The sequence below is a fragment of the Muntiacus reevesi genome, chromosome 12 (genome assembly GCF_963930625.1).
Source record: "Muntiacus reevesi chromosome 12, mMunRee1.1, whole genome shotgun sequence".
Lineage (NCBI taxonomy): Eukaryota > Metazoa > Chordata > Mammalia > Artiodactyla > Cervidae > Muntiacus > Muntiacus reevesi.
Window position 1 is genome coordinate 71,963,357 of NC_089260.1, and position 72,089 is coordinate 72,035,445.

The following is a 72,089-nucleotide window of genomic DNA, read 5'->3' on the forward strand; positions in this document are numbered from 1 at the left end:
GTCACAATTTTGTGTCATATGCAACCAGACATTTAATATAGACTTGGTAAATGACTGACTGAATGATTATAAACAAATGTATTTCCCATAGGTATGTTTTAGGTTGACAAGCATGACATTATTTAGGGAAAGAGAGGGACATTTCCATCTCAAACAGTATCAGTTTACTCTCCTTGACTAAGAACTAGCCAATGATCAGATATTGACCTTATAGACCTTATAGTGACCTTATAGCCATGTTCATGACATCAAGCGTCAGATTGCCTGTGGTTTTATTGATTAAAGGCATCTTGCAGAATATAGAACCGTTAGATAATTTTGGAAAAAGAATTTTGTCATTATTGTTGATGGTGTGTATGTGACTATGTGTGTTTCTACCTAACTGATAAGCCCTCCCTACAATAGGGAATTACAAATGGTGTAATTCTGATGGTTAATCTCTGCTGAATTTGATCATAGGAAACACAAGTTGAGAGTGAATTTACTCACATTTATAAAATTTGTGGGGTCCATATGGGTGAACAGATTGCTTTATTCACAGGTTGTCCCATGTGGGGGTTACAGCCAGACATAAATATCCCTACCTCTCTGCCCTTGATGTCAGAAAGAATCAACTTGCGGCAGCCAGTGCTTGTGGTAATTTGGGGCTAACCACATGAACATCAATTACAAACATGTTCTTGGATCTGGACGGTTGGAATGGCCTCTAACCTGTCTCCTTGCCTCCCACCTCCCTAATCTAATCCCTTCTTCATTGTACTGCCTTATTCAGCTTCCCAAATCACCATTTATTTTTATCAGGTTGCTTCCAGTCTGCAGTGGTTTCCCTGAGCCTGCTTCTGGTTTTCCAAATATCACCTTGGTCAGACTTAAGGGATCTGTAATAATACCAAAAATTGTATGCAAGCTTTACCTACAGATTAGAACCCAGGGATATTCCCTCTGGGTGGAGGAATTTATCATGGCCATTGTCTTGGTGCTTTGGTATGGAGCACTTATAAGAATGAGTCATCCTTTTTCTTTCCAGTGTGTTTTCATTCCTCTCTGCTCAGGATCCTGTTCTTTGATCTGATTGATGCTATCTCATCCTAAGAGGCAATATGGAAAGGTGGTAAGGACAAGAGTTTTGTAGTCAGACTTGGGCTCAGAGCCTCACAATTGACCCATCAGCTATTCAGCCTTGAGCAAGTAACCTAGACTTTCAGATCCCGATTGCTTTATGTAAAAACCGAGGTAGCACCAGTGATCCCCAAAGGATAAGGGATGCATTTTGCATGTTTTTGTTAATACATGTCGAACATTTAATATTTGGGAGCTATTGTTTAGTCATATATCTGATGCTTTGGGAATATTAGCCTTCAGTTTTGTTTCATTTTTAAGTATTCCTAATGACTCAGAGAGACTTGCATCTCTCTTGGATAACAAGAAGAGTTCAGGATTTAGATCAACATTTGTGGAAGGCACAGGGCCCCAGTTGAGCACAGACTTGAGATGATGTCAGAGGTCAGAAGCACAGTCATATTCACCTCTGACACTGCTGAGCAGTGACTAATGGCTGACTTAGGCTGTCTTGCTGGGAGGCCACGATAAAAATTATGGACTTGTCAGTGGCAGTGATTTGGGTTACATCTTTACGTTGGTCATTGTTTATTGTGCCAACCTTGGGTGATCTTCAGATCCACTCAGTCTGAAGCATCCATCATCTGACATCATTCTGGCTATGAAAGGATATAATCTAGCCCCTTCACCCTCTCCCTGGATATCAAGACTCATTGCCACTGTATCTCCCAGCAAACAAACTGCTTTTTGTACTGTGTCACTGGATATTTTGCTTTTTAAAATAAGGTTTTCCAAAAGATTAAAATCCTGCCACAAGATAAACGAGCAATGAATTTGGAAACAAATGACTTGGCTTCTAATATCTTTTTGCCTCTCCTTCACTGTCTGGACGTGGCAGAGACACTTACCCTCTTTGAGGTCTGGTTTACTCAACCACGGTATCTACTTCCACACAATATAGGGTTGCTATGCATGATAAATGGGACATTCATGATGTAAATGCTTCATAAACTCTAGTCACAATAAGGGAATTTAAAAAAAAGAGAGAGAAAGAAAATAGCAAAGAGGGAGATGATTAGAACTGATATAATGCAGATTCCTTCTTTCTTGGTAGTCTTTAAACTCCATGGCCAAGCTAACTTCCAACAAAGAAGAAGATGGCTTATTTAATATTTAGATTTCTTTTGTGCTAATCTATCATCAGTACTAAGTTATTTTGTACACATTTATTAATTAGTATGTCTATTTCTACTGAGATTAGATTTATGGAAAGAAGCACAGGTGCTTTTTTAAATTTCATTTGTCCTATAGATTCATTTTATTTGCTCTTAGATGATAATGATGTGCCTTTACAGAAAGAAAAGTAAAGAACCTTGTTGATGGATGGTTCCCCTAACTAGACAGTGAAGGATATGGTTGCATAGGTAGAGACTTTCCTTATAATCATCAGTGCCTTGTTATAATTGATTGTGAAGAATGTCATTTAGCTAAAATGCATAAGACCAATGTCAAGGTATCTGGGATTTAGAACCAAGTTCCTAAGGTACCTGTGTACTTAACTTTGAACCACACTCTGTTAGTGATAAAACATTTTTGTCAAATGACCTAAAGAAAAAGTTTCTTAAAGAGTAAAAGAAGACTGCCCTGATGGTTCAGTGGTTAAGACTCTGCACTTCCAAGGCAAGGGGTGAGGCTTTGATTCCTGGTCTGGGAACTAAGATCCCAAAAAAGAAAAGAGTAAGAGATAAGAGTTGGGATTTAGGTGAGCGTATCTAAGGAGTATTTTTCAAAACATGGTCTTAGAAGTACCCAAGCATTGGACAAATAGCCTAAGTATCATGTTAAAAGAACAGATAAGAAGATCTAATGAATCAGAACCCTGGGGTGGGGGCCTTAGGACATGAGTGTTTGAAATGTCTCCAGATGCCTTGGAGGTCTGCATCCTGAAGATCATGCTTTGAAGAGCAGCATTTTGGAAGTATTATTTCTGATAAGCATACTGTTAATATAGTTAGATTTTTTTTAAATGTGCAAGAAACTAGAGATACACTCTTAGTTGTATGTCTGATCTGAGATCGACCTGTAGGTGCCATCCTCAGTTTAAATCCTATTTTGTTTACTTCCTGGTGAGCATTTTCCCTCTGGACCCTAACAGTCCACCTGTAACTTCTGCTTGCTCATGTCAGAAGTTGCTTAGCATTCCTTCTCACTTCACAGGTATGGGTTCACCACTTGGAAGCAGGAAGTTTCAGTCTGGAAGGGAGCAAGAAGTAGCGCCATGCCCTTCATTCTGTGGATAATGAAGCGTGGATGTGTGATGCTGATGAGGCAGGGTGAGGACCCACATCCTCACCCTCGGGACTCCAGGAGCCATTCTGTCCTCTCTTGGGGGCTTCCCATGTATTAGTCACTCAGTTGTGTCCGACTCTTTGTGACCCCATGGACTGTAGCCCACCAGGCCTCTCTGTCAGTGGAATTCTCCAGGCAAGAGTGCTGGAGTGGGTTGCCATTTCCTTCTCCATCTGGCATGCAACTGTGGGCTCCACTAGTTCAATTTTCTGCAGGTGTCTGGCCAGGCGTACCTTCCCAAGCCTACCCACCACCACTGCAGCACCCGCCAGCCCACCTCAGCCACCACAATCCCACCAGCACTTGAGTGGGATTCACTCTTTACGTCTACTTTAAATTTCAGGGAGCATTGCTATGCCGGAAGATTTCTGCTTAACAGAATGCTAGTGTACCTTCTCTCTCTGTTGACAAACCCTCTGCCTTTTTCATCGCAGGGCCTTTGAAAAAAACTTCCCCAATCTTTCACCTTTTGCTTCCTTTACCTGCAACTGTGTTCCATTCAACAGGCCTCAGCTTAAAAGTTATCTCCCTGGGGAATCAGGCCCCCAAGACTAATAAACCTGGTACTCTCCTCTCCTGGCACTTGCCTCATCTGCAATGATCTTGGTGCATTTCTGGATGATGATGTCCTTGTACTTTGCATCTTCAATGTGGAGTCCCTGTGAGGAACAGTATTTCTCATTCATTATTGCATGCTCATCACCTGTTTGTGTGTGTGTGTGTATTTGTGTGCGTGCACATATGTGCGCTCAGTCATGTCTGACTCCTTGAGACCCCTTGTATGTAGCCTGCCAGACTCTTCTGTCCATGAAAATTTTCAGGGAAGAATACTGAGTGGGTTACCATTTCTTCCTCCAGGGCATCTTCCTGATCCAGGGATTGAACCAGCAACTCTTTCACCTCCTGCACTGGCAGGCAGATTCTTTACTGTGTTACCACCTGGGAAGCCTGTGTAAATGTCTACTTTCACAAAAAAAAAAAAAAAAAGAAAGAAAGGGCCTACATGGGACCATTTTGTTGTTGGCATAAACATTAGGAAAATAGAAACATGAAACATGAAACAGAATCCAGTTAGTGAATTCAACAAGTGAAGTTCATGGTGAGTACAGGGTATGTGAGCTTAGAAATATCTGTGCTAACATTGCACAGGGACAGCAGCTGAAAACATAATCATTCAGTTCAGCTCAGTCACTCAGTCATGTCCGACTGTTTGCAAACCCATGGACTGTAGCACGCCAGGCCTCCCTGTCCATCATCAACCCCTAGAGCTTACTCAAACTCATGTCCATTGAGTTGGTGATGTCATCCAACCATCTCATCCTCTGTCGTCCCCTACTCCTCCTGCTTTCAATCTTTCCCAGCATCAGGGTCTTTTCTAATGAGTCAGTTCTTCGCATCAGGTGACCAGAGTAATGGAGTTTCAGCTTCAGCATCAGTTCTTCCAGTGAACACACAGGACTGATCTCCTTTAGGATGGACTGGTTGGATATCCTTGCAGTCCAAGGGACTCTTAAGAGTCTTCTCCAACACCACAGTTCAAAAGCATCAGTTCTTCTGCACTCAGCTTTCTTTATAGTCCATCTTTCACATTCACACATAACTACTGTAAAAACCATAGCCTTGACTAGAAGGACCTTTGTTGGCAAAGTAATGTCTCTGCTTTTTAATATGCTGTCTAGGTTGGTCATAACTTTTCTTCCAAGGAGCAAGCATCTTTTAATTTCATGGCTGCGGTCACCATCTGCAGTGATTTTGGAACCCCAAAAAACAAAGTCTCACTGTTTCCCCTGTTTCCCCATCTATCTGCCATGAAGTGATGGGACTGGATGCCATGATCTTAGTTTTCTGAATGTTGAGCTTTAAGCCAACTTTTTCACTCTCCTCTTTCACTTTCATCAAGAGGCTCTTTAGTTCCTCTTCACTTTCTGCTATAAGGGTGGTGTCATCTGCATATCTGAGGTTGTTGATATTTCTCCCGGCAATCTTGATTCCTCTTGTGCTTCATCCAGCCTGGTATTTCCCATGATGTAAGCTGCATATAAGTTAAATAAGCAGGGTGACAATATACAGCCTTGATGTACTCCTTTCCCGATTTGGAACCAGTCCGTTGTTCCATGTCCAGTTCTAACTTTGCTTCTTGATCGGCATACAAATTTCTCAGGAGGCAGGTCAGGTGGTCTGGTATTTCCATCTCTTGAAGAATTTTCCACATATAATCACATATATAATTTTCCTAATATATTCCATACACAATTTGCCTAATATAATCTTTAGGTTTTCAATAAATTTTAGATAATATGAGATAAACCTTCCATTACTTCATGACATTCATCCGTGTTCAGCAGGTAAAAACCAGGCAAAGTCTTACCATTCTAGAAGTGTTGTCCCTGAAGTGTTTATGCACCACCTACGTGATAGGGCTGGATCCCTGAGTTGGAACGAGCCCCTGCAGAAGTAATTGGTAACCAACTCCAGTATTCTTGCCTGGGAAATTACAAGGACAGAGGAGACTGACAGGCTACAATCCATGGAGTCCAAAAAGGCTGACACAACTGAGTGACTGATAATTTCACTTTCTTTTTTCACACAATTTAAGTTGTAAGGCTTTTTCTTTTTAACTCAAAAAGTGTGTTGTTTGAATGTAATGCTTATTGCTTCATCAGACTATTACAGACACACACACACAGAGTGAATGCATATACCTGTATTGAAAAGTGGTCTTATAAAGTAATTAAATATATAATACTTGGAATCCAGCATCCTGAATTTAAATGTAAGCATCAGCATATGCCATCTTACTGGAGTGGACAAGCTATATAATCTCCCTGGAGCATACTATAATATCTATGAGATGTGGTTAGTAATACTACCTTCTTCAACAAACCATGAAGAGGGTTAAATAAGGTATTCTCTGTAAAGCAATGAGCAGAGTGCCTAAAGTGTACTTGCACTAAAAATATTTGTTTTTATTTCCATAACACATGTTAACCTAGTCATATTTGGAGTGGTGCTAGTGCACAATGTCCAGCCATAAGCAATATTGGCTCCTGAATTAACAGAACTAAAACACCAACGTGGTAAACACCCTCTTTGGAGAAGAATAAAGTTTCCATTTTTTCTCCTAACTAATGAATACTCATATTTCATTGTGCTAACTGAACCAAGATATTTCCAAGCCGCTGTCATTGACCTATGGAAACAACAACCCACCAACCTACCAACCAGATATCAAATAAGAGATATTTGTAAACTTGTTAAATTTGAGGGTGGGTCCATCTCCTCATTTTATCCTGTAACCTACTGAATTCTGTGGAGTTATAGGCAATGACATCTTTCACTATATTTTCAGTTATCCCCTCAGAGTAGCCCTGCACTTGTTTGTAATTTCCTTAGATTTACAAAAGCAGTATAAGGAAGGGGTTAGAGGGATGAGTATAAAGGTTATATTTAGTTTTTCTTGGAAAAAATAATGTATCTTATTTCCAATTAACACCAGATAGAAGGTATTTTTAAAAATCTACTTAAAAGATTCACTAAAGTTTTATCTGAAACTGTGGCTCAGACGGTGAAGAATCTGCCTGCAATGTGGGAGACCTGGGTTCGATCCCTGGATTGGGAAGAGCCCCTGGAGGAGGACATGGCAACCCACTCCAGTATTCTTGCCTGGAGAATCCCATGGACAGAGAAGCCGGGCGGTCTTACAGTCCATGGGGTCACAAAGAGTCAGATACGATTGAGCAACTAAGCATATGACGTTCAAGAACTGATCACGTTGGAAGAATGGGAGGTTTGTTTGTCACTCATGATATTTCCTTTCACATAGAGATCATCCATCAGTACAATGATTCTGTCTTCTCTCCATCATTCACTGATTCCTTCCTGAGTAAAAGGTTGAGGAAATGAGGCAAGTTTCATGATGAACAATTTTGGGAGAAGGTTTTATTCTTTCTGTCTTGTCTATTCATAGAAATTGTGTGCTTTCAATTTGTCTCAGCTTTGTTGTAAACTAATTGGTAAAGATCCCAAGTGCACTAAGAAAGTTTCATCCCTTTAATCTTTTACATTCACTCAAATTGCTTCAGAACTCTGACTGGAAAATATATTAAGATTTAGTTCAGTGTGAGGTACCATTCATGTGGAATTTTGATCTGAAGGGCCATTGTTGCTTATGGAGGATTTTCTATGAGAAAATATCCCCAAAGGTGGAGCTGAACCAAGATAATTCCAGAAACAAAGTGAAAAATAAATGCTGCAAAATTTAAGGAACAATTGACAAAAATGGGTCACCTGGAGGCTCATGAACGTTTTCCAAATAAACATTAAAAAATGGAATTTATTGATGCCTTTGACAAGAACGAGTTACTGTAGTGGTAGAGAAAAAAAAATAATGTGACAAAAAGACAGAATGAGATATGAACTAGAGGAGAAAATTTATTTGAGAAATTTTGCTTCGAAGAGGAGGAGAAAATTATGGCAGAAGAGCCTAGGGATATGGACTTGATGCAGTATTACTTCTTAGAAGGAGGCATTATAGTATATTTGTATGCAATGAGAAATAATTGAGTGGAAAGAAAAAATTGGTAATGTAGGGAAAGAAACATTAAACATTAGGATTAGTGACAGAAACTAGTTCTAAAAGACAACGTATTGCATGATTCCACTCAGGTGTAATGTCAGGAAAAGACACATTTATAGACATAAAGTAAATTAGTGGTTGGTTAGTGAAAAGGGTAAATGTGAAATGACTTCTAATAGATTTGTGGCTTCTTCTGGGCATGATGAATATATCCGAAAATTAAATTTTGGTAGTGGTTGTACAACTCTGTGAATATATTAAAAACCATTGGATCATACATTTTATACGGGTGAAGCATAACATTCATGAATTTTGTTTCAATAAAGTTATTTTAAGAAGAAATGGATGGTAAGCAAACAAAATGTTAAACATTTCAATACAACTAATCATGCATTGACATTTCAAAGTAATGACAATAATGCTTACTATGCAGAGTTGTAAAGTTCCAGAGAGAAATTTGATCTGAGGTAAGATTAACATTTGCTTTGTAAGGAAGTGAATTGGATTTACTCTTAAAATATACACATTTTCTAAGAGTATAGTCAAGATATTGCTTAAATCTAGATTTCTAAAGTTAGGTTAAGTTTAAATTTTTAGAGTCATTAACAAAATGATACAAATATTTTATGTTATACACACTCAAAATTAGTAGAGAAATTAAATTTTTAATGAGTATAAAGATCAGTATAATAGAATCCAAAAGGGAAAAAAAATCAAGACTATCACAATGAAAATCAAATAGAAAACAATACATAATATATTAGAAATAACTAAAATATATCAGTGGGCACAATTAATTTGAATGATCTGATTGTCCAGTTAAAAGAGATTAGAAAGAGTTAAAATATTGGCAGATTGGATGAAAAAAAATTCAGCTATATATTGCTATAACAGATATATCTAAAGCAAAAGAACAGAAATTGATTGAAAGTAAATGGATTGAAAATACATACCAGGTTAGAATTGTGTTCCTATGCAACTAACAGAAATCTCATATGACATTGGCTTATGGAAAATAAAACTTTATTTCAATCTCACAGAAATTAATGCATTGTTGGGAGGTTGGAGTTTTTATGGTGGCATTTCTCACTGATGATTCAGTTACTCTGGGGAAAGGATAATGAGGGGCAATTATTGCTGCTGCTAAGTTGCTTCAGTCGTGTCTGACTCTGTGAGACCCCATAGATGGCAGCCCACCAGGCTCCCCCGTCCCTGGGATTCTCCAGGAAGGAACAGTGGAGTGGGTTGCCGTTTCCTTCTCCGGGCAATCATTAGTCCTTGCCAAACCAAGGGAGAGATATAATAAAAGCCATCTTGCTAATCCAGATTACTATTAGACAGACTAGATTGTAAGAAACAAAGAGCTGATGGGGGCAAAGACAGTCAACTTTGAATAACAACACTTTCTGTGTTAAATTTGACACAAGTGGGCTGAAGTGAACTGAGTGTTATTTACACGCAGGTGTTCACTTGCTCAGTGATGAATTCATATGATGAAACAACGACATTTAACACATTCAGCTCTCTCTCTCCTCTCTCCCTCTATATCTGTCTCTGTTTGTCTGTCTCTTTCTCCCTCTCTAAAACCACTCCTTGCCACAAACGATATACAAAAATAAAACAGATAAAAAATCCACATGTAACTGCTAGAAGCATAAGACTTCTAGAGAAAAACAGGCAGAAATTCCCATGATGTTCTGGTTAGGCAAGTATTTCAAAATAGGACACAAAAAACAAACACCATAAAGGAGAAACAGGTACTTTCAACTTCATCAAACTTAAAAAACATTAAAAACATCTACTATTTAAAATCCATGTTTAGTAAAATTTAAAGATAAAATCTAAACTAGGAGAAAATATTCACAATAGATATATCTGGTAAAGTATTGATATTTATTAATAAAAAAATAAAAATCTTTTTTAAGTCAGTAATGTAAAGGTTAATATTTACTAATTATTGTCATTCATAAATAGAGAAATATTTATTTACAAATATTTTATTTATGAAATTAAATGAACTAAATAAATGATTTAAAACATGTATAGTACAGTAAAAGATACTCATGTTCATTATTCTTTACAGAAATGCAAATTAAAACCACAATGATATTACTATTATACCAACATTAACATGGCTAAAGCCTAAAACGCCTGATGATATCAAGAGTTGTCAAGGATGGGGGAGTAATTAGGGGAAGAGGATTAAGAGGTATTAATATAAAATATGTAAGTCACAAAGATATATTGTACAGCACAGGAAATACACCGATATTTAATACTAAAATTAAATGGAGTATAATCTATAAAAATTATTGAAGCACTGAATTGTACACCTAAAGCTAATACAGTATTGTAAATGAGCTATATTCCAGTAAAATAAGTTTTTAAAGAATGATTAAGGCATTTAGGTAATCGTTTCGGAGTGTCTTTAGTGATCCTGATTAAGGAATGGATTTAATATTAAATAGAATCAGAACACTTCACAGTATGATGGAAGTTTCATAAAATATTTATCTGTGCATAATAATCTACATTCAGAGAAGGCAATGGCACTCCACTCCAGTACTCTTGCCTGGAAAATCCCATGGACGGAGGAGCCTGATAGGCTGCAGTCCAAGGGGTCGCTAAGAGTCGGACACAACTGAACGACTTCACTTTCATTTTTCACTTTCATGCATTGGAGAAGGAAATGGGAATGCACTCCAGTATTCTTGCCTGGAGAATCCCAGGGAAGGGGGAGTCTGGTGGGCTGCTGTCTATGGGGTCACACAGAGTTGGACACTACTAAAGTGACTTAGCAGTAGCAATAATCTATATTAATGTATTCATATCAGTGTTTATATGAAACATGCTGTCTCAAATCTCTGGTTCCCAGGTCTGGAACTGCCCACATGACCAGTAACTAGCCCTTCTCTTTTATCCAGCTGTGACTATTAATTCTAACTCTAACGCTAGCTCTAATTTTATAATCCCAGCCTTGCCTTGGGTCTCCTGGCTCAACTTCCCACCTTACCTTTGAGCTCTGTCCACTCATGATCTGGCCATGAAGGTTTACCTGCCGCCAGGTACCAATGTACAGATTTATGAAGTATAAACACTGTGCTGGGAGGTCTTTCCTCCCTCATTATCTCTATTATCTTGGAATAATTTAACAGCCTCAAGTCCCTAGAAAGCCTATCACAATTTGAAAAAAAAAAAAAAAAAAACTTCCTAGGAGGAGATGAGAGTTGATAATCTAATGGGTCTTTTTCATGTTTTACTGCACATCTCTGTGATAGAAGCAAATGTAATTTTTATGTAGTTATAAGAAGGAAAATTGAAACAGGGGTCATTTTGTAACATTATATTCCTGGGCACTTGTTCCAACTCCTGTCTGCAGTCGCTGTTCACCACTCTGGTGTAATTGCATAGGTCATTTGTGGAAAAGCATAATTATACCTTAAGGTAATGTTCCCTCATGCATTATTAAGCTGTGAATTTTCCTAAAGTAGGTAGAGAGAGCAAACTAGGTGACTGGAAGAGAAGTCAGAGGATATTGAATTGGAAGGGGTTTAAGGACCAGGCTCGTTTCCTCTGCAAGGCTTTACTCCTGACTGGAACATCGCCTTGAAAGGCCCTAACCATCAACAAATGCCTGACCAAATGGCATCAGCATTTATTTTTATGTGATGGTCTTGCTCTTTAGGTGGAGGGCCTCTTGAAGGTGATGACTAGTCTGACTCCTCCAGATTTTCTCAATATCCAGCACATTGCTTGGGTATTGAGAAGGAAATTGCAACCTGCCCAAGTATTCTTGCCTGCAAATTTCATGGACATTGCAGCCTACTGGGCTACAGTCCATGAGGGTTGCAAAGGGTAGGACATGACTCAGCGACTAAACAACAAACACACTGCCTGGCACAGTGGAGACACTCAGTATTTCCTGCTGAGTGAATGTTGAAGACATTTCCAAGAAAAGAAAATATGAGATGGGCTTTCTTTGACAGATTATGCTCCATTTCCAGACGTTTGGGCCTGTGAAAGAGACAGTTTTAGAGTCTGCTGGAACTTGAGTTTCATAAAGGAGAAATGAATGTAGATTGCAAAAAAGTTGGACATGGAGATAGAGGTGGTTTAAATAACTCTGATGTCTGCCAGTTTGTCACTTAACCCTCATGAATATCAGAAGGTTCATACATAAAATGTGGATCACAGAGTCTACTGATTAGGTTGTATTCGGTTCATGTGAAATATAGCATCTGCAAGTGCTTTCTTGGTGGTTCAGTCAGTAAAGAATCCACCTGGAATGCAGGAGACCTGGGTTCGATCCCTGGGTTGGGAAGATCCCTTGGAGGAGGGCATGACAACCCACTCCGGTATTCTTCCCTGGAAAATCCCGTGAACAGAGGAGCCTGACATGCTTCAGTCCATGGGGTTGCAAAGAGTCACATGACAAGAGCCTAAGCTCGAGTGAAGAATGCAATGACAAGTTCAGCATAATAATGCAAGTGATATTTACCTGCTGTCTTCTAGGCATGGCATAAGATTATTTACATTCAATAAAGCTTTTTTTTTTTCCTTTCAATCAATGACCATGCATTAACCAGTTATGATACGCCAAGAAGTGTGCAAGGTTTAGGGGTACAATGGTGACCAAGATGCAATAGGTGGGGGAGTAAGACAAGCCAACGAATGCATCACCATCCAAGGCAGGGAGTCTTGGCCAGATCTATAAAGGAAGAGGTTTGTCTTTAATTCACTTCTCCCTTTAGTAGTTTAACTCCTTAAAGAAGGAAATACACTTGCAAATTAACCAGATAGAGGTTAATGAGCTATGATATTCAAAGTGCCTATACTAGAGTTTGGCACATAATCTGTGCTTAGTAAATGTTAGCTATGTTATTAGGTAAGGAGATGCCTACTGACCTCAGTTTTCTTATTTGTAAAAAAAAAAAAAAAAAAAAAAAAAATTATAAATATGAAACAAAGCAAAGTTGGAAATGAGAGAGTGGCAGGTACCAGATCAGAAAAGGCATCTCAGAGAAGGTGGCTTTGGGGAGAAGAGCTGAATGAATAAAAGGAGAAACCAAGAAAAAAGGTAAGTAGAAAGAGTATTCTAGACAGAGGAAACAGCACTCAAGAAGACCCCAAGCATGGTGTTAGAAAGTGTTCTAGTTTCATTCTTTTACAAGTGGCTGACCAGTTTTCCCAGCACCACTTGTTAAAGAGTTTGTCTTTTTTCCATTGTATATCCTTGCCTCCTTTGTCAAAGATAAGGTGTCCATAGGTTCGTGGATTTATCTCTGGGCTTTCTATTCTGTTCCATTGATCTATATTTCTGTCTTTGTGCCAGTACCATACTGTCTTGATGACTGTGGCTTTGTAGTAGAGTCTGACCATACTGTCTTGATGACTGTGGCTTTGTAGTAGAGTCTGAAGTCAGGCAGGTTGATTCCTCCAGTTCCATTCTTCTTTCTCAAGATTACTTTGGCTATTCGAGGTTTTTTGTATTTCCATACAAATTGTGAAATTATTTGTTCTAGTTCTGTGAAAAATACCGTTGGTAGCTTGATAGGGATTGCATTGAATCTATAGATTGCTTTGGGTAGAATAGCCATTTTGACAATATTGATTCTTCCAATCCATGAACACGGTATGTTTCTCCATCTGTTTGTGTCCTCTTTGATTTCTTTCATCAATGTTTTATAGTTTTCTGTGTATAGGTCTTTTGTTTCTTTAGGTAGATATACTCCTAAGTATTTTATTCTTTTTGTTGCAATGGTGAATGGTATTGTTTCCTTAATTTCCCTTTCTGTTTTTTCATTGTTAGTATATAGGAATGCAAGGGATTTCTGTGTGTTAATTTTATATCCTGCAACTTTACTATATTCATTGATTAGCTCTAGTAATTTTCTGGAAGAGTCTTTAGGGTTTTCTATGTAGAGGATCATGTCATCTGCAAACAGCGAGAGTTTCACTTCTTCTTTTCCTATTTGGATTCCTTTTACGTCTTTTTCTGCTCTGATTGCTGTGGCCAAAACTTCCAACACTATGTTGAATAGTAGTGGTGAGAGTGGGCATCCTTGTGGAGATTTCTTAAAAAACTGGAAATAGAACTGCCATATGACCCAGCAATACCACTTCTGGGCATACACACTGAGGAATCCAGATCTGAAAGAGACACGTGCACCCCAATGTTCATCGCAGCACTGTTTATAATAGCCAGGACATGGAAACAACCTAGATGCCCATCAGCAGATGAATGGATAAGGAAGCTGTGGTACATATACACCATAGAATATTACTCAGCCGTTAAAAAGAATTTATTTGAATCAGTTCTAATGAGACGGATGAAACTGGAGCCCATTATACAGAGTGAGGTGAGCCAGAAACATAAAGAACATTACAGTATACTAACACATATATACGGAATTTAGAAAGATGGTAACAATGGCCCTATATGCAGGGCAGAAGAAGAGATGCAGAAGTACAGAACAGACTTTTGAACTCTGTGGGAGAAGGGGAGGGTGGGATGTTTTGAAAGCACAGCATGTACACTATCTGTGGTGAAACAGACCACCAGCCCAGGTGGGAGGCATGAGTCAAGTGCTCGGGCCTGTTGGGCTGGGAGGATCCGGAGGGGTCGGGTGGAGAGGGAGGTGGGATGGGAGACCGGGATGGGGAATTCGTGTAACTCTATGGCTGATTCACATCAATGTATGACAAAACCCACTGAAAAAAAAAAAAAAAAAAAAGACCCCAAGCAGAGGATTGGTTGGTGAGCTCAAGGGACATTATGTGCCTGACAGCAAACTGACATACAAGAGGCACTCAGTCAGTACTCAGTACGTGAAGTTCTCACCTTTTATGAATTGCTTGCATGTAGCTCACTCTATTGATCCTTATACCTGTTCCGAGATGGCGTTTCATGAAAGAGACTGAAAAAAAGGTTTGCTCTGGGTTTCATAGCTACTCTGTGAGGCCAGAAGATCTTAGACCCATAATTCCTGACTCATTTTGTTGTTCTTTATGCATTGATAGCTCCTGAACTTCCTGCTTTTCCCTTGTGTTCACATTTTCCAGCCCAAATCCCTGAATCAGTGTCCTTCCTGTGTTTAAGTATGGATGCTATCCTAAGAAAATACAGCTTTAAACAAGATGTTAACATACATCTCATAGGGCTGTAAGCCCTCTCCTCCACCCATGCACCATATTTCCCTTTGAACAGACATGCTCAGACATGCACACTCAGTGCAAGTTATCAAAGAAAAGACACTTGATTACAGGGTGTTTAAGTTTTCAATGGAGCCAGGATTCCTTTGCACTTCTTCATTTCGCATCCTACCTTGGCTACCTTCTCCTTCTCCACTATGTCAAAGCCCTCTGTGATACTAGAGTGTCTGCAGGGTTATGGCATAATCACACATTATGGAGGTTGGACTCACACCTGCTGTCTCTGGGTGTTCACTCTGGTTTACTCTTGGCAAGATGTGGTTCATAAGCAGGCCTCTGAAATAGCTCTGACAGAGAGAAATGCTTGTCGTGTTTTGGTCCAAATGATCTCAGGGATCAAAGGTCCCTTGGCTACGAGCCGTCCCCTTGGAAGCTGTGCAGTTGGCTTTGCACAGGGAATCAGGGCCTGATTCTTCCCTGAGTGTCAGTGACTATACTAACTGAGCATCGTTCTGGAAGCAAGGGCAAGTTGTCTTTGTATTCTTTACCCTCCCAGGTCAGAATGAGTGAAAAGAGGAACAGAAAGATAAGTTTGAATCCAAACACAGCTAGCCCCAACTGCATAATTTTGAACAAGTTGCTTAGTTACACTTAGATTTCGTTTCTACAAGTGAAAGTAGACATAAAATGTCTATTTTTTCCTTTCTTCACTCTTTCTTTCTTTCCTTCATCCAAGTTCAACCTGTTTTATTTTCCAGTCATTTATCTCTTTTGGTACATGTGCTCAGGAAGTAATGAAAAGGTCTCCTCTTCTCTCAAGATGTGAGAAACAGGCCTTGGGTGTTTTGAAGACTGAGCCTTCCCTGCCCTGGAGGGGACCAGTGATTTTGCAGACCTTGTTGCTGATGATGGTGATACCTTCTTTTTAAAAAAATGACAGTTTGAACTAATTATAGATTCAAATTGCAAAAAGAGTATAGAGAGGTTCTGTGTACCTCTCACCTCAATTCCCTCAGTGGTGACATTTTATGTATTATCTGTGACAATATCACAACCAGAAAAATGATATTTGCACAATAAAAGTAAAAAAAAAAAAAAAAAAAGATAACTGCTTTTAGGGATTCTGCATAACGTTTTGGTGCTCATATTGTAGCATTCACTTTTTCTTTCTCTAAAATTTCCATCTGAGGGAGTTATACACAGAAATACAGGATCTATTCATGTCTGAACAAAAACCTAACACTGCTAATGAGAGTATCTTGGGTAAAAACTGGATTGGAGAACATTGGTGAGGCTGGAGGTTTCAGTGAAATTCCATTTCCCCTTCTCTATCTTCGGAGTTCATGCACTTTCATTCCAGAGAGAACACAACACTCACAGCAGAGTTAGGGACAAAACTAGGTCTGCCCTAGACGAAGTAGACACTGTCTCAAGTTGCTGAGCCCTTAAGCATCCAGAGTGTGCACACAGGAGCATCCTTTAGTTCGGCATTCATTATCAGAGGAGAAGATGTAGGAGGGAGACTGATAGTGACCTTCAAAGACAGTAACCCTGTTTCCTGGAAAAGTGTGCAGCCTAATATGTATTCTGATTTTCAGCTTCTCTCAACTTCTCCTCCTCTGGAACAGACAGTTCCAACCCAGGGAAGATGTGTGTTCAGACAGGCAGAGGGAGCATAAAGGGGTATAAGAGGGTTTACTTCACATACCTCATAGAATATCTAAGAGGATTTTATGAATCAGTACCAGCAAGATACTCAACCCAGCATTGGGAGCAAAGTAATTGCTCAATAAGAATAAAGTTGTTCTCCTAACTTATATCCTATTCAAGAAGCTGATCCCCAAATAGTCCAAGAATGCCAGTGTTGGAAGGTGACTTAGAAAGTGGTCAGTCCCACCCGGCACAGACATCCCTTCCCTGAAATACTCGCCGGGTTGTCTGACATTCTCTTCTAGACTGAGTCATGCTCCTGAGGTGGGACTCCGGATGGAAGCTAGAGTGGGCTGGCTCCCTTAGCACCACCCATCCCTGGTCTCCTAATAAATCTTTCTGTGCTGAGGAGGCTGAAAAGATAAAAGCTATACTTCCAAGACACCCTTGTGGCTAGAGTTCATGTAGCTCCTAGATTCTGCAAAGCAGGTGGGCTTTCTGAAACCCAGAGGCCAATTTGAACCACTTGAGCTATTGCTCTGAGACAGTGATGGTGGTATTTCTAGCATCCAGTTATGGAGTCACAGGTGCCCAGGACAGACAGTGATGGCAGCCGTGTTTCTGCTAGACAAGACCTGTGATGTTTGAGCTGCTATGTTTACAGCTGTTCCCGGGAAATCTGATCCCCCCCAGAGATTCTGTGAGAACTGAAATATAATAAATATCTCTTCTCCTGCTTAAGATAGCTAGATTGATTTTATTTTTTAAACAAGGACCCTGATTAATATACCCTTCACAGGCTCTATATTATCTAAACAATAAAACGTGATATATTCCAGTGACAGTCGAGTGCCTACATGATTTACCCCATGGGACATCTCCTGTCTCATCTCTCACCCCTGCCCAATCCCTGACCTTTCATTTCCCATTCTGCCTCAGAGTTTCATGAATATCCCCTTTCCATTTTGAGGAAAGTTTGGTTTAGATAAATTTGGCTTTTATTGAGCTGACTCTGTGCCCTCAGACTTTATGTCTGTTAGCTCTCTGTGTGTAAGAAATCGCCATTGGATGCTTGTTATTTTCCAGTCATTTATCTAGGCGTAGGCTTCCAAAACAGTATGGAATTTAAAATTAGGTGGACTAAGAATAGGAATGAGAAAATAAAGATATATGTTAGAAATATATATTTTATATATGTTTGAAACATATCACTGTAAATGACTCATGGGGAAAAATGTTCCCTTGGGAGGAAGTGCTGGATTTAGAATAGGAATTTTGACCAAGAGTCAGTCCTTTTAAAAGAAAGAAAGAAAACAACCTCTAGAGAAAGATATCTAAGCAGAGGGAACAGCAAAGCAAAGACTCCTAGGGCCTCCCTTGTGGCTCAGATGGTAAAGAACCCACCTGCAATGCAGGGTACCCGGGTTTGATCCCTGGGTCAGGAAGATCCCCTGGAGAAGGGAATGGCAACCCTAATCCAGTATTCCAGCCTGGAGAATCCCATGGACAGAGGAGCCTGGTGGACTACAGTCCACGGGGTCTCAGAGAGTTGTGCAAAACTGGGTGACTAAGCGTGAACACTAGGGCAGAACAAAGGTTGTTGTCTGTGAAGAATCAAGAGAAGGTCCTTGTGTCTAGGAGGCAGAGCAGCAGGATGATGAGAAATGGTAAGAGAGAGGGAGGGACGTGGGGTGGGGAGGTAGAGAAGGAGCGAGCAATGAGAATTTAAATTCTGACCTCCTGAATTAGATTCAACAATATAAATCGTCTCTCATGTGACAGTGCTGCAACATGTTGAAGATCTCAGTGAACGTGGACTTGAGCCCACGCTCACAACAGCACAGTGGAAGGCGGTTAAGTGGCTGGCTTCGTGGGCACGGTGCACTCCAGGGAGATGTCCAGAACAAGGCAAAGTCAAAACGGAATAAATGTCACTGCTCATCCTTTTGGATCTCTTTAAACAAACTTTCCAGATAGTTGGTTTTTCTCCACACCCCCAGTTCTTATTCGGCCACCTGGCGCAGAATGCTCACTCAGAGATTATAGGATTGGTGGACGAAAAAGTACTCTCAGGCTGGCTGTGAACTCTCAACACGGTCCCTCATTCTTCCATCTCCTTTTACAGATGAAGAAACTAAAGCCCAGATGGCTGATGGAACTTTGGAAAGATCACACAAATATTTAGTGATGAAGCTGTAAGTAGATCTTGAGGCGTGCGACTCCCAGTCCAGTGATTTTGTGCTAAAAATTGCATGAAAATTACCTGACTCTAGTTTTCAATGGAATAAAAAATAAATTATACATCTGGGAGCTGTCTAGCACGGTGACTGTAACACATATAAACTCTGCAAATGTTTGCGGAATTAAATTAGAAATCGGAAAGATTCAGAAAGCTTCTCTGGTTTATCTAACTTCTCATTTTGCTCTGAGATGGAAAGTGGGTGCGGGAGCTGGGAATGACCTTTGCCAAGGTCACATGGCTCATGGCCACAGAGCTACGAGAGAATCCCCGAACCCTTTGCCTCTTGATTCAACACTCCCTTCCTCGCGTGTGCCACTGGAGTGTGACTGAGGTTCTGGAGGCTGAGTCTGAGGGTAAAGAGGCATGACATTGTTTAAAGCCATTTCATTGTCAGCTCAATCTGAGGCAGCTGAGTAGGAAAAGACAGTAATTCAAGTTGTCAGGGCCCTTAGAAACCTGCTCTGGGGTGTTGTATTCATAATGGAAAGAATTGTAATGCTTGAACATGGTTATTCTTGGGCCCATTCTAAAACCAAGAGTGTGTCTTCTCAGCAGGCTTCATGCAGACAATTACAGTTAAACACAAACCTTCAGATAAGCTAAATTTCCGGGACCTGGTAAACAATTCCATGTTCACAGCGAGTGTCCTCTCACTGGATGCTGCTGGCATGAGGCAGAGGGGGTGCACAAACAACCGTGGACTCCAATTACCAGCACCTCTCTGGGTCAGCCCTTGTCTTCCCTGTCACTGGTAACTTCAGGACGCACATAAAACACTCCCCCAATTCTCTAATAGTGTAGAACCAGTCTGAGCCACTCATCCTATGTTTTTTCACTCCACAAACTGATTTTAGTCCCAAGTGACCTTCCAAAGGCAGACACTTAATCAATAGGAGGTTCTAATGAGCCTCATTTGCCACCGCAGCTATGTGGAAGGGGAGAAAGCAAATCACAAACAGGAGAAGCCTTATCTCCTCTCCAGCTGCCTGCAAGGAGCAAGCTCATGCCCTTTTCTGCATTTTCAACTTTCTTTCATTCCTATAAATGTTTTTCCTTTCTAGAGAGAAGAAGAGTGAGAGGAAAAAAAAAAAGTGCTATGCTGAATTCATCCCAACTTTTTAGCAGAATGTAAACCTAAAGCCTTTAGGGCTTCCCAGGTAGTGCTAGTGGTAAAGAACCCACCTGCCAATGCAGGAGATGTAAGAAAGTGGGTTCGATTTCTGGGTCGGGAAGATCCCATGGCGAAGGGCATGGCAACCCACTCTAGTATTCTTGCCTGGAGAATCCCCATGGACAGAGGAGCCTGGTGGGCTACAGTTCATGGGATCGCACTGAATCAGACACAACTGAAGCGATTTAGGATGCACCCACAAACCTAAAGCCTTACAAATGAGCTATCCTCAAAGACCCACTGTTTCTCCAGCTGATCTTTTCACTGTCAAATGAGAAACTGAGTTCTATAAAGAAGAGGTAACTTGGACACAGTCATACTACAAGCTCGGTGCAGGGCAGTGTGTAGATCTCAGTGTTTCTGTATTTATAGAGCTCCTTTCCTCACACTTAGCCGATGTCAAATTTCCTAGGTTATTCCGGTGACATTAAGAAATATGTAGGCTGATACACATCGAACTTCTCTTATAGCAATGCTTTTAGAGCAATTTCATAAGACACATGTGAAACCCTTCCCATTTCATCCCAGAGGCACTGGTGACCTTTCACAGCACAAACCCTTCCCATTTCATGGTACTTTTTTCATCCCAGAGGCACTGGTGACCATCCGAGTCATTCAGTGATTCTGAGAGACTTGTCTTTTTGCTCCTCTAATTTCAAAAGCATCTTCAAGAAAAAGAGATCTGAGGCCATGGAAGGATGTTCAGGTCCATTTTAATAGACTCAGATGAGCCTCTGAGAGGTGCTAAGGAAGCAACTTCCTTTGGAATCATCTCCAGTTCTGCTGGGAACAGCTTTCTCTTTAAGATTAGCAAGTCCTGGGTATGAAGCTCAGGGCTATGAGTTTCTTACTGTGGTTTCTGGGAAAAGTATGATCCTACCCCTCAATTCTCTGGGCTGAAATGCAGAGGTCATGATAACCTCTCAAAGAGCTGATATGACTGTTACTATGTTATCTGCCCATCTTCCTCATTCGATAATCATTAAAAGCAGTGAGAGTACAAATTCATTACTTTAAGGTTCTTTCATGCAACATAGGAGTGGTTCATAGCTGAGTTTCAGAGTCCTGTCACCATTAGGCAGCCCAAGAGGATGACTGACAGGAGCTCTTTTTTAAAAAATTTCTTTATTTTAATTGGAGGCTAATTACTTTACAGTATTGCAGTGGTCTTTGCCATACATTGACATGAATCAGCCATGGATTTAAATGTGTTCCCCATCCTGAAGCCCCCTCCCACCTCCTTCCCAATCCCATCCCTCAGGGTCATCCCAGTGCACCAGCCCTGAGCACCCTGTCTCATGCATCGAACCTGGACTGATGATGTGTTTCACATATGATAATGTACATGTTTCAATCCTGTTCTCTTAGACCATCCCACCCTTGCCCTCTCCCACAGAGTCCAAAACACTGTTCTATACATCTGTGTCTCTTTTGCTGTCTTGCATATAAGATTATCATTACCATCTTTCTAATTCCATATATACGCATTAGTACACTGTATTGGTGTTTTTCTTTCTGGCTTACTTCACTCTGTATAATAGGCTCCAGTTTCATCCATCTCATTAGAACTTATTCAAATGTATTCTTTTTAATGGCTGAGTAATATTCCATTGTGTACATGTACCACAGCTTTCTTATCCATTCGTCTGCTGATGGACATCTAGGTTGCTTCCATGTCCTGGCTGTGAGCCCCTGCTTATTACTTTTGCTCTTTTTGACTGTTCCTGTGCTGTGACATGGGCACATAGGTCTCTCTTATTCTTCCAGCCCAATGTTATCTGTATATATTCCTGTGGCCTCCATAGAAATCAAGCCTCTTCTCACCTCTAAGGGGCAGACCCCAGAGCAGGAACTGGCAGTGGCACTTCAGGGATATCTTTAAGTTGGTGGAGTCAGACATGACTTAGCCACTGAACAACAACAACAATTTAGGTTAGTGAATGTTCTGTGGTCTGGATTAGGCTGAACAACAACAGCAAATTAGGTTAGAGAATGTTCTGTGGTCTAGACTAGGCATGACTAGTTCTCTTCTGCTCTGCAGTATTGCTTTTATACACACCCTGAGAGATCAAGACCTTTAGGTCTGCTGAACTGATTCAGGCTTTCTCATTAGTGCACACTCTGTCTTTCCCTTGGTGTATCTATCCTTGAAAACTTGCTGTTGAGTGCAAGTCAGGATGATTTCCTTTAGGATGGACTGGTTGGATCTCCTTGTGGTCCAAGGGACTCTCAAGAGTCTTCTCCAGCACCAGAGTTCAAAAGCATCAATTCTTCGACACTCAGCTTTCTTTATAGTCCAACTCTCACATCCATACATGACTACTGGAAAAACCATTGCTTTGACCAGATGGGTGTTTGTTGTAATATCTCTGCTTTTTAATATGCTGTCTAGGTTGGTCATAACTTTTCTTCCAATCAACAAGCGTCTTTTAATTTCATTGCTGCAATCACCATCTGCAATGATTTTGGAGCCCAAATAGATAAAGTCTGTCACTTTTTCCACTGTTTCCCCATATATTTGCCATGAAGTAATGAATAGATGAATAAAATTACCTAATTGCCAAGATTTCTTTTTTTTTGGGGGAACATTTCATGATCCAACAATTCAGGAATGTGTAATCATGTTGGTATTTGACATTTGTTTTGCATATCATATTATATTCAAAATAAAAATGGGGATAAAACAAATAACAATTGAAATAAATGAAGAAACATTTTAAATTTATCAAGAGATAATGATTAATGCTTTATTTTTAATTAAAATATTTTATCTTCCATCTATCTCTCTATTCATCTAACTAGAGAATTGGAGAACCTCGTTTAAAGTAAAAGGTTTAGATGCCATTTAAATGTATATGCACAAAGGTCCCAACATCTTTTCTGAGATTCAACCAGGGCAGCACTCAAAGCCTAAGGACATAGATCTTTATGTCCCCTTGATGACTACTTCTCTTGTGTTTTCAAGCCCCCAACACTGAGTCTTGTGGTCCGATGGTACGTGCATGCTTGCTCAGTCACTCAGTCGTGGCCAACTTTTTTGTAATCCCTTTGACTGTAGCCTGCCAGGCTCCTCTGTCCATGGAATTTCCCAGGCAAGAACACTGGACTGGGTTGCCATTTCCTCCTCCAGGGGATCTTCCCGACCCAGGGATGGAACAAGAGTCTCTTAGGTCTCCTGCATTGGCAAGCAGGTTCTTGACCAATAACACCAGCTGGGAAGTCAACCAACTTCATATGATTACAAAAATCAAAGGAATTTTATTGCATATAAACAGATAATGTGTCTATAAATACTTGTAGTTTGCAGTAAGAGCTAACTAGTTTGCTATTAATACCTATTAGTATACAATGCATTCTTGTTTTTTGCTTTATTTTCTTAGCTTACTTTCCTCCTTCTTGGGATGTAATCTGAAACCTATTTTTCATAGTTAAAAAGATCTGCCAGAATGTCTTACTAAACAAAATGCAATCTTATTCATAAGATAAATTCTGATACTAGATTTAAAATATAATTTATAATCTTTGCTTGTTTCTCTGCAAAATACTTTTAGAGAGAGAAGAGGAAGAGGATGGAATAAAAACCATCACTCACAGGCCACATTGAAAACCTATTGCCAGTGTTCTAGGGTTTAAACACCAAATTTTCTTTTATTTCATCTAGATTGGCATAACTATTTGCAATCTCCTAAATTCATCATGTTTTTTTCCTTAGTCTTCTAAGGAATATTAATATTTTTAGCTTCTCTTGAAAAAGTTTTGCTTTTTTGAAGCTTATATACTCCCTATACTTCATGTCCAGTCTGATCTTAGCTGGGTGAGGGCTCATTTTACACAATTTGATTGAGACTAAGAGGAATGGTTTCATATATATATATATATGTATACACACACACACACACACACACACACACACACATATATTTCTTGATTTCAAAGGCCTAAAATTTAATTTATCACATATCTAGTAAGTTTCCAATTTCACAGTTTAAAAAAAAAAACTTTTCTTTAGTCAATGCGCAAAGGTTTGTGATGGATGGGGATTCATTTGTATCAAAGACACATTTGCTGGATATTAATCTGAAAGAAGAAACTGAATCTTTCTAAGATTCATCCCCTTGTTCTGCATAACAGTAGCCCTTTCAGAGTGTTTGCGGGGAAGTGAAATGAGGTTCATGGTAGACACTCAACAAAAGGCATATGCTAAAAAAGATGATGATGATGATGATGGTGGAGATACTGATGAGAGTTTTAGTAGGAGAGAAATAGGGCAAAAGCTAACAAATACTTGGCAATGGAATAAGTACAGACATTAAAACCATACAAAATCAGGCTCAAATCTTAAGACCTCAGTTTTAGCTAGGTAACTTGATTATGTAAAAGTTCTAATCCTCCATATTTTTTATCTCTAAAATGGGGATTATTTTTTTATTTTGCGCAATTTTTAAATGTTAGTTTCCACTTACAGTTATTACAAAATATTGGCTATATTCCACGTCCTTGAGCCCATCTTATACCCGATAGTTTATACCTCCTGCTCCTCCACCCCTGTGTTGCCCCTCCCCTTCCCACTGGTAACCACTAAATTGTTCTCTATGTCTGTGAGTCTGCTTATTTTATGTTATATTTACTAGTTTGTTGTATTTTTTAGATCCCACATGTAAGCAATGTCATAGGGTATTTATCTTTCTCTTTCTGACTTATGAGATAGGGAATGTTTATAAATACTGTCTACCTCATGAATTTGTTTTGAGAATTAGGAAGAATATATATAAATATATATATATAAATATATAAAAAAGAATATATGTAAATATATATGTATAAATTCTCTAGATAGGCTGGTAAATAAACAGATGATATAGGCTGAAACAACAGCATATATATAAGTATAATTTGCATACAATGCATATACATGTAATTATAAATATATAATTGTTCACAGTACTTTCATTCATAAGTGTGCTTTGTTTAGAGAAAAGGCCATCAGGGCTTCCCTGGTGGCTCAGAGGGTAAAGCGTCTGCCTGCAATGTGGGAGACATGGGTTCGATCCCTGGGTCAGGAAGATCCCCTGGAGAAGGAAATGGCAACCCACACCAGTATTCTTGCCTGGAGAATCCCATGGACGGAGGAGCCTGGTGCAGGTTACAGGCCATGGGGTCGCAAAGAGTCGGACACAACTGAGCGACTTCACTTTCACTTTCATCAAAGGATAAGCTCTTTTTGTAAGGCATATGTGTGTTTGGAGTTTTTGTTTTTCATTTTTCTCAGTCCATGTTACTGAGATTACTGGTGAGAGGAGAGAGAATGCCTTGCTATGTGTCAGGTGCTTCATTCAAATGTCATGGCCACTACACCAGGTTTCATTTAACAAATTACTGCTAAGGGTACACTATGGCATTGCAGTACCTTCAAATCCATTAAGAGACAATTTGCTAATTCCATAAGAGGATGGATCAGGGATAATATTGGCATTACCTGTGTCCCTAGAGTTCAGGACTTCTCACATTCATTTCATCCAATTAATCCCGATAACTGTTATGCCCATAACAGAAGTGGATAAATTCACCACAAGATCAGTGAGAATGTGTCAGGTCCCACTAAGAGGTTATGTTGCTACCTGATATAGGATCTAGCGGCCTTAATTTCTGTCTCTGTTCTTACTCTCAGACACCGTAGGCTGTCCTGCCATGCTCTTTGTAAAAGTTCAAGACAAATTTGAACCAACAGAAAGAAAACTGATGCTTGGAATTACACAGTTGCTATAAATATTGTATTTTAAGCATTGAAGTGGGGGACCAGGATAAAAGGAAACTGGGAGCTATGGAATATGCAATATAAGGAAGAGAGAATTAATTGAGAACATTTAGTTTAGAGAAGGAAAAATGCAACACTGGAAACTGTACCCATGTAAATAACACTCTGAAATTTACAAAGCATTTACATATCACTGTGTCCTCATTTACTCTTCAAAAGAATTTGTTGTCTAATCAGATCTTCTATTTTTACAGATGAGAAATCTGAAGCTAGAGCTTGGTAGTATCTGTAAGGTGACACTCTTAGGAAGTTTAGGAAAGTCAATGTCTTGAGACAGGTATTAGATAATCTGGTATTAGTTAGTTGTTAGATGATGCAATTATGCATATTAATTGAATCCAAAGCAGGCCTGTTTTCTTCTAGGAGTTTTACGGTTTCTAGTCTTTCATTCAAGTTTTAAATCCATCTTGAGCTGATTTTGTATATGGTGTGAGACAGTGATCTAATTTCATTTTTCTTTTTGTATGTGGCCATGTAGTTTTCCCAACACCATTTATTGAAGAAACTATCCTGTATCTATTGTGTGTTCTTTGCTCCTTTGTTGAAAATTAATTGTCTGTATATCTGTGAATTCGTTTCTGGGCTCTTAGTTCTGTTCCATTGATCTATGTGTCTGTTTTTCTGCCAGCATCATGCTGTTTTCATTACCAGAACTTTGTAGCATAATTTGAAAACAGGGAGTGTGATACTTCCAGCTTTGTTCACTTGATAAGACTCAACCCCATTTATGTAAAACATTTTTCATAGAATTGTATAATTTTTCATAAAATATGTAGAACTGTTATAGAAGGACTGTAACTCAGCATAATAAAAGTCATATATGACATACCCACAGCTAATATCACACTCAATTTTTAAGGTGAGAAACTGAAAGAGGTTCCTGTAAGATCAGAAACAAGATGAGAATGCCCATCTTGCCACTGATTCAACAGTTAAGCAAGAAAAAGAAATAACAGGCAAATAATTTGGAAAGGAAAAAGTAAAACTCCCACTATATGCAGATGACATGGTTTCATACACGGAAAACTCTAAAAGCTCCATCAAATAGCTATTAGAAATAATATATGAATGCAGTACAATTACAGAGTACAAATTCATTACACAAAAATCTACTTTGTTTCTCTCTCTACTAACAATGAGCTAGAAGAAAGGAAAATTAAGAAAATAATCTCATTTACAATCACAACAGAAAGACTATCTAGGCATAAATTTAATCAAAGAGGTGAAAGATCTGTTAACTATAAGACGTGGTTGAAAGAAATTGAAGATGAGGGCTTCCTTGGTTGCTCAGTCGTAAAAAATCCAGCTGCCAATGCAGGAGACACGGGTTCAGTCCCTCATCCTGGAAGATGCCACATGCAGCCAGGCATGTAAGTCCTTGCATCACAATTATTAAGCCTGTGCTCTAGAGCCAAGGAGCCCACATACTGTAACCACTGCAGCCAGCGTGCCCTGGAGCCTGCGCTCCACAGAAGAGGGCGCCGCTGCAGGGAGGAGCCCTGGCACCTCAACTAGAGGGTAGACCCTGCTTGCTGCAACTAGAGAAAAGCCCGAGCAGCAACCAAGACCCAACACAGACAAAAATAAAATAAAATATAAAAATTAGTACAGTCATAAAAAAAGAAATTGAAGAAGACACAAAGAAATGGAAAAATATTCTGTGCTCATGCATTAGAAGAATTAACATTGCTAAAATATCCATATTGCCTAAAGCAATCTACAGATTCAGTGCAATCCTTATCAAACTCCTGTGACTTTTGTTTTTCACAGAAATAGAAAAAAAAAATCCTAAAATGTGTGTAGAATGACAAAAAGATCCTAAATAGCCAAAGCAATCTTGAAAACACACACACACACACACACACACACACACACACACACAGGGATTTACATTTTATTATTTCCTCTTCCTGAAAAATTCTTCCTCTACATCTTATGACTGACTACTTCTTAGATCTCAGAGTTCAGGTTTTGTGTTACTTTTGGGGCCAGACTTCTTTGGCTACCTCATCTAAAGACGTTCCCCTGGAAACCTCTGCACATTACAACGTTCCTCTCTCTTTTTGATTTCAGTCTTTATAACAGACGCTTCTATCTTGTTTATTCATTTATCATCTGCTTCTCTCTGCTAGAATTTCATTCCAAGAGAGCAGGCACATTGCCCAGTTTGTTCACTATTCTATTCGTGATATCTAAAACAGTACCTGCTACATAATAGATGACAAATATTTATTGAGTGAATGAAAGGGTATGTTGATTTTTAATGGTAAAAAGGCAAGATAGTTATCTTTGTAAAATATAGGAGAATTAATAAACTTCTGTTTAGCCCCAGGGGTCAGAAACAGGCTTGACGAATGAGATTCTAGAGAGGTAATAGACTTTAATCCTTCAAAAGGAAAGAATTTTATAAAGTATTATATATCTGTATCAGAGAAATAGGCTGTCCGATATAATGGATGGCTCAGCAGTAAAAAAAAATCTGCCTGCAATGCCCAAGAGGCAGAGACGTGAGTTTGATCCTTGGGTTGGGAAGATCTCCTGGAGGAGGGCATGGCAACCCACTCCAGTATTCTTGCCTGGAGAATTCCATGGACAGAAGAGCCTGGCGGGCTATAGCCCACAGGGTTGCAGAGTCAGACATGACTGAGCGACTAAACACACACAGTGGTTAGTTCATGTTCAGGGAGACGAGAGACAATCACACCCAAATGCAGGGATGCCCATATCAGGTGGTGGTTACAACAAGGTGGTCTCTATTCTACTTTCTCACTTCTGGAACCTATGACTCTAGGGGGCATTTTGTATGGCGAATGTTGTTTTATGGGGCAAAAGCAAATTAGTAGGCAAGCTTGTTTATTGTACTTTATTATTTTCCACTTAAAGTCATACAAATCATAAGATGATACTAGGAAATGCATATGATCTTCTTTGCAAATGCCTTATGCCGAAAGGGAGATTTTTAAACAGCATATTAGATTTTAATTTACAGTAAATATGCAATTACTCTCAACCAGTGGTTTCAGTTGCAAGTAACCAAAAAACATGACTAAAAATGGTTTAAACAAATAGGGGTTTATAATATCCATTTAAATAGAAGTCTGGAGCTGGTCAATTCCTGGCATTGATTTAACTTTGGTATTACTGATCTTTCACACTTTTGTTTCTGTCCATTCTTCTATTTTCTAGGTGGATAGCTCTGCCTGTTAAGTAGTTTCACAGAGAAAGTTGTTAACTCTTTCTGAGTGTTAGTCTTGCATGTAAAATAGTAAAAATAATAATAGTGCCTCTTTTATTACACTGTTACTAAAAGTCAAAGGACAATGTATGACCAGGGCTTTGCTCTTGTCTCTGCCTTCAAGGGCTCTACCATTCAAACCACTTTTATGGGGAGGTGATCCTACAAGGAAGGAAAATGATACAGAGGAGAGAGAAACGCCAAGGCACACTTGTGGGCAGGATTCCACGGTGGGACCCTGGGGTTCGAGCCCGCCAAGGTCTGCTAGAGAAACTTTAAACTGTCCACCGACAGACCTGAAAGTCTGGAGTTTCAACCCGGGGACTGCCATCCTGAGTTGATTAATGGTTGCTCCCAGCTTGTCTGTTCCTTCTCCCCATGATCCCTGACTGCCTCCGGTGGAACAGGCTCCGGCACTCACGGTGCTGGGAAAGCCTTAGGCACAGGAGAGAAGGGAAAGAACAGATGCTCCTGCCTGCCAGGTCTAGGAAGACTCAGGCACGCTGAGGTGTGTGAGTAAGGCAGTCCTAACCCACAACCTAACTTTAACGCTTAACCTTAACCCTAACACTTAACCCTTAACCCTAACCCTTAACCCTTAACCCTAACCCTTAATCCTTAACCCTAACCCTTTACCCTTAATCCTTAATCCTTAACCCTAACCTTAACCCTTAACCTTTAACCCTAACCCTTAATCCTTAACCCTAACCCTAACCCTTAACCCTTAACCCTAACCCTAACCCTGACATCTGCTAAATTCACCAGGTAAGGGGAGCAGCTCTTGTTACTATAGTTGCTGCTGCTGTTGATTTTGTCATTGTGATTACTATTATTGACCCTATTTTTACTATTATTTTACTTTTTAAGAAAGTATTAGATGGCTAAAGAAAATGACCTGCACCTGCAGAATAACAAAGAATGTGCCTTTTCTCTAGCTTTCCCATCAAAAACTTGGGAAATACCAATAACAGAGATTTACTTCAAACAAAAATAGGTAATTTTCAACATTTCAAGTTTCCAGAGGTAACTAAAAGGTGTGCCCCAGAACAGACAAACTGGTCCTAGGGTTAATTACCATGGTTTCCCTGTTATTTCACTGTTTTTTTTACAATTTAGTCTTTTCTTTCTTTCTCCCTCTGTGTCTGTTTGCCGGAAGCCAGTGGTCTGGGCATGGTGCCCAGTTTGATTTAATTTTGGTTTTCTAGTTATGCAGCATCCTAGCTGTGGTCTGGAGATGACATATTACAAATCGTGTTTAGGCGTTTTTGTTTATTTATGGTGGAACAAGTACGGAAAGCTTGTGCCCAGCTTGTTTGGATAATAACGTTTAAAACAAGAGAAATAAAACTAATAGCAAATGATAATACATACAAATGTGTGATTATACAGAACACTTGTGCGTGTTTACATGCCTTCAAATGGAGCTTTGGATATAATAACAGGACATTGCTGCCTTATTTCCAGTCTTTTGCCATCTCTTCCCGTAATAACCTGGAGAATATGAGAAAGCACAGAAAAGAGGCGTGTGGCCGTGATGTGCCATCTGAAAGCACTGGGTAAGTGTATGCAAGGACTGGCACGAAGTTGGAGGCTTGCAGAGGGCTTTACAAGGTCAGAGCCAGGGACTGAACCAGGATACAGCGAAATCCTCAAGGTAACAAAGTGGGAGCTGGATTTGCAAGGGGGCAGGCCAACCAGCTGCGTCACATTGTGTCTGCAAAGTTCTGCTGAAGCTTTCTGTAGTTTGTGGGTGGGATCTGGACTGTATCTTTTTAATGTTCCTGGTAACTTTCGGGTGCTAAAATGTCCAGTTCCACCCACGTAATCACTCATCCAATGTAAAGGCTTTCTCCGTCCCTTGGCGGGTTCTGTCTCAGACTAGAAAGACAGGAAGAGGCTGAGAAAGGTAGCTTCGCCTGCTCATTCTATTTTTCTTTGTCTCCTCCTCACTCTCCCTGCACTGCCTTTGATCTTCCAGGGACAGAGCAGGGAGACAGGAGAGGTAGTGGGAAGGTGGAAATGCTGTTTCGTGTCCAGCAGCGTTGTGGTTTGCAGATGTTCAGTGTGAGCTAGTCCTTCTTGGCGGCGCCTTCCCAGGTGGTTCAAAGTGGAACTGCCCCAAGCAAGAAGATCTGGGTCATCCCTTTGGCAAGGGTGGTCTGCCCCGGCTGCTGTCTCTGCTTCTAACTTATTCTTCACTTCTGGTGGTTATCCTCATCACTCCAGCAAATACCTTTTGTCTTTAGACTTCTGTTTGAATCAGACATCAATCCTTAAGCCCCCTGGATTTCAAGGAACACACAATCAGTTCTCTGACTGATTCCCTTGAAGCCCTTAGCTTTAAGGTGAAAGGGCAGAAATCCCTCTTTTCCCCAAGGTGAGCAAGAATTTACAGACCTACAACCCTGGTCAGAGTAGGTCTTCTAGCCTTTTCCAGCTGTGCTTAGCCTGTCAAAAACCAATGTCACGGTTGGACGAGTCCTTGTGGTTCTTATTATGATCGCTTTCAAGAAATAACCATCAGAAACTTTGAAAAAAGGGAAGCTTATTATTTGCAAGACCTGGAATTACACAGAGCATCAAAAACCACATAGAGAGATCCAGTGGCAGGGGGGATTGGGGAGGGAAGAGCATGCCTGGATTTTCCTCTCATTGGAGTCAAAGGTTGAGACCTAGGGTCTTCTGGGCTCATTCTATTGGTGAATTAAAACCTAAGAGTGAGAATTTAAATCATGGGAAGAGAAAAAAAAATTAATGCAAATGGTCAGTAACTGAAATGGGAGGAAGCCTCAGAGAGGACACATCTGGTGCTCTGTCTAGGCTGTGGTTGTGTTTATTCAAGACCCCTCATTGAAATGGTACATCCTTGGTATGGATGCCTTTGGTAAGTCAGGCACTTCAATTATCAAAGAAAGGAAAAAACAAATAAATAACAACAAGAAAATAATGGTCAGCATTTACACTACAAGTCTTCAACCTCTGACCTCCTCTACTTATAAGATGGACTAGTTCTGATATAGCCACCAGCTATGGGTCAAAAAATTGATGCTTTTGAACTGCGGTCCTGGGGAATTACTCTTGAAAATCCCTTGGACAGCAAGGAGATCAAACCTAGCCAATCCTAAAGGAAATCAGTCTTGAATATCCATTGGAATGATTGATGCTGAAGCTGAAGCCCCAATACTTTGGCCACCTGATGCAAAGAACTGACTCATTGGAAGAGACCCTGATGCTGAGAAAGATTGAGCACAGGAGGAGAAGGGGGTGACAGAGGATAAGATGATTGGATGGCATCACCGACTCAATGGACATGAGTTTAAGCAAGCTATAGGAGATGGTGAAGGATGTGGAAGCCTGGTATGGTGCAATTCATGGGGTCGCAGAGAGTTGGACACGACTGAACAACTTCACAACAACAGGGCCATTACGTTTGCAAGACCTGCACTGCAGCGGTGTGCTTGCTGTTGCTGCTGCTGCTGAGTTGCTTCAGTTGCATCCAACTCTGTGTGACCCCATAGACCGTAGCCCACCAGGCTCCCCGTCCCTGGGATTCTCCAGGCAAGAACACTGGAGTGGGTTGCCATTTCCTTCTCCAATGCATGAAGAAAGTGAAACATGAAAGTGAAGTCATTCAGTCATGTCCGACTCTTAGTGATCCCATGGACTGCAGCCTACCAGGTTCCTCCATCCATGGGATTTTCCAGGCAAGAGTGCTGGAGTGGGGTGCCATTTCCTTCTCAGTTAATTCCGTTGTCAGCATCTGTGACTTCTGCAGAATCTCTGAGACCACAGGAAGAGTCATCTTTAATATCCTATCATGAACTGATCCACAACAGGAAATCAGAGGAGAGCAAACGTGGAGCTTCCTGTATATGTTGGCTTCACTCCTACAACGCCATCTGTCACCAGACACCATAAGCTTATTGGGATCCTTGGAGGGGTCTTTCCTAGAGTTCTGCACCACTACAAGGTCATGGTACTACCTGACTGGAAAGCAAGGGAAACAATAGTCCACCAGCTTAGAGATGGCAAGTGGCATGGAGTTTCAAAGCACAGGTCATTGAATCCTCGATTTGCTGAGTTTTGACTTTGTAGGCTCAGAGTTGTGGACCTAGAAAACATATTTAATCTTTCTGTGCTTCAATAAGATGAAAATAATAATACTCATTTTATAGGTGGTTCTAAAGTTAACCTGAGATCATGTATATGAGATACTTAGGACAACATGCAAGATGCAAAATGATAACTATGCGACAACAGGCAAAATGACAGCTATGACTGGCTTGGGCTTCCCTAGAGGCTCAGCTGGTAAAGAATCTGCCTGCAATGAGGGAGATCTGGGTTCTATCCTTGCATTAGGAAGATCCCCTGGAGGAGGGCATGACACCCCACTCCAGTTTTCTGGCCTAGAGAATGCCATGGACAGAGGGGCCTGGCAGGCTACAGTTCATGGGGTCACAAGAAGTTGGACATGACTGAGTGGCTTTCACTTTCATGCTTTTTTCTTTCATGACTGGCTTAGGGTTTGAATGCCACCCTTCCCCCCAACCCTCACCTCCACACACACACACACGCAATTGCTACTGTTATTTTTAAGTCCATGAAAGAAGACATGACTGATCAGTGGCCTCTCCTTGGCCTCTGTCTCTGGCTCACTCTGAACCCACTCATTCATGCGATCAGCGTCTCCCTCAGTCATCTCTGGTGATGACTCACCATGAGGATGCCATGGAGTGTGTTCCTCCTTCTCCCCAGAACACTTTTCTCACTATGACATCATGTGGGGGAAATCGGAAATGTCAGCGTCTTGCCCCTGATAGTCGAGCAGTGTTCTGGGGCAGACGTTTCCCTCTGAGACTCTTCCTGACCATGGCAGTGTGCTGCCAGGCTAGAGAAGCCCTGAATCTCTCATGTGTTTCATGATTCTTGCTTTTGCCCAGTGGCAACCCACTCTAGTGTTCTTACCTGGAGAATCCCAGGGACGGGGGAGCCTGGTGGGCTGCCGTCTATGGGATCACACAGAGTCGGACACGACTGAAGGGACTTAGCAGTAGCAGCTTTTCCCCAAATGACCACTGCTTGGTGATCACATTCTCCACGGTGTATGTGCCTCACTGCTCATGTATGAGAGAGAGATGGGGTGCCCCCGGTTCCTCCAAAATGCCTTACTCTTGGGCCAACCACTCCCCACTCCCACAGTCCATTCCATTTCTTTCTGCTCTGACCTCTCAGCTTTTCTCTTGCCCCAGATGCTTCTCCAGCTCAGAAATTTTGCCTCAGCTTCTCATTTTGCTTCTGAGGCTTGAAATCAGAAACAGTGTTTTTTTTGTTTTTTGTTTTTATTCCACTCCATATTTTGACCTCTCTGATCAGGATTATAGACCCTTTTAAGTGAACTGACCCTAAAGAATAGTCCCAGATAGCAAAACCTTCTATTCCAGAATTCCATTTACTGGCTCTGTCCCTGTAAAATTACCTGTCAGTTACCTGTCAGTGGGTTTACTCTGTGACTGTCTTTACCCACTGTTGGAAAATTCTATTTTTATTTTGTCTTTTTTTTTTTTTTTTTTTGCACTGAGTTATGCTGTTGTTTCAGCATCTTTTTTACCTGGACTGGGCCCATGAAAGTAGTATGTCTCAAAATTTAGTGTAATATGTGTGATTCACCTAGGGATCTTGTTAAAATGCATATTTAGATTCAGTATGTCTGGGGCGGGACTCGAGATTCTTGCTTTTTTAACAAGCTCCCAGGTGATCCAGATGTCATGATGCTCCCGTGGTCCACACTTTGAGCAGAAAGCATTGGGGCTGCTGGCTCCAGCTTCTCCTTCCCACCCTGTTAGCCTCCTTCAGACTCACATTGGTCCAGACCCTGCTCTGATCAGCGCTGACAAGTGGATCAAGGGTCTTAGTAAACGGCATGGTCAGGATTTAACCCCAGGTGGCCTAGACTTTGGTGTCTACTATAAGTAGAAACATGTTTCTCAGGCTTTGAATCGTAATCATAGATCACATTTTCCAAGCATTTACAGGCCAAGCATTGAACAAAGCACTTTACATCTATGACTTTGAAAAAAAATTAAATCTCACAACAATTCTGTGAAGTAGGCATTACTGTTATCCCAATTTCATACTTGAGGACTCTGAGGTTAATGAACTTGCATGATGTTTCACAGGAAGTGATGGAGCTGAAATTCAAATCTAGGAAGTAACATCATTTTTTTTTTAGATAAACACTATTAACTAGTTGTGTGTGTGCATTCATAATATTGTTCCAAATAAATATAGATGGGCAGAATAGAAGCCAGTTAAGAGACCCTGAATTGAGGTTTATTATCATTGCTGCATTCCTACCTTGTCTGTTACAAGAATACATATTTTAATATTAGTTTTTTATTAATTATTCACTTATTTGGCTGTGCCTAGTCTTAGCTGCTGCCTGCAAAGTCTTAGTCGCAGCAGGAGGGATCTAGTTCCCTGACCACACATCGAACCCAGGGTCCCTGCATGAGGAGCATGGAATCTTAGCAACTAGAAAACCCAGGAAGTCTAAATTACAAATGCACAATAATTTCAAACCTCACATCTATTTTTTTGTTTTTTAATTTTCAAAAAGTCAGAGTTCAACTCTCAAGTTAATCCCTTATGAGGCTAGAACTCAGTATCCTTATTGGTTACAGAGCTGGGGATTCTGTTGTCAATCGTAACCACATCAGAGTAAACTAAGGGTTTTCCCAAGTCTATACATGTGACCACCCCACAGGACATTTTTTTTTTTTCGGTTGTTCTGGGTCTTCACTGAGTGGGGACTCCCCTCTAGTTATGGTGCATGGGCTTCTCCTGTGGAGCACGGGTCTAGGGTGTGTGGACTTCAGTAGTTGTGGCACATGCGTTTAGTTGCCTGTGGTGTGTGGAATCTTCCCTTGCACTGGGAGGCAGATTTTTAACCACTGGATCACCAGGGAAGTCCCACCCCCATGAGATTCTGATACAGACAGGCTGGGGTCCAGGGATCTGTCACCCCTAATACCCCAAGTGATTCAAACGTATACTTTGGTGGAGAACTCCTTGACTAAATGGTCTCTGAGCTATTTATTTTTATACTCAACACTAGCTATGCCACTAAACCCTAGCACACTGTGTTCTTGATTTCAGTGTGGAGCTTTTGTCTTCCCTGTAGAAGCAAACAGTGCTAGAAGAGGCTTGTTTCGAGTCTGAAACCTTCTCCACTCAAGGTGAATGATTAGTGTGACTGTTGCCCCAGCCAAAGCAATCCTAACGTGGAATGCACTGTTGGTCAGGTGATAGGTGGCTTAATTAGCAGGAGTCAAGGCACAGCTGCTGGCAGTCTGGGACTCCATAAGGCTGTCGCGCATCTGCCACGACTCCACGAAAGCTGGAGGGCAGGAAACCACGGGGAGTAGTCTATTTCTATGGTGTGTTTCTGTTGATGAAATTGTCTGCATGCGGAATGAGCCCATTGATCTTTATTTGGAAAGTCTTGAGAATCTTCTTTGCTTGAAAGCATGTGGCAGAGTTTCACTGTTTATCGGCAGAGACTGCAGTGGGAGTATTGAGTGGCGCATGGCACAGCTATCTTGGGTCAACCATGAACCTCTGTTCTTATTCCTCATCCTGTCTCTCTCTTTCTCTCCCTGTGCTTCTGTCCCCCGTTTCTATCTCATATAATCAGAAAACATTTAGACAAGCAATGTTCAGAGAGGTCACTTAGCGTAGTGGTCCTTGATTCCTGACCAAGAGATAATTGTTTTTCTAAGTTTCGTCATTAGCTGTATGTAATTTTCTCATGTTTGGACTTTTCAGTAATACAGTATATGTTTTAAAGTCTCCAAAATTATTCTCCTACACAGCTAGTTTGGAGATTCTTCCTGTTACAGATGGCTAAGTTGACGCCCAGAGAATTTAAAGAATGATTGTTCTCATCTGTAAAGTGATAAAATAGAATCCAGATTACCTGATTTCCCAGCCCATTTTTCTTTTTCATACTATATCATTTCCATTTCTTGTCACCCATCAATTACTGCACTAGAACCTTTCTGTAGCACACAGAAGATATTTTTCTCCATCTAGCACTCCATTTTCTTAGGCACCATCTTGTCTCCTATGCCATAACATGATTTGTGTGGCGACCAATTGTAGGACTTTACCCTCTGACCCCAGGTTCAGCACGTAACCCAGACACTGCCAGTCATTCATTCTTCTTGTCTCAGGCCAATGTCTCAGGCCATTCTTCTTGTCTCAGCTTCATTAAGCTCGGCCAACAGAGCTCTTCCCTTGGGCTCCTCAATTTGTGATGGAACGTGCCTGTCTTTTAGGTTACAAAGATGAAAGTTGGTGGTGCCATAGTAGATCTCTGGAGTAAAGCAAAAATCTGGTTAATTATAACTGATCTATTTGCATTATTATAACTTTTATATTGGTCTATTTAATAAAGAAGTCACAGGAGTCAGGACTTGATTTTGTTATAAGTAAGCTCCACAACTCTAAATGTGAAGGACTCTGGCTGTCATTTTTACCTCCCAGAGTTCATTGTTAATCCTGTTGCTGTTCAGTTCTAAGTCGTGTTGGATTCTTTGCAGCCTCATGGACTGCAGCATACAGGGCTTCCCTGTCCCTCACTATCTACTGGAGTTTGCTCAAACTCATGTCCATTGTATTGGTAGAGACAGTATAATAAAACCTAATCTTCCAGTTGTACAGAGTTTTTGAGACAAGAACAGTAGATATTATCTATGGAGACATTTTTGCAAAGTTAGATTCTTCTCTTGTTTTCTGACCAGGAATCTGACCAAGTGTCCTATCTCCATCCACCCTCAAGATCTTCTCACTGAAGCCTAGCAGTGCTGTCTATAAAAGTCCCTGCCTCAAATCAGGAAGTAAACCTGAAGAACTCAAAACCTGTTAATAACAATGGAACCCACAGGAAAGCAAGAAACAGCAAAAAAACGCATCCTCTGGCATATTGTGGTATAAAAGAAAAAGCAATTACTAGAAATGAATGTGTGTTCAGAATGACTTCCTTCATTCCTAAAGAAAATGGTCCACATCCAGCTCACGACAAAAACATGCAACTGCTGACCGGCAGTGTGATCTTACCCCTACATTTCACAGCCATGATTAATGAGTAGCAACATTAGAATGAAAAAAAAAAAAAAAAGGCTGTAGGTGCACATCAAGTATTCAATGAGCCAGGCAGTTTGCATGGGTGTTTGATTACACACATTGATTTGGAGTGAGAATGGCAGGGTGCAAGCGGGAAGCAGTGGTGCCAGAAAATTCGAACCAGGGACAAGATGGTATTGAAGTTTCCAGATGCGAGAGGAAATAGAAAATGCCTGCTATTGGGCCATATAACTGCAGCTACCTCACCAGCCTAGGGGCCAGCTCTTTGTTCTTTTTCTTCTCTTATTTCATAGCAGCGTTTGGTAATTAACCTGTTATCCTCTCCTTTGTGGTTCCTGTTAGCTACTGTCTTCTTTGAGAGTTGGCTTATCCAGAAAATTGCAGGCACCAAAATCAATTCCACAGGAATGTTGAGTTGTAAGACTGCCCAAGATACTGTAGTCAGAAACTTGACCCACTGTCTTTCAAGACTATTGGATATCCATTTGTTTTTAGAGGACTGGAGATATTGCTCATTCATAGAATTGCAAAGATACAGAAGTTGCCCACAGGAGTAGCAATAGGAAGAACTGGTTTAACTAAAGGAAGGAGAAAGGGAAGCAGGAAGGAAGGAAGGAAGGGAGATACAGAGCTGGACAAGACCATTTGCTAAATGTTCCAAGGATATATAAGCTGACTCGTTAAATCAAACCTCTATAAAGAATCCTTGCTTGCTTCTTGGAAGAAAAGCTACGACCAACATAGACAGCATATTAAAAAGCAGAGACATTACTTTGCCAACAAGGGTCTGTCTAGTAAAGGCTATGGTTTTTCCAGTAGTCACGTATGGATGTGAGAGTTGGACTATAAAGAAAGCTGAGTGTCAAAGAATGGATGATTTTGAACTGTGGTGTTGAAGAAGACTCTTGAGAGTCCCTTGGACTGCGAGGAGACCCAACCAGTCCATCCTAAAGGAGATCAGTCCTGGGTGTTCATCGGAAGAACTGATGAAGCTGAAACTCCAATATTTTGGCCACCTGATACAGAGAACTGACTCATTGAAAAAGATGCTGATGCTGGAAAAGACTGAAGGCAGGAGGAGAAGGGAATGACAGAGAATGAGATGGTTGGATGGCATCACCAACTCGATGGCCATGAGTTTGAGAAAGCTCCGGGAGTTAGTGATGGACAGGGAGGCCTGGTGTGCTGCAGTCCATGGGGTCACAAAGAGTCAGACATGACTGAGTGACTGAACTGAACTGAACTGATATAGAACCCACTGTGCACACTGTTCTACGTTCTGGGAACACAGAGCTGAATAAGGAGTCTTTGCCCCCAGGTGGCTCACCTTTTAGCAGAGGGACAGATACAAGCACATATATTCAAAAATGACTGATTAGGACATCTGTAAAGGGAGATTCTGAAGGAGGTCAGAAAGTTTTTTGAGAGAGCTGACTTCTGACTTGAGTTCTGAAACAACAATAGTTTCCCAAGATGACAGAAAGTGAAGTGAAAGTGAAAGTCACTCAGTTGTGTCCTACTCTTTGAGATCCCATGAACTATACAGTGCATGGAATCTCCAGGCTAGATTACTGGAGTGGGTAGCCTTTCCCTTCTCCAGGGGATCTTCCCAACCCAGGGATCGAACCCAGGTCTCCCACATTGCAGGCAGATTCTTTACCAGCTGAGCCACAAGGAAAGCCAAAGAGAAATATATTTCTAGACATCTATCACCTTTTGAATCCTGAGCCCTAATAATTCAGGGCCTATCTTCAGTCATCTTTGTAAATTCAAGACTTAGTGTATATGGTAGCCGTTAAGTCAACGTTTTTAGAATTGTTCCTGGAAGTTTGCTATGTACCCTGTCCTAGTAGCTGAATATGCATGTACATGCATGTGCACGCATGCACATGCACACACAGTTTGCAACATTTATTCATGAAGGCTAAGGACAGGCATGCCCTCACTTGCCCTCTTTCCAGGCTGTGTTTTCAAGGACTACGTGTGCCCTCAGAGTGTGTAGGCTCATGTTAGCAGCATCTCCCTTTCCTAAAGCTAGAGGGTTGACCACATGCTTCCCATTGGCAAGGATCCTGAAAAGCCACTTCCTATTAACCATTAAATTCTCCTCTTGCTCTGCACATATTTCACTTCAAAGATTTTGCTGACCTTTCTGTGATAAATGTGATTCACTCTAAAACTTAAGGGTCAAATGGAAAAGAGGAAAATCTGACATTTGGAGTCACCGTCCATTAGGCTCAATAAGGCCAGAGATCACCTTAAAAGGCAACATATATCACCCCAAATTGAGAGTATTTTGACTCACAGTGATTGTTTGGGCGACTTCAAAAGAAAATGTTCTACCAACTAATTTGCAACTGGTATTTGGGGGACTATTCCTTCCTTTATATTCAAATCAGACAGAACTTGAACTGGTAGATAAAATTGTGCTGCATTTGTTATTATAGTTCTATCAGGACTTAAGAAAAGAATTGGATTCTAGACAAACCTCTGTCATTCATTCTCTAAATGACTTTGATCTACTTTCTTAATTTTTTTCTGAGTTACCATTAAAATGGAAATCCTTACAGCAATTAAGTTTTGATCAGCTGCTATATTTAAGGCTCTGGGCTAGGTACTGGGGTCCTAGGTGTGAGAGAGACAGATAAGAGCTTAGATTCTTATCAGGGAGTAAGCAATAAATGACATGATTTAAGTGAGTACTAAACATTAACCATGATTACATATAGGTACAACTTCTGGTGCATACATTGAAAACCTGTGTTAAAGCAATGGTTCTTTTGTTTACAAGGTGCATGAGCTGATAAAAAACTGCTTCATCTTTTCTAGAAAAAGGGAAATAGCTCATTAGTTCAACAAATATTTATTGAAAATTTGTCTAGATAATGGTGATATAATATTGAATAAAGGAGATATGAGTACTGCATCCCTGGGCTTACATGCCATGATTTGTCTTAGTGTTTATTTTGAGAACCATTTATGAAAATATATATGAATGTCTATTTAAAATTATAAATACTTGTAATTATTAAATGACTGTTCAAGATATAGGATCATGTTCCCCAGGGTTTCATGACCTCTGTTTTGTTCTGCTGTATCTATATTCCTGTTCAATTCTGCCCTTTGCACCCATGTGTGATAACAGCTCATTTACTTGTCAGGAAATAGAAATCAGTATTAACCCAGTCTTCTTCACAACCTCACAGCAGTGGTGTTTTCTGCCCACATTAGTGACCCTGAGTATTATCAGTTCAGGTGGGTCTTCTGAACCCCGAGGGGAAGAGAGTCTGATACAAGTAGTTACAGTGAGTGCTCATAAGTGCATTTTGTTTTTTACATTTGGGAATTAAAAAAAAAAATCCTAGCCTATGTATCGCATGAGTGGAAATTTTCTATTAAGTTGATGATTACAGAACAAAGACAGGGCAGGATGGGTGAAAGAAGTTGACAGTGACCATAGCAACCATCTAGAACCAGGGGACGGAGACATGACCCTTCACAGCTCCTTGTTGACATTAGTGGACAGTGAAGAGGCTTGCCTACTACAAACCTAAACTTGGTCTCATATTTCTCAACAGAGCACTCTAGGCAGACATCCCTAATTGAGTGGAGGCACCACATGCCTTAAAATACAGTTTTTTACCCCTGTTCTGTGCAAGATTCTAATTTTGCAATTGAGGAGAAGTGAATTATTTGTGATTGCCTACCAGTTGATGACAAGGAAAGCACTTGAAACCAATCCAGTGCCCTTTTTAAGTTTTTTCTATTTTTCTTTCCACCAAAACACTTTGCTCTTTAGTCACAAGAGACAACAGCTTTTATTAAACACACACACATACACACACAAACATAGGTCGGTCCAACATCACAGCAATCTAGACTGCTTCTTCAGCGTGTGTTCTCCCTACATCCAACACGAATGACACCAAATCATAGATCACACGTTTTAGAATTACAGACCAATGGTCATCTTCATCTGGGTCACAGAAATTAAGATGATTTACATGAACTTCCTGGTACACAGTTGAAACCAGTGCCGTTGGTGGCTGCCTATCGTCCCTTAGTATTTCTGTGACGCTGGCCCAACTTCCCACTGCCAGCACCCACAGCTCTCCCCCTGTGGCCATTCCCTGGCTTGCAGAGCCTCTGTCTGTCCTTGTGAAGGGTGGGCAAGAAGTTTCAGGGCCCTAGCACCTCCTGGGTGGGGCCTTAACCCATCGGCTGGCAGGAGGGGTTGGCTCAGCACACCAGCTCCATTGTGACTTGTATAGGACGACTCAGGTGTGTGCTACACTAGCTCTCCTGTCCTCCAGCAGGGTTAAGCTCTAGTTGCCAGCTGTGGACATTACTTGCTTGTTAATACCCTTTCGATGGCTCCTTCCCTTGACTCCTTTCAGACTCACTTCCTCATTCCCCCAAGGTTTCCTGAGGCCACTTCCCAGGTGAACTACTGACACTCAGATCCTCGTCTGCAGTCTGCTCTTACAGACCCCAAACCAGGACAGAAATACATCCACACTGCAAATTTACCGCATGTATACATAAGTCAGGCTTCCCTGGTGACTCAGATGATAAAGAATCTACCTGCCAGTGCAAGAGATCTGGGTTCAATCCCCGAGTTGGGAAGATCCCCTGGAGGAGGAAATGGCAACTCACTCCAGTATTCTTGCCTGGGGAATCCCATGGACAGAGGAGGCTGGTGGGCTACAGTCCATGGGGTTGCAAAGAGCTGGACATGACTGAGTGACTAACACACACACAGACACACACAGATAAGTTAACTCCTGTTCTGAGGCTTGTCATGTGGGAGAAAACAAAACCAAATAGAATCCCTGCCTTCAGTGTGGTTACGTGAGTACTTATGCTTTCCCCTACTTAGTAGTTTTCTCAACTTAAGAGAGGAAGCCAGAGAAAACTTAGCTTTCTTTTTTTTTTTATTAGTTGGAGGCTAATTACTTTACAATATTGTAGTGGTTTTTGCCATACATTGACATGAATCAGCCATGGATTTACATGTGTTCCCCATCCTGATCTCCCCTCCCGCCTCCCTCCCCATCCCATCCCTCTGGGTCTTCCCAGTGCACCAGCCCTGAGCACTTGCCTCATGCATCCAACCTGGGCTGGTGATCTGTTTCACCCTTGATAGTATACTTGTTTCAATGCTGTTCTCTCTGAACATCCCACCCTCGCCTTCTCCCACAGAGTCCAAAAGTCTATTCTGTACATCTGTGCCTCTTTTTCTGTTTTGCATATAAGGTTATTGTTACCATCTTTTAAAATTCCATATATATGTGTTAGTATACTGTATTGGTCTTTGTCTGGCTTACTTCACTCTGTATAAAAGACTTAGCTTTAGATTCCTACTAAAAATTAAAGTATGATCAAAGCGTGATACACAACGAAAACTTAATGTTTGTATAGTAAGAGACGTGTACAAAATTTTTGGCTGTGAATGTATTCAGTCATGTCCGGCTCTTTGCAACCCCATGAACTGTAACTCACCAGACTCCTCTGTCCATGAGGTTATCCTGGCAGAACACTGGAGTGGGTTGCCATTTCCTCCTCCAGGAAATCTTCCTAACCCAGGGATCAAACCTGCATCTCCTGTGGCTCTTGAATTACAGGCAGATTCTTTACCACTAAGCCACCTGGGAAGCCCTAAAATCTTTAGCTATCATATCTTAACAGCAATCAGAAAGCCTAAAGAGATCAGCTGGGTAGCTATTTCACCCTTTCCATTTCACAGATGAGGAAATTGAGGCTTAGGGACATGATTTAGCAGATTAATTCTACAGGTAATCCTCAGGGCCAGCACTCAAGCTCACTGCAATATCTCTTCCACCTCTCTTGTCATTGTAGCCTCTATAACAAGAACATGAGGATGCTGCTGCATATAAAATGACTGCTTCCAGTAATCCCATCCTGCAACTGAATTATTCTTTCCTCACCTTCTTTTGAAGCAGGCAGGTTAGGTCACTTCTGGGAAGAGTTGTTTCCATGGCCCATTGATTTGCTTTCACTGGGCATCTCTTTTCCTGGCAGATTAGTCTGTCGATGGTATTAAGCAGATGCAGCTTATCATGCGTTGTGCGATGCTCTGCTGTGCATAGTCACTTAGTTGTGTCTGACTCTGCGACCCCATGGGCTGTAGCCCACCAGGTCCCTCTGTCCATGGGATTTCCTAGGCAAGAATACTGGAGTGGGTTGCCATGCCCTCCTCCGAGGGATTGTATCAACCCCGGAATACAACCCACATCTCCTGCATCTCCTGTATTTGCAGAAGGATTCTTTACTGCTGAGCCCCCTGGGAAGCCCCAACATGCATTACAGAAGTTTATAACTCTGAGGAAGTGACTGAAAAAAAGGGGAGAAAAATAGCTATTGCTTAAAATAAGAATCCTAAATGTTTGGTGTTTGTGTATGTAGAGGGGAGGTTACTATGGAGATCAAGGGCTGGCAGCACGGTTGGCATGATAGAGTGGAACAAGCCCGAGGCTGGACAGGCCCCAACATCTCTCTCTCTGACCATCACAGTGACCATAGCCTGTCAGCTGTATCTAATCACGGGCCAATCCATACACCCTTGGGCCCTCCAGTTTCCTTCCAGCCCACGGGTAAAGTTTAACCTGGATGGGAAATTGCCAGCCACTCAACCTCGCCATCTGGTGCCAATCACAAGTAAATGCTATTGGCCATATTCCTTGAAAGCATTACTCAAAGATGACTAAAACTAAAAAATGAATAGTGTAAGCCATTGGGCTATCCAGCTACATTTACTATATTAATTCACAAACAAAATGTTTAGTATAAGTCTATCTCTGCTTTATAGACCAGACAACTGAGGCTCCATAACATGAAGCACTGTGCTCAGGATCACGTGACCCAGAAAGGAATCAGCCTGGACCCAAACCGTGGCCTCTGATTTCCTCTCGGAATGCCTTCTCTGCATTCTCTTCCTTTTCACCCCGCCAACCCAGTTCATAGAGGTCAGTTTCCTCTCCCCTGAATGATACCTCCATTATCTTGCTATTTTTTCTCTTCTGTGCATCTCACTTTCCCATGTGTACTGAGACCTTATCCCAAGGGGGCCCGCTTAGAAGAGACATAGGTACATAGGTTTCTATTAACACAGGTTAATTTCCCAAACTCCTCTTAGTCCAGTTCTGCATTTTCTTCTCTCTGCTTAGTTACTGGGTCACAGTATATTTCTCTCTACTGATGGACACACTGTAACCAGCAGACGTGGGTTCTAACAAATGTGAATCATTGGGTGCTGTAGGTCTCTGCATCTTGGGACAGAAGGGGTATCTCAGTTGAATTCCTTTTGTATATTAAGGTATATCTGTCCATCAGTATATACTGAGCATTTCCTGTGTAATGGACTGTCCTATATAGAGGTGAAATTTACATGTGAAGAGGATTGGCAAAAGAATAAAGTGTGAATAGAAAAACCTGGGAAACCTTTGACTTAAGATTTTAGGATTTAGTTTTCAGTAGGTGAAAAAGATAGACATGAGATTCAGCAAGAGAAAACACAATGGACAAACTTGAGAACACAGACTAAGCTCAGATGGCAGAAGGTGTGGAAAGGTGGTAGAAGATAATCTGTTGCTCGAGAATGGATAAAAACAGGAATCTCATCCAAACATCCTATTTCATGGATGAGTATGCTTGAGAGTCACTGGAATTTAGCAACTCATCCAAGGAACTCAAGACTGTCTCATTTATTTTAGGGACATAAGTAAATAGTCCAACTTGTTTTTGCTGAATTGACTAGTTCATCCTTACAATATGATTAACCTAAAACACTCTTAGTGTAATAGTTAAGATGACACATTGAAAAGATTGCAACTAATATAAGAAATTATGAGTGACAATGAATAAAAAAAAATATGGACAGAAACAAATGAAAGAAAAAGGTGAAATTTAGGTGTTTCTGTGGCTGCCTTAGTTGGTAACACGGCTCATATAGTACGTTGAGTTGTCAAAATTAGACCCTACCTTTCTAATTATACATTCCCCCAATCAATTTTATGTGCATGTATTTTGAGTACAAAGCAAGTACAGAATATTTATCAACAAATCCAAAGAATTCTAAAGAATAATTTGTACTAACTGGCTTTTCCTTTTTGAGCAACCAAAGTATTAATAAATGACCCTGCTACAGTCGTCCCACAGTCCCCCTTATCTTACACCATTTTACAGATGGAAGGCTTCATTTTTTTGCATTAGGATAGCTTTGAGAATCTAGCAAAAGCTTTAGAGCCTGCATGGAGAGAGAATTCAGAAAAAATGCACTTAATTAATTACAAGCAATATACTTCATTTCAGTGCACATTTTTATATACCCACTAAACATAAACATTCCATATGGAATATTTGGAATTTATAAACTTTGGTTAAAAACTCCTATTTTACACATTACAAAATGAGTTCAAAAAATTCATGTGAAATTTACATCTCTGTGTAGCAATGGGAAAACAGAGGTATGAAGCGTCTTTTCCTCATTCACACAGCTGGTACTTGCTGGAGCCAAACATGGCTCCAGGACTTTTGGTCAGGTTCCATGACACGATGCTATTATTGCCATCATCCATGCAAAAATGTTGATGGACTATGGCATATAAGAATAAGGGGGATGCAGTGCAGAACACGTTTTATGTCTTATTGTAAATGAAGCTAGGGTCAAAGAGATGAAAGGGACTCTCTGAACTGCCTTTTCTAAAACTGGCAGGATGAGCTTTTGAGAGTGTAAATTGGGTACACGCAGAGAGCCAACAAGAGCACTGCCTCCTGTGCAAGCTCACATCCTGGTGTTCTTCAAATATTCATTTGCTTCCCTGTGCAGAAGCATCAATTAACCATAAGTCGGTTCCACAATCCCAGGACACTGTTGTTCCTTTGGCTACAGCTAGGTCTCCCTCAGTCAGGAGACAATCAATGAAAGATAAATCTGCCGGACTTAATTGAATCTTCCATATTCAAGTCTGCCTTCTCCATTTGATAAGAAAAGAGATATTTAAAGAAACTCATGTCTCCTGAATGTCAAAAGCTCTTAGCAGGGCTTGCAAAATTGTTCGGTTAGTCCCTCTCCTGGGTCATGTATCTGCCTCTAACTCATATTCTATTCCAGGTCTCCAGAATCGTAATGACCCTGGGCATATCTTATTCATCTCTGTACCCCTGACTTCTAGGGAAAGAGATAAGCGATAAACAAGTAAATAAACAGATAATTTAATGGGCAGTGGTAAGTGCTCTGAGGTCAGGCGATAGCACTGAGATGGAGAATGGGGATTTATTTTCTACGGGACTTATGGGACTCTCTCCCCAGTGTTCTCATTGGAGTGAAGACCTGAATGAAGAGAAAGACATAGCTCTTGAACATCTGGAGGGAGAATATTCAAAACAGGAAGCAGCAAGTACATGTGCTAAAGACAGGCACGTGCTGGGCAGGCTTGATGAAAAGTGAGAGGACAGGGTGGCTGGTGTGTGACATATGGTGGGTTCTCAACAGACGTGAAAAAAACTAGCACCTTAAACAACACCTGGGCTAGTAAACCTGCAGTGAACGTTTGTTGTATGGATACATTTGTACCCACCCCCCCCAATCTAAATATGCCTACATATCTGTAAGTGTTAGCTGTCTTCCCAAACCAGGGATCTTGTTAAATGTGCTTTATAACAGGAGCTAAATCATGGACCTACATATTTTATGTTCATTCTGTTGTTTAAATCCCATGCTAAGTACATCAGATGAGTGTAATGATTCTAACTTTATAGACAAAGAACCTGTAGTGATAGAAGACCACCATAAAAACTGGGAGCTCAGATTTTGCTCATAAGCCCCTACTTCACCACCTACTACAAGGCAAAAGGACAAGAGGGTGGCAGAGGATGAGATGGTTAGATAGCATCACTGATTCAATGGACATGAACTTGGGCAAACTCTGGGAGAGAGTGAAGGACTGGGAGGCCTGGTGTGCTGCAGTCCATGGGGTCGCAAAGTCGGACACAATTTAACAACCGAATAAAAACAATACTACCTTTCCAGGAGTCAGATGGAAGAACCACTCTTCTCTTGATGATAGAGATTTTTAAAGAAGGTGGATTCACTTAAGTATAATATGGACTGTGGAAAATTCTAAACATATCAGTCAAAGTCTAGCAGGGAGTAGACATCACATTTAAAGGGAGAATCAAGTTCATTGAAAAGAGGGAGATGGAGGACTGTTCCTGATGTGGGCAGAGTGACAGGAACTGATGAGGGACAGGGAAGTGTCTGGATACTGGCACTGAGGGAAGCCTCTGGAAAGGTCAGAGCCCAGGGAGGCTCTTTAGTATGATGTAGTAGATGCATCTACAGGACAGAGGCCACCAGACAGGAGTTGGCCAGGGAAACTGACTTGTCCTGCTTAGCTCGGGACTTTCCCAGTTTTCTATGGCAAGTTTGGAGGAAACTCTCAGTCTCGAGTAAGCCACAGATGACTGAGCTTAGCTGACCACAGCCCAGCAGGGGTGAGAGCTGGCAGGGGGTACATTCTCCTATCCCCTCTTCTGTTCTGGATCCTCAGTCCATGACTTACACTGGCCACACCCAATGGGAAGCTCGAATGCAACAAAGTCTGAATGACTTTGTCTCTAAAGGTCAGCTTGAGGGACCACAGCACAGGGCAGAGAAGGACTGAAAATGGATAAATGAGGTGGAATGGAAAATACTTGTGCAGTAGGATACGGGCTACCTGTTGGGAACGAGAGGCCCCAGGGTTCAGTAGTTGCTGTGTCAGACTGTGAGATGTTTATACAAGACTCACTCCTTAGAGTGATGTTCATGGCTCTGTAACATCCTCGACTTGGCTTCCCAATTTGCCCGGTGTGCTACCCGTACATACTCATGCTACAGCCACCGGCACTCCTATCCTTCACCACATCTACATGCATTGGCTCCATGGAATTGCATAAAGAAAGCTGAGTGCTGAAGAATTGATACTTTCGAGCTAGTGCTGGAGAAGACTCTTGAGAGTCCCTTGGATAGCTAGGAGATCAAACCAGTCAATCCTGTTGTTGTTCAATCACTCAGCCGTGTCTGACTCTTTGTGACCCCACGGACTGCAGCATGCCAGGCTTCTCTGCCCTTCACCGTCTCCCAGAGCTTGCTCAAACTCATGTCCACTGAGTCAGGGATATTATCCAGCTATCTTGTCCTCTGTCTTCCCCTTCTCCTCCTGCCTTCAGTCTTAAAGGAAATCAACTCTGAATATTCACTGGAAGGACTGATGCTTAAACTGAAGCTCAATACTTTGGCCACCTGATGTGAAGAGCTGACTCGTTGGAAAAGACCCTGATGCTGGGTAAAATTGAGGGCACGAGGAGAAGGGAACGGCAGAGGATGAGATGGCTAGATAGCATCATCAACTCAATGGATATGTGTTTGAACAAACTCTTAGAGACAGCAAAGGACAGGGAAGCCTGGTGTGCTGCAGTCCGTGGGGTTGCAAAGAGTCAGACATGACTGAGCAACTGAATGACAACAAATGGCCTTGCTAATTCCACTCTGATGTCTTCCTTACCTCTTCTCTGGGCAGCTTATTCATTTCAAAGAATGGAACCTAACCTCACCACAGATGACCTTTTCCCTCCAGCCTCCCACTAGAGTTTACACCTTGCAGACTCTCACTGCTTATCTGTCTTGTCATGTGGCTCTGAGTATCTCTCGGAACTTTCCCTGTGATCACTCAGATGGGAAGACTCGATTCAGCAGTGTCCGCATCTTATTTATTTTTGCACCCCAAGCCAAGCCTAGCGTAATATGGTGCACCATGTGTGCACCCAACCAACTTTTGCTCTGCATAGAACTTAGCTGAAAAACAAAGCTTGGGGGAGGTCTGAAGTCATCACAAGCACCGCGAATGGCTTGAGCAACTTAATGAGAAGGGTAACAGAGGTTGCCCTCAGGACCTCCTTACAGGTCTACTCTTGTGAAACAAAATGCTCAACTATCCATCTGCAAGATGATTTTGGAGCCTGCTGTCCTCAAATTAAAACCCAGTGTGGGGTTGAAGGACAAACATCTCACCAGCAGTGGGTATGTTTGTTACCTTTGTGGAATGGTTGCATGGTTCTTCCAGATAGAAAAGAGATTTATAGCACAATCAGCCAAAATGTATGTTGATAGACTGAGGAGAGGAAAATTTATGCTTCCGTGATTTGTAATAAATAAGTAAGGACGTGTTTTAGATACATTAAGCCAAATGTCTTTGCCCTGTTCTAAACAGTGCAAGAGAACATACGTTATTTATTATGCATTTAGTTAGCAGCTGCCCACTGAACTTCTAATACTCCAGGTGATACCCTAAGGGGAGAGAGGGAAGACAGAAGACGGAGTGAGGAGAGAAGAATTTCAATCCTGGCATCTCTACACCTGTGTGTCTGAACCTTGGCATTTTACTTGACCTCTCAGAGCCCTGTTTCCACATCTATGAAGTTGGGATAATAATGAACTTCCTGCTTCTCAGGGCTTTGAGAATTAAACGTTGAAGACTCTAAAGTTGCATAAACATGACCTTGTATTTAACAGCTCAGTGATTCTCCATCTCAAGTTCCTTCCAGTAAAATGAAGTCAGTGGTGCCAGCTCTGTTTAGATCTTGGTGTGGATCACAGATTTAAGGAAATTATTGCATCTGATGGGAACATAACCCAATGCAGAGGCCCCAGGTTCCACCCTGGTCTTTGTGAACCAGTAGTCCAGCATGGACTTTAGAAGAAGCCCTACAGTTTTATACTGCCCACACTCCAGCCCTAAGTTCCTTTCTATTTGTATGAGTTTGTGTGGCTCGAGTGCTCAATCACTCGGTTGTGTCTGATCATTTTGTGACCCCATGGACTGTAGCTGGCCAGGCTCCTCTGTCCATGGGATTTCCCAGGCAAGAATACTGGAGTGGGTTTCCTTCTCCCAGGGATCTTCCCGACCCAGGGATTGAACAAATTTCCTGTGTCTCCTACATTGCAGGTAGATTCTTTACCTGCTAAGCCATCAGGGAAGCCTGTGTATGAGCTTAAGTAAACTATTTAATCCATCTTAGTTTATGATTCCTTATCCATAAAAAAATGCAAATGGTAATATTACCCCCTTCAAGAGGTTGCTGGTGGGTTTTAGAGGCACCATCTCTGCAGAGTGACTATCCCTGTGTGTGGTGCACAGTGCACCTTAATAAAGGTAAACTTTGATTACAAACTGTTTTGTAGTGAATTCCCTAACCTCTGTGTGCCTTGATATGCTGAGTATGATAACACTTCAAAACATCATTGAAATGATCTATCTCATAGACCAAGCATTGCAAGATGTTCGCTATTCTGGTAAAAGATGGTTTGGGAAACATTAGAGCAGGGGTGAACCAGGCTTATCCAGCCATGGTGATTTCAAGGTGTTCTTTACAAAATGTAACACTACTGAAATATTTTCCTTTTAAAATTCAACATCTAATCACTCTGAAGAGGAAAGAAAAAAAAATGCATAGAAAAGAAATGTTTCCTGATGTTGGCATCTAATTTGAATCAGCACAGTGCCAAGGTTTTCTGAGCTGTGTGGTAATCAGGAGCCCCTTGCTGCAGACAGTCTGCTTCCTTAGGCTTGTCCTAGGCCTGCTTCTCATTGCATCATTTTCTCCTCCAGTACTTCTCTCCATAGGCTGCTGGGCAGGAAATAGACCCCAGGTAATTGGTCGCATTAAAACAGAACATCCAGATGCCTACTGAAAAGGAGATTTTAAAATTAGATTCTGCTGCAATTAGGAGGCTGTGTTCTCATTCTCTTCCTCAAGCCCCACTCCCATTCTAAGCAGAGTTTGTGTTCTGAAAACAAATGCAGGAGACTCTGACCCTAAAGGTCACCGTGCCGGTGGTGGGAGGGACTCTGGGCTAGGCTGGCATCTGCTGAGTCCGGCCTGCCTGCTGACTTCAGGGACGCCTTCCCTTCCTCTGCCTCTGTCCTTGCTCAGCTCTCTGACATCTCGGACACCTGCTGCTGGGGGCCAGGGATAAGAAGAGAAGGGTGGCACGGAGGCTGCCCCTAAGCTCATCTGCATCTTCACGGAAATGATCCTATTCACTGGTGCACAGGCAGTGCTTTTCCTACCTTAATTCACTCATTACACTCTTCTCTCTGCTTCAATACATTTCTCCCCGAGGCCCCTGTCAGGGACGCTGCTTCTCCCAAGATTAGAGCACCAGTGATTGGCCTTCGGGACCTAGGGCTCGCCTTTCCTAATGATCTTATAATGGCTGCTGGGCTGAGTCAAGCCACCTGACAGGTAAGGATGTCAATTATGCAAAGCCAAGATCATGCCTCCTTATTTGGAACCATGTCTCTCTCGTTCTCTTTTGTAAGAAGCAGAGCCAGGCAATAGCAAGATAAATGCTGATCTTACACGCATTTCTTAAATGTTTTTAGACTGTCCAACACAACCATGCCATGCAATGAGATAATAATACTAGTTTCCTCATTGATTACATATTGATGGAATTGAACTAAATGTGCTATATACAACAGCTTTATGATATCTTAGAACATTAATATTGTTAGTTATCACCCTTGTAACTCATAACACTTAGAGGTTTCCTCACCTCCTCTCCTGCACAGTGACTGACCAAGTGGGGGGAGCTTTCTGAGGGAGGAGGACAGGGGATGATAAAAGGTGAGTTATTTGCTATTGATTTATTTGTTTTTTTGTCTGTTAGTTTGTTTTCAGTAGTTCAGTTCAGTTCAGTTCAGTCGCTCAGTCATATCCGACTGTTTGCAACCCTATGGACCGCAGCATGACAGGTTTCCCAGTCCATCACCAACTCCCAGAGTTTACTCAACTCATGTCCATTGAGTCGGTGATGTCATCCAACCATCTCATCCTCTGTTGTCCCCTTCTCCTCCCGCCTGCAATCTCTCCCAGCATCAGGGTCTTTTCAAATGAGTCAGTTCTTCACATCAGGTGGCCAAAGTATTGGAGTTTCAGCTTCAGCATCAGTCCTCCCAATGAACACCCAGGACTGATCTCCTTTAGGATGGACTGGTTGGATCTCCTTGCAGTCCAAGGGACTCTCAAGAGTCTTCTCCAACACCACAGTTCAAAAGCATCAATTTTTTAACGCTCAGCTTTCTTTATAGTCCAACTCTCACATCCATACAGGACCACTGGAAAATCCATAACTTTGACTAGACGGACCTTTGTTGGCAAAGTAATGTCTCTGCTTTTTAATATGTTGTCTAGTGGGTCATAACTTTTCTTCCAAGGAGGCAGTGTTTTTTAATTTCATGGCTACCGTCACAATCTGCAGTGATTTTGGAGCCCAAAACAATAAAGTCTGTCACTATTTCCACTGCTTCCCCATCTATTTGCCATGAAGTGATGGGACCAGATGCCATGATCTTAGTTTTCTGAATGTTGAGTTTTAAGCCAAATTTTTCATTCTCCTCTTTAACTTTCATCAAGAGGTTCTTTAGTTCTCCTTTGCTTTCTTCCATAAGTGTGGTGTCATCTGCATATCTGAGGTTATTGATATTTCTCCCGTAAAAGTTGATTCAAGCTTGTGCTTCTTCCAGCCCAGCGTTTCTCATGATGTACTCTGCATATAAGTTAAATAAGCAGGGTGACAATATACAGCCTTGATGTACTCCTTTCCCTATTTGGAACCAGTCTGTTGTTCCATGTCCAGTTCTAACTGTTGCTTCCTGACCTGCATACAGATTTCTCAAGAGGCAGGTCATGTGGTCTGGTATTCCCATCTCTTTCAGAATTTTCCACAGTTTGTTGTGATTCACACAGTCAAAGGCTTTGGCATGGTTAATAAAGTGGAAATATATATTTTTTCTGGAACTCTCTGGCTTTTTGATGATCCAACGGGTGTTGGCAATTTGATCTCTGATTCCTCTGCCTTTTTTGGAGACCCTACAGAGACTGAGACAGAGCTGTGTTTTATTATCTCCTGAGGAGGTACCGGTCAGCAGTGGACTGCCGCAGGGCAGGGACTCTGGGTACAGCAGACCTGGGTGTGGCATAAGCCCTCTTGGAGGAGGTCGCCATTAACCCCACCGTAGAGCTCAGAACTTACACAGGAGTAGGAAAGAGCCTCTTGGCAGGCACAAACAGAACCTTGTGTGCACCAGGACTCAGGAGAAAGGAGCAGTGACCCCCACGAAAGATTGATCCAGACTTGCCCGGGAGTGTCCAAGCATCTCCGGAGGAGGTGTGGGTCAGTGGTGGCCTGCAGCAGGGTTGGAGCCAGTGAGTCTAGCAGTAGACGCGTGGGACCTTCTGAGGGAGGTCACCATTATCTTCATTACCTCCACCATAGTTTGACCCCAGGTAAATAACAGAGAGGGAACACAGCTCCACCCTTCAACAGAAAATTGGATTAAAGATTTACTGAGCATGGCCCTGCCCATCAGAACAAGACCCAGTTTCCCCCTCAGTCAGTCTCTCCCATCAGGAAGCTTCCTTAAGCCTCTTATCCTTATCAGAGGGCAGCCAGACTAAAAATCACAATCACAGAAAACTAACTAATCTGATCACGTGGACCACAGCCTTGTCTAACTCAATGAAACTATGAGCCAGGCCATATAGGGCCACCCAAGATAGACGGGTCATGGTGGCGAGTTCTGACAAAAAGTGGTCCACTGGAGAAGGGAATGGCAAACCACTTCAGTCTTCTTGCCTTGAGAACCCCATGAACTTGTTTTCAGAGACAGAGCCTAGTAAGAATGGAGGCAGGAGACTTAGCATTTTCAGTCATGCATCTGGAGGGCTGTTAGGGGCTTCCCCATAAACCTAGAGCACCTGCACAGTGATGGGGTTTGTAGGCACAGTGAGCTGAGCTGGTCCCTCTCACACCTCCACCTCCTGCTTTAGTTCACTCACACCTTCAATTCTGCTTCTGAGCTGCAGACTCCCAGGGCTCAGGAATGTTTTAGGAACTGGGTCACATTTCTGAGCAACCAGCCAGCCTATGAGCCCCAAGATCTGGGTTTTGTCATAGATTCCCATGGCTCCCCACTTTCCATTACCTGCTTACACTTAGCAGCTTTTGTGGGTAGAACAGTGAATTAAAAATAAATGAATAGGATATTCTATACATTGTCCTTGGAGTGATGAGGTTTTTTCTGTCCTCAGGTGCAGGTTGCCTGGGTAAAAGCAAGCAAGCATACTGTGCCTCTAACTTGCCTGCAATATTTGTGTGGGATTTGCTTTTGTGGGCTCTAATTTCATGATGGATTCTGACTCCTGCACATTGAGCTCACTTTAATTGTGATTTTTAGTTTTTCTCATCTAGGAAGGGGTTTCTCAGCTGCAGAGGTCTGACCAGGACTCTTACTGGCTTTTTGTTTGTTGAATTGATTTGTATTGGAGTATGGATGATGTACAGTGTTTTTTATATTCCACTGTACAGCAAAGTGAATTAGTTACACACACACATAGACATCCACTCTTTTTTATACTCTTCCCATATAGGTCACTACAGAGTATCGAGTAGTGCTCCCTGAGCTATACCGTAGGCCCTGATTAGTCATCTATTTTATATAGCTTATATATTGAGTGCATGTCTATGCCTTTTTTTTTTTTTTTTTTTTTTGGTCACTGCTTCAACCTTCCTCACTTCTTCACCCTAGTTACTAAATATCCGAGAGAGGAGCAAAATTTGCCAGCCCAAATGTCTCCTGGGCGTGCAGATTATTTTGAGCTGAAAATGATTCAGACCCAAAAGACAGAAAGAATTTTTGACCCTCTCCCCTACTGGGATCTTCCCTAGTGACTCAGATGGTAAAAAAAAAAACAAACTTGCCTATAATGCAGAAGACCTGCGTTTGATCCCTGCGTTGGGAAGATCCCCTGGAGGAGGGAATGGCAACTCACTACAGTATTGTTGCCTCCTTGGGGTTGCAAAGACTGAATGACTGTTCCAGAAAGGGCATTGTCACCAGAGATAACACCAGGGTGACCTAGGTGTAGACAGGGAAAGTGAAAGTGAAAGTCAAAGTCGCTCAGTTGTGTCCGATTCTTTGAGAGCCCATGGACTACACAGTCCATGAGATTCTCCAGGCCAGAATACTGGAGTGGGTATCCTTTCCCTTCTCCAGGGGATCTTCCCAACCCAGGAATCGAACTGGGATCTCCTGCAGTGCAGGCAGATTCTTTACCAACTGAGCTTTCAGGGAAGCCCTGTAAACAGGGAGGAACCTAGCAAATTGTCTTTTGTTAAAATTCTTCTCAGGGTTCATTGTCTCAGCCCAGCCCAGCAAACATTTATTTGCCAAACATTTGCTTTTTCATCTCCATATCAATTGCCTTTCTGCTCTTTGAGGTCCCCAACTGTCACCCCTGATAGATATTTTCTTTTGTCTTTAGCTGAAGATGGTTTTTAAGGTGAAGGTTTTGGCCATTTGGTGAGTTACTGTTTTCCTGGGTCTCTCCCAGGTGTGTGTGTTATTGAGCCTCTGTTTGGCTTTCTCCTAGTAATCTGTCTCATGCCAATTTCATAAACCAGCCAGAAAAACCTGAAAGGGTGGAGGAAAATTTCTTCCTCCTTGACAACCCCTTCAGGCACTGTTGCATCCCTGCAGTTCCTGGAGGCAGTTGGTTCTGAAACAGTGGCTTAGACGCCAGTTCCCCTGCCCCTGCCAGACTACTCAACACTTGGGCTCTCCAAGAGCCCAAGACCCAGCTGGACAAAGAATTAGGACAACTTCTGTCTTCGATGACTATTATGAAGAAAACCCCATGCTCACCGCTGATGCCTGGCCTTTGTTTCATTGTGATATTCTACATGAAGTCTGGAGACCCATTGCAGGATGGGGGGAACTGTTGAAAAGAAAGCAGGGGTAAGAGACAGAGGAGATGAGAAGATGCTACGAAGCTCTCTTGAACATGGAGGGAAGGGGCCTTGAGCCAAAGAATGAATGAACCAGGGAGCCTCTACAAGCTGGAAAAGGCAGGAAGCAATCCTCCTCAAGGGCTTCCAGAATGACACAGCCCTGCTGACACAAGTTCAGCCCAGTGAAACCAAGTTTGGATTCCTGACCTCTAGAACTGTGTAATCACAGATCTGTGCTGTTTTGATAATTGGTTTATGGTAATTTGTTTCAGGAGTAATAGAAAACCAATGAATTTGTCCCAAGCCTTTTTTTTTTCCTGTAAAGATTTTCATTGTGTGTATATTTTGTTATTTCCCACCATAAGGCGCAGAAGGCAAAGCACACTTCAGTGGTGACCTCATTACCATCCTACAATACTGGGGTGATAAAGTTTTAAACTCTTTCTCCCCTCATTTTTCATGTTTTCTTCCTCAGGTCAGTTTCAAGGCTGACCTATCCACTCAACGATCCTTGGCTCTCCTCAATAAGGAAAACTTATTCTGCATTAGTTGAGATAAATTCAGTGTCTACAACCCAGGATAAATGGGATAGCCTGGAAAAATGCTAATATTATTCCATATTCCCTCTTAAGAACTAAACCAACATTGACTTTCTTGTTCTCTTTAGAAATATACTTCAATATTATTTTGCCTTTTCTGGCTTCTCCCATTCAGGGTCTTTATTGGTTTGTCTTCTTTTTCCATCCTTAAATATCATTGTGTTTTACAGCTGGGAAAATTCTAGTTTTTCACACAGTTCTGCTCTTCACATAATGAAAGGCGACTCTATTCTTTCAGCACTAGGGGTCAGAAAGTTCTGAGATACCCCTGACATTTTTTTTTTTTTTCTTTTTAATAATCCACATCTGATCCCTGAATAAATCCTGTTGACTTGGCTTGGCTTTCATATTTGCCCACATCTGACCTATTTCTCACAGCCTCCTCTGCTACTACTAGGGTCCAAGTCAGCCTTTGTCTCTTACGTGCATCATTGCTGCTACTTTCTACCTGCTCTTCCTGCACCTGCATTGCGCACAGTGCTATTGTGAACCAGCGGGCTAGAAGAGTCTTTCAAATGTGAGTCCATTTCAGACCCAACTCAGCCCTCTCACTCGCCTCTCCACCTCACTCAGAACAAAGTCACATCCTCAGAGGGGCGTCCACTGCCCTGGCCATCTGGGCCTTCTCCACTTCCGACTCATCTTCTACTGCCCTCCCGCTCACTCTGCGGGGTCCACAGAGGCTTCTTGTTCATCCTAGAGCAAATGAGACATGCTCATGTGTCAGGCACTCACACTTGCTATTTCTTCATCTTCTTTCAGACGTCCATGTGGTCCACTGCCTCACTTCTTCCAAGTCTGTGTGCAAATGTCTTCACTTAAGCCTACACTGATCAACACGTTCAAAGTTTCAACCTCTATTTGATATCATCATATGACGAATCTAAAAATTAATACAAAAGAACGTATATGCAAAACAGAAACAGATTGCAGATACAGAGAGCAAACAAGTGGTCAGCAGTGGGGAGTGGGAAGTGGGGAGGGATACGTTAGGGACACAGGATTAAGAAATACAAGCTAGTGTGTATGAAATAGAAGAGTAACAGATTATTGTACAGCCCAAGGGAACACAGTCATGATCTTATAGTAATTTTTAATGAAGTATAATCTAAAAAGATACTAAATCACTATGCTGTACACCTGAAATTAATTGTAAATATACCATACTTTAATTAAAAAATAAATAAAATTTCAACCTCTACCATGGCACTTACTTTATTCTGAATAGTTCATGTAACTCACTGTCTTGTCACATTCATCATCAGAATGCCCCACATAGCTCGGTGACAGCAAGAAGTTTTATCTGCTTCTATTTCACAATTGTTTTAGTGTTTAAAACAGTGCCTAGCATACAGTAAAGGCATATATATATATATATATATACACACATACATATATACATAATTACATATATACACACACACTCTTTCCTGTTCCATATGTTTTCTTTGGGCAACACTGTCCAGTTCTATATATACAGAACTTTTCCTGATCTATATACTCTTTCATCTATATATTGAATTTTTCCTGATCTCTCTCAATATGACCTTAAATAAAGGAATGACACCACCATTTATCCAGGTGCCCAAATCAGAAATCAGGAGTTTCCATCTATTTCATTCAGCCTGTAAATGCTCACTGCACTCATCTCTTATACCAGGAACAATGTTATCAATCAGAGAAAACTTTACAACAAAAAAGAAATAATTCTCGCTTTCATGAGCTGATGAGCAAGTGGTGGACAGCTGATCAGAAAGGATAGGCCCACTCAGTGAAGACAATATTTACATTCTTCCAAGTTTCAATGTGGGAAAGGGGCTTTTGGCAAAAGATTAAAAAGTGAGTGATAATGACAGTAAAATAATATTCCTAACAATATTAGCTAAGAACTCATATTGCACTGACCACGTGTCAGACTTTATATGTATTATATCTAGTGCATATTTTGTTTCACTGAGTACTTATAAGATGGGTGATATTTTTGTCCCCATTTCACCAATGTGCATGCCACAGAATCTAGAGGTTACATTGTTTGTTCAAGACACAGAGTCAGTTAAGTGCTGGTGATGGATCTGAACCCAGACAGCCTGGTCCAAGGGTCCAACTCTTCACCGGTGTAAGATTGTTCCATTCTCCTCCTCCCATCAGCCCTTTGGGAAATGAAATCAGGCATTTGAAGCTGAGAACATTCTACTCCCCATATAGGCTTCAGGTTTCTGGTACTATTCCCTCATCAATTCTCTTCCCTCAACTCCATGGGAAGACACTGACTTGCAGTTATTAGTTTTAATTTGCTCTATCAGCTTTCCAGTACCTGGGTAACCGATCACATGTCCTTGGTCCCCTCTATTTAAGATACTTATTGTGGTTTTATTTTCCTGACTGAACTCTGATCTAGGTTCATTCATGTCTCTGTTCTCACAATAACTCTACCCTCTTTGCACAATTACTCCCACTTTATATTTTGGAAAACCAAGGTTCAGATAAACTATTCCACCCATTTTTCAAGGTCATACATAGATAGGCTTAATCCCCAGGACTCTCTACTTTCAATACCTGTAGTAATTTTGTGGGTATGATGGTTGGCATCTTCAGAATAAACATTCAAGGACTTACCAACTCAAAGTTGGATGTCTCACTTAAATTGTCTTCTTCAAAGCTCTACTGTTATCCCCCAAATGTTTCAACATTCCTCAGCATTTTCTTTTTAATTTCACCAGTGACATCTTCAATCTTCCAAGCTTTGAAAGAGTATGTGTAGTTAAGAAAAAGTTGATAGAGCTCGATCTTGAGAATAAAATGATCTTATTATATTTGAAAACATCATGGGAATTAAACACATGATTTAACTACAAAATGATGAAACTATACTTCCTATGAGATGCAAGAGTTGGCTCTGAATTCATTAACTGAGATCCAGTTAAGTAGCTAATGCTGGTGAGAAACAATGGGGTAGAAACCCTGGATCTTTTAGGATACAGTTCCTAAAAAGACAACAGTCCATTGTGGTTTGAGTGAAATACTCTTTGTCAGCAAATAATTTGAAGGAACAAAATGAATGTTACTGTGTGTTTGTTAAATACCAGTGTCACTCTGTTTATATAACAGATGTTTCTCAGGGATTGTAGGTAAGAATGGGAAGGTGGGTGAACTTGTCTTGGATTCAGATACAAGTTCCCAGGATGCTAGAGAAGGGAAATGCTGGGAAACCAGGAAACATGCAATTAAATTGTAAATCAGAGAATCATTTTCCTTCCATTCCGCCTGTCGGTCCTTAGCAGCTGGGAGTCACTCCCACAATCTTATTTTATTAAAATATCACTCTTCACCCACTTTTCAGGAACTGTGTACTACAGTTTATCTTTCTGAAGGATGTAAATTAAAAGGCAAACAGAAAGTGTGTTTGGCTTGGCTGAGTAAGAAAAAAGATGCGGCTTTCCCAGTCACAAAGCCCGGGGAATGTTTGGGTGCCAGCCCACCTTGTCTTTTCAAAAGCTTAAGAAACACAGTGTCTATTTCAGTGCTGCTGAAAATGTAGCATCTTTATTCAACCGAGACACAGCTTGTGGAGGGAAGAGAGGCGAACCAGCAGATGAATAAGGACGTGAGGAGACGGGCAGAAGGAAGAAGGATGCTGGTTTCTCAGGAAGTGTCTTATTACAGCCAAGTGGGAGGGAGGATGAGAATAGAAACAGCATTGAGAAGCAAAGAAAGAGACAAAGAGAAGCTGTTGGTGACTTTGAAATGTTTCTCCACCTTGAAATACAGGCAAAGAAGAGTTTCCGACATCCAGAATAATTGTGCTCAGAAAAGTGGATATGAAAGTAAGTGGGAGAAGGGTCAGATGCAGAGGCAATATGTTGGATAAGATAGTTCATTTTTCTGATTTTATTTTATTTTATTTTGGACATACCATGCGGCCTGTGGGATCTTAGTTCCCTGACCAGGGATTGAACCTGGGCCCAGCAAGTGAAAGCTCAGACAGTAAAGAATCTGCCTGTAATGCAGGAGACTTGGATTCTATGCCTGGGTCAGGAAGATCCCCTGGAGAAGGGAATGGCAGCCCACTCCAGTATTTTTGCCTGGAGAATCCCATGGACAGAGGAGCCCGGTGGGGTCACAGAGTCAGACGTGACCGAGTAACTGACACACGACTAACCACTGGACCCCGGAGAGTCCCTTATGTTTCTGGTCTTAGAGTGGGAAGTCAGGCTGTTTTGTGGGAAGGTGCTGGTGGAAGCAGAGGACATTTGAAGCTTATTCTAGAAGGTGTACTAGGGAAACACAGCCTAGGTTCTCACATTTGAAAGTATGGACACGAGTCTGAGAAACAGGGGGCAGATTGGGCTAAGGATCACACTCTATCTTACCACCGACCGTGCGCTACCAGGTCAGGCTGTTACAGACACGGGCCTCCCAGGCCTTCGCCCCAGTCCTGACTGAAGGGGAAAGTCACCAGTTGTTCATGGACCACACCGACCATGACTGGCCTGTACCAGAGACGTCCTGATTTTATTCTGTATATTTCTCCTACTTAGTACATTTTCTGGGACAACAGAACAGCTCTCCCAAGAAGTGTTAAAAAGAAATTGAATTATTCCTATTCTGTGCCCCCGATCCCATGTCACATTGTGAAATAATTAAAAATGTACACTTGGTCTTCCTTCCTGGCTTCTGAGATGCTCTGGAGTGATAAAGGTGAAAGAACTGTCTTTTGTTATCTGTAACAACCCCTTTCATCCACGTCTGAGTTCCCGTTAGTTGTTGCTGTTGTTAGTCACCAAGTCGTGTGTGACCCTTCTCATCCCCATGGACTGCAGCATACCAGGCTTCCCTGTCCCTCACCGTCTCCCAGTGTCTGCCCAGGTTCGTGTCCATTGGACCAGAGATGCCATCCAACCATCTCATCTTCCGTTGCCCTCTTTTCCTTCTGCCTTCAATATTTCCCAGCATCAGGGTCTTTTCCTGAGCTGTATCCTTGGTAACAAATCAGAGCGTGTTCCATTGCTTAGTCGTGTCTGACTGTGTGACCGCATGGACTGTAGCCCGTCAAGTTCCTCTGTCCATGGGGTTTCTCAGGCAAGAATTCTGGAGTGGGTTGCCACTTCCTACTCTGGAGGAATCTTCCCTGACCAGGGATTGAACCTACGTCTTTTGTATCTCCTGCATTGGCAGGAGGGTTCTTTACCACTGTGCCACCTGGGAACTTGTCAGTAATACCAAGTAAAGTATTTCCCTGGCTTTTGTGAGCCATTCTAGCAAACCATCAAACTTGGGGTGGGGGAGAAGATTATAGGAACCCCCAAATTGTAGCCTATCCCCCAAATTGTAGCCTATCAGACACGAGCACAGGCGACCTCCTAGACATGCGATCGTCCATATGAAGTGAGGGGCAGTCCCATTGGGCCAAGCCCTTAACCTCTGGGGTCTGTGCTAACTCTGCACAGTTAGTGTCAGAACTGTTTCAAGGGAGGGGAAAAAAATTCACGCATTTGATGTGAGAGGAAGAAAACCAGTGTTTTATTTTACTGGGTAAGTCCTCCTTCACTGAGAAGTCAGACTGAGTGGAGAACACCTTCCCTTTGATCATCTCAAAGGCATACCCAGATCCCTTGAGAGCCAGGCTCCTCGGAGGAAGAGCAGGCACGTTTTGCCAGGCACCCAGTGATCTGACAGCTATAATAGCTCCGTTGTGCTAATGGGCTTCTCTTAATGCAGAGAGATCAGCTTTGCAATTTGCTCAACAGCCCTGGACCAGCTTTGCGGAGGTCTTATTGCTCCCACTCAGGCCATGCTGACTGCAAGTCAGAGCCGGGGAGCAGGGCCAGTGTGCCTGTGTGAATAACCTTCCGGGGCCCCCTGCACTCCAATTATTTACTGAGGCAGCTCCCTGAGCCTGGATAATTGCCGATAGAAAGCATCGATGCTGATAATTAGAACTGGCCAAGAGGCAAATATGGCCTCTGAGAGTGACCATATTGGCCCTGGTACTCATTTAAGGAAAATTCCTCTATGTCTCCATTGCTGGGGTGCAGTTTTCCTGTCTGAGTGTGTGTGCAACTGCCTTCATGACTCCTGTTTTCCCGTTTTCTCATCCATGGCCCATGAATAGACAACTCCTAGAGCTGCACTCTCTCCTTCTCTCATGTGCTTTATTCTCTGAAGAAAGTTCTGTACTCTTTCCCCACATCCCTCAGAAGAATCAGTTGTCATGTCAGTAGAGAGGGCTTTGGAGTCAGACAGAAATGGACTTGGAGACCAGCTTTCCACTTCCAAGCTATGTGATGTAGAGAGTCACTTCCCCTCCTGTGTGCGTGCTCAGGCATTCAGTCGTGTCCGATTCTTTTGCAACCCCCTGGACTCCCACCATGCTCCTCCATTCATGGGGATATCCCAGCAAGAATACTGAAGTGGGTTGCTGTTTCCTCCTCCAGGGGATCTTGTGGACCCAGGGATCGAACCCACGTCTCGTGCATTGAGAGGCAGATTCTTTACCACTGAGCCACCTGGGAAGTCCTCACTTCACTTCACTGTGCCTTAATTTTGCCATCTGTAAAATGGGGTAAGGATAGACCCCTTAGATAGTAATAACATGGTTTTGTGAGGATTAGATGAGTTAATGCTGGCCAAGTGTGTAGAACAATGCCTAACACTTAGCCTACCCTCTGCAAATGCTGGACACTATTTGCCAGAAAGCTGAGCTACTTGAAAGATTTATGTTAAGTTTGCAAAAGTGCAGGTTTTATCATAGTCAGGTAGGGTGAAGCCAACCGAGAAGACGGCTGCCTTTGAAAAGACAGTTCACTACTCCGAGTCTCAAGGGAGGGAGCTCACAGCTGGGGGGACCACACAGGGTGGGGCTGGGAGTGCCAGAGTCAGTCAGGAGCTGAGGGAGGATAGAAAGAAGGTGGGTAGGAGGAGCCTTTCCTGTGGTTTCAGTGGGAAGGAAGAGGGGATGCAGGGTAAGTCGGTTTATGATGGGCTAGTCTGAATCGTTTCAGCAGACCCCCTGGGGAGCAGAGGCCGGATCTAGTTATTACCATCTGGCACCTGGCCCTGGGTGATTAGGACAGATGAATCGTGGCCCAAAGCGTACTAGGCCATTAAGAAGGCAGTCGGGGTGTGGCTGGTTTGCATATGAACGGTGCACTCGCAGGCATGTCCTGTACCATCTCTAGAAATTGATGGACCCTAAGGGGCGCAATCTCTCCGAGGTCAGCAAGGCGCCAGATGTTAAAGCATCAGAAACAGATAATAAATAAAGTGTGATTAATAATTAATTAATAATAAATACATTAATTTCTGTGTCCAGAAATAAAGAGGGAAGTCAAGGAAAACAGCCGTCTTTGTGGATCTAAGCCAGAGTATCCAAGAATCTTAGAAGAGTCAGTTCCTCTCCTGTTTGAAGTTCTTCATCCCTCCTTGTGAGATGACTCCTGTCAGAATCCTTGCTTGGCTTCTTACAACAGAGTAAATACTCACTGTTTAGGGTGAGGTTGACCGCTAGTTTTAAATATGTTTTCCTCATGGTAAGGACCTGTTCCTCTGTGCCTGGTCTCCAGACCTGTTTTTATGAGTTTATTTTTGCTCCTCTTGGTTTCTACACAAGCAAGAGTGAGCTCTTAAAAAATGCAAACTTAATCATGGCAATCCCTTGCTCAAAATGATCTCCTATCACTCTAAGGAAAAAGCCGACATCCTAACTTGCTCTGTAAAGGAGGCTCCATCAGGGTCCCGCTTTCCTTCCCAGCATCAACCAATCCCACTGTCCCTATCACTTTATGCCCTGGGCTGTACTGTTTTCATTTCCCTTTTCCCATGCATCATGCTCCTCTCTGAGAAACTTTCTCACTTGTCGTTTCCATCAACTGAAGATGTATTCTCAGTATGTTGCTCTGCATAGTCACCTGGAAAATTTTCATGTATCTTTCAAACCTCAGTAAATATGTTAAGGAAATCTTTCTTGTTCGCCCCAAATCAGGTCAGTCCCTTAAAATTCACTGCCATAGTACCCTGTATTTCTGGTTTATCATAGTTTAAAATAGTTAAATTTAGAGAATTTTAATCTGTTTTTTTCCCAAATGTCTCCCTGTTGACTTGCAAAATATATGAACACATATATGACACACATGATCTATATGTGTCTTATTTAAGGTATAATCCCCAGTGCACAATGCCTGGTACATATTTGGAAAATACCAGAGACATTTATCTATAATCCCATTTAAAAATATTGTAGGAATTACTGTTAAAATTAATTTTTTTTCTTGAGACTCTATTGTAATTTTCTCTAACATATCTTAGAGACCTGAAGGTTTTTCATTTGTAAAGTAATAAGATTTAAAATTTGTACTTCATAGGATTATTAGAAGAATTTAATGAAAGCATGCATGTGAAGACACTGTGTAAATGGCAATGCATTGTACAATTGTAATGAGTATTATTACGAAAAGTTAATAAATGAGACTTTAAAAATTTGTCTTATTTCAGACATTCAACTCTATGATTTACACAAATTGTTAATTTCATTGTGATTTATTTGAAGATAATTGACAGTTGATGTAAAGGCAATGAACTATGTATGACCTTTGGGGTTACGATATAAAACAACATCTATTTATACAGAAAGGGTATGATATCTGAGTTTTCTCATCCCCTCTAAGTGAGATGACCAGACTTGAAGGGTGACTTGTTTTTTTTTTTAATCCTGTGCCCCGTTATACAGAAACTTAGAATTCCAGATTCCTATTGAAAGAACCGGACTCCTGATGACTACTATTAGTTTAGGAGTTGGTAATAAACTTTGATACACATAAAGTCAAGTTTGTTGGCATAATTTGAAAGGGTGGCTCATCTTTTGTAGCTAGAAACCATCATGAGGTTTGAAGTGCTAAGTATTCTCACCTGGAGGAGAGTATTAAATTTTAATGAAGGTCTTTTTCCAGAACAGATGAAAATTTCCTGATGACAATGTCACTACAGGGAAAACGATCTTTGTGGAAGGTATGGGTTTAGTGCAACGAATAAATCACTGAGAAAGAATGTAGGAAACTTGAACTTCATTCTTGTGTGTCCACTGAGAACCCCTCTGTGGGTCCAGGCATGTCCTACTCCTGTAATTTGAATTTCGAATAGTGAGGGTTTTACTAGCAGAAGCTGATACTGCTCATTTAGCGAATATTGAGCCCTATCTCTGAGCCAGACACGGTGTGGGAATCTGGAGGCAAAAACTTCTTGCCAAATACAAAGTCAATAATAGAAGCCCCAGGACACAGAAGATATAAACACTTTGTCCATTTTTCCCTACATCATACATTATACAATAATCCTTCAAACCCTCCCCATATTTTGCAAACTTTTACTAACCAAAATATATTATGCATATGAACAATTGCCAATTTTACTTTCATATTTTACTTATAAAACTAATATAAAGGCATCATAAACATTTGAAAACAGTAAGAGAAATACATACACTGATAAATAATATCCACATTGATTTAAAAAACAACCACGCTGATCTTCACACTAATTCAAAACAGACAATACTCCTACTAATGTGTGTGTGTTAGTCACTCAGTCATGTCCAACTCTTTGTGACCCCACGGATCCATGCCATAAAAAATTAGTTCCAGATCTGAATTTTCCACTCCAGCTGTTCTTTATGAATATGTACACTTTATGTGCATATTTTTGAATCTACACTTATTTTTAAAAATTATTTTATGTTTTGTTTTCCCTTCCAGTCTATCCTCTATGTGTATTTTGCACAGTTATAAGCAATGCATATGTAATTTTATCTACTTTTAAATTTTAAACATTATATACAAAATATTTTCTAGTTTTCTATATGCTACTTCTAATTAACATTTGCAATTCCTGCACAATATTGCAAGGAATGCTTCACAGAATTGGTTTAACCAGTCCCCACTTGGTCATTTATGTTCTCCTTCATATATAGTGTTCCAGAGAAAGTGGGCATTCCCATGTACGTAGCTTTCCTTTTCATATTATTTTCTATTCATAGGTCCTCAGGGATAGAATGCTGGAACAAATACAGGTATGACTTTTAAAATATAAAATAATTTTCTAGACGAAATGTACAGTAAGAGAAGTAGGCTCACTCTACATATACCAGAACCGAGTTCTCCATTTACTAAAAGCAAATACACCCAATATAAAAACTAAACCCTTTTAAATAGTTTATGATGTTTTAATTCTATATTTTTAGTGTTAATCAGACATACATGCTATTTACTAGATTTCTTGGTCAGAGTGGAGAACTGATGTTACCACACCAAGTTGTGATAATTGCAGCCAAGATGAAATAACTTGGTATTTCACTTAGGGAGTTTTTTGGTTGGTTGTTTGTTTTAAGATTAAATATGCTGTTATGTTTTGTTGTTTAAATTATTGAAAATAATTCCAGGATCCCTTTTAGTAATTTCATGACCACCATACATGATCTTCCTTGGAAACCACTGAAATACATTTTCACACATACATGAAATCCTACACTCTTAATATGCATGTTTGAGCTCGAAGGAGCATCGTACAGCCACATGTCTCATGGCATTTACTTTATTTTATTCATTCATTTATTTATTTTTACCTGTTAAGTTCACTGGGGAAGCTTTTTATTTTTAAAATCAATTTGTATTGGAGAATTGTTGCTTTACAATGTTGTTAGTTTCTATTGTACAGCAAAATGAATCAGTCATATATATGCATATATATCCCCTCTCTTTTAAACTTCCTTTCCATTTATGGCATATATTTTAAATATTAAGAAACTGAGGCTTCAGGTGAACCAGAAGTGTCAGGAATATCTGTGCCCACTCAGGTCCCTGCAGCTCACTAAGTTGCTATCTGTTTGTATTTCTCTTCTGATAGTGATTTCAACAGCTTACCAGCAACAACTCAGTTACTAATGCTGTGGCGTGCCCCACGCAGAAAGGAGTCACAATACTTTTCTTGTGCGTCCACTGGGTATTTGTTGTCACCCACAGGTGAGTCCAGCTTTGCATTCTCCATTTTGCTTGGCCAAGCAATCATTCAAAAGTTCCAAACCATATTTTGTCATCATAAATATTTGAAAAACACATTTAGGTTTTTAGAATTTTTCTAATTTGGTGAATTTGTTCTAGTTTAGAATAATTCTTCTAATTAAATATAATTTTATTTAGTACCCTGATAACTCTCAGTATATGTCATTATATGAAATTTCATTTCCAGAATCAGAAAGAATCAATAACAGTTGCTCCAAAACCTGTCTGTATGTTTTCAAAATGAAATGCTTTTGCTAAATAAAATCCAGTAATATTCATTTAAATAGATAACTTCTCTTTTCTCATATTCCTTAGGGCCAGCAAAGACAGCTTCTGAAAACTCCTATTGGTTCAAGTTTTACTCATTAGCAGACAGCTTAGTGATGAAGACTCTGTAACTTGGAAGAATGTATTTGAGTTCAAACCTAAACTTTCCCACTGCATGGACTTGTCGGAGTTACTTAACCTCTCTATCCTTTGCATATTCTTATTTGGGTCAGGGTGGTTTATTGCTCACTGAGTATAAGGAAAAAAAATGATATATTGCAAAAGAGGTGCTTGGCATCAGTGCTCCTGAAATTGCAGCTAGTGGCAATAGTCTTTCAAGGACTTGTTATTAAGCATGCACACCCCACCTTCCAACAAAAAGTCTCTCCTTCTTCCCAAATTAAATGCCTCTTTTCTTTTGTTGAACTTGAGCCTCCATGACAGTAAATTAGCCAATTCAGAAATGAATGAAATTATCCTCCATAAAATTCAGATGATATTGTCTGAACTACATGACAGTTTTATTTAAAATATTCATAAATTTAAAAAATAGATAACTGAATCTACTAAATGAGTGGGTGCAGCATGTCATTTTTTAAGAAGAACAAAGGGAAAATGAAAATTAGAAAATGGCAGTCACAGAAATTAATAATAAACAAATAAAAATGAAAGAGTCTTTTTAAAAAAATTTCCTTCCTTGCCTTTGTTCCCAGTGGGGCTTCCCTGGTAGCTCAGACCATAAAGAATCCGCCTACAATGGGGGAAACCTAGGTTCAAGCCCCAGATGGGAAAGATCCTGGAGAAGGGAGTGGCTATCCACTCCAGTATTCTTGCCTAGAGAATACTATGAACAGAGGAGCCTGGTCGGCTACAGTCCATGGGGTTGCAAAGAGTCAGACATGACTGAGCAACTTTCACTTTGTTCCCAGTAATTATTTGGAATAATGGCATGCCACTACAACTCTATCTAAAATCTCAGGATTTAAGGTGATTATGGAGACATATAGACAAACACATTATCTTTTACAATATGTCTACTGGGTAGCTGGATTTATTGTTTAAAGATCTCTACACAAAGGATGTCCATTACTTCATGAGATGGCTTTTTTTTTTTTTTTTTAAGCACTATGCAGACCTAATTGATACAAGTTAAGAATATCTTTTCTCATGCTGCCTTCTGCCTGGAATGAACATCCTTGAGTCTCTGCCTTCTCTAAACTTCAGTCTTCAAGTTTGAGGTTCTATTGCCTTCAAGTAGACCTAGGCATCCCTCCTTCTGAATTTTTGTGCATTTGTGAAAGGCTTAATTAGAACTCAGATCACATTGTGCTAGACTGTGAAATCACTTATAGAAAAAACTCTAGTATTTTCATCTTGTTTGTCTGAATAATACCTAAAACAGTGCTGGGAATACAGTCTATAGACCCTTGTTGAATGAACCAAGAATAAATGATTGAGTAGACTGGATTTATACATGAATGAAAGAAAACATTTGTCTCTGAATAATTCTCTATGGAAGTTAGACTCTGTATTTCGAAAATGTGATCTTCTCTCCTGAATAAATTGAAAAAAAAATTGCCAGTGTACCATACTGAGAGTACTCTTTATACATTAAGACCGTAATGGGTAAAGTGACCTCTAATTTTAAAATGATACTTTTATAAGTGTAAAATAATGTGCTTAAGTTTTGTAACATAGAAAATGCCACCATAATCACCATCTGCACTATAAAACTACTGAGCTAGATTAGGTCTGACATTAACAAGAATTCTAACAAGTCATTAACTAGTGAAATCATGGATAAGACCCAGGAACTTCAGCTCTTAAAAGACCAACAGGATAGCACAAGCCCTAATAAGAGAAAGCCAGAAATATATTTTAATTCTGTTGAATTAAATTGTTTTATGAGAAATTCAAAGAATGAAAGAAAAAAATGAAAGCAAAAGGAAAGTTTGACTCTCTGAGATGATGAGCAATAGGATCCAGTGCTTAATAGGCTACTGTTCGAAACTCATTCATAAAAGCTGTGATGATACTGTTACTGTTGTTGCTATATGAACTACATTGTGGATGGCATCAATATAATGGTGAGACTTTGGCACTCAGCACAGAGTGCAGAGCTCGCTGTGGTTATGCTCACTTTCAGAATGGGTTTGGCTGTGATTCTCTGCTGGCCTTGATGGAAAAGAATCACAGGACATCTGTTATGGACTTGGCTGTGGGCACCATTACAGGAAAGTCACAGTCTGCTACACTCCCCACTCCTTATTCCATACAGTGTAGACATACATTACATGTGTCAATCAAACCATTCATCCAAGCACTAAGAGTTGTAAAGTGTTTTACCAGTAAGACAATACAGCTAAATTATCTCATATTTTCTCATGCAAGATCTCTATTAGAAGGGATTTTATTCATTTTTATGACTCAAGAATATGAGTATATGGGAGTTTAAGAGATTCAATCAGGAACAAATCTAAGTCATGGCTCTTGACCACATCTTCTCCTTGTAAATTCACTAACCACTCCATCTCCCTCTCTTTAAGGGCTTACAAAGTGTAAAGCATAATGCTAGGTATGCTGCAAGAAAGAGAAAATAATACAGGATGTTCTCCCATAAGGAGGACTGTACAGTGTTCTAGTGGCATTTTAACTAAGCGTTTAAGTCAGCTTGAAACATATTAGCTCATGTGTGGGAGGATTCCTGATAAGACAAGATAGTCCCAGGGCCACGGCCATGGGCTTGCAGCCTGGGTCATCACATGGGGCCCCAGGTTTTGAGGAGCTTCTCATTGGTTTCGTGCTCTACTGTTCTGTCTTGAAATGGGTAATAATTATGGAACAAGGAATCCTTCACAGGGATGTTGAAAGTCAGAGAAAACATAATATGCCAGGTGGCTGGTTGAGAACTGTCTCTAGATAGAGA